General features: G+C 37.3%; 2 protein-coding genes across 2 annotated transcripts; one reads left to right on the top strand and one right to left on the bottom strand.

Moving 5' to 3' along the window:
• Positions 1-10,680: 10,680 nt before the first annotated feature.
• On the bottom strand, positions 10,681-21,535 carry LOC115213071 (small nuclear ribonucleoprotein F). Its single transcript, XM_029781986.2, has 4 exons — positions 21,398-21,535; positions 13,624-13,749; positions 12,333-12,397; positions 10,681-10,797 (listed from the first exon to the last, which is right to left on the bottom strand). The coding sequence occupies exons 1-4, from the start codon at positions 21,404-21,406 to the stop codon at positions 10,731-10,733; spliced, it is 267 nt and encodes an 88-aa protein (XP_029637846.1). The 5' UTR covers positions 21,407-21,535; the 3' UTR covers positions 10,681-10,730.
• A 146-nt stretch (positions 21,536-21,681) lies between these two features.
• On the top strand, positions 21,682-35,457 carry LOC115213885 (mediator of RNA polymerase II transcription subunit 20). The gene is made up of 4 exons (XM_029782856.2): positions 21,682-21,980; positions 28,455-28,600; positions 30,877-31,127; positions 35,220-35,457. Exons 1-4 carry the CDS (start codon positions 21,967-21,969, stop codon positions 35,427-35,429), a joined length of 621 nt encoding a protein of 206 aa, XP_029638716.1. The 5' UTR covers positions 21,682-21,966; the 3' UTR covers positions 35,430-35,457.
• The last annotated feature ends 17,043 nt before the right edge of the window (positions 35,458-52,500 follow it).

Genomic DNA, 52,500 nt, shown 5'->3' with positions numbered 1-52,500 from the left:
GTCCTGTATCTCAAACATAGGAACTAGAAGAAATTTAGGAAAAAAATAAGGCGAGGGAGCAGAAACATCACCTTGGAGATGCTAGAAAAAAGAGGTAAAGTTTCTGTGGAAACTTTCTTTTAAGTTTATGTCAAAAATTAGGTTTTTAAATACCCTCATCACAAACACAAAGTACACAATAGAAAATGATCATTTCAGTTTGATGTGAGCTTTAAATTTGCTCATGCACACTGCAAGAAATAACACAGAAATTTTACTTAGAGTGTGTGTATGTGTGTCAAAGAAGTTATTTTATGGCATTCTTTCGTTTGAAGAAGTAAAGTTGTCAACTTGACATATTTGGGATCATATGATTGTTCGTTAATTTCCATAAAATTCTTTTAATTTCTTTATTCTTTAAAGAAAGCAGAATTTGAAAGAGAGGATAAAGTGAAAAAGCAACATTTGTTTTGAAGTGAGAGGTGAAAGTATATATTATGGATATATATATATTATATATATACATATATATATTATATATATAGTATATATATATTATATTATACTACAAAATTAGAAAATGGAGAAACATACTTAAATCAATCAAACATCAACCATCAGATGATACCCAATCAATATTTTATTACACCATTACATAACAGTAAAGGCATTATACAAAATATACTGTAAATATAATTAGACAAGGAAATAGAAATATAAAATATAAAATATAATATGTAATTATATCATATCTGACAGCTGTTTCGGCAGTAAGGGCAAGCATGCCTCATTTAATCTATAAGCCATATAAGGCAGGTATAAATGAGACATTAACAAGGATGCCCCACGGCCTCTTCAGAGAATTTAATTTATTATAAGTGTGAAAAAATTTTTTTTTTATATACATATAAATATAAAAATATAAAATATAAAAACGTGTGTATAGACACCCATAATACTACACATATATATATATACTCATTAATACAATAATACAATCCCATGGTGGGTTGAATTTTCAACCCCTATCTCATTTTATATTATATTATATATATGCATACATATATATATATATTAAATACATATATATACACATATATATATATACATATATATATTATATATATATATATATATATATATACACATATACACCTATGTATATTATATATACATATATCATATATATATGTATATAGGTTATAGATATATATTAAACTAGCAGTATCGCCCGGCGTTGCTCGGGTTTGTAAGGGAAATAACTATATAAGCATTTTTAGAGATGTAAAGTATAATAGCCACCTCAATTTGGCTAACCACAAAGGAGAGTGTTACTGTAGCTTTTTACGTTCTGAGATTTAATAATACATTTTTAGAGAGTTACTTCCCTTATATAATAGCAAAAAAATGCATTAAAAATGAGAAAAAATGATGGTAAATTTTTTTTTAAATCGTAGACTCCTGCTAATACCTAGAAGGGCTCGATATGAATCACAACTATAAGATACCCGCTTTTGGTTACACTGCACCGCAAAATGTGGGAGTAGTTAGGAATCTAAATCGTAGGAGACAGACACACAACTTCACTTTTATATATAAAGATATATATATAAATACATATATATATATGTATTATATGTCTATGTTATATTTATTATGTATATTATATATATTTATTATGTATATTATATATTTATTATATATATTATATATATATATATATGTGTGTGTATATATATATATATATATATATATATATATATATATATATATGTTATATATATATATATGTATATATATATATATATATATATCTTACATATATTATATAAATATATTACACACACATATATATATATATATATCATATATAATTGTTTCTCCTTCTCGGTCTGTTTAATTCTCATTCTTATTACCATATTTTTGTTCTTCTTTCCTGAAATTAAACTTTGCTTGTTGCTTGTTCGTCTTATTACCATTATTTTCGTCCCTCTGTCCCCAAACTAAACTTGCTTCCGGTTGCAGTTTATGTGTCTAAAAACTCCCATCTCATGTGGTTCCATTCATTCCTTCACTAAACGATGTTGAGAAGCTAAGATTTTTCTTATTTTTTTCCCATTGCTTGTACTTCGTTCGCCATTAAACTTTAAATGTACTAACAGCTTGTTTTCATGAGTTAACCATTGAAAATGTCTCCTCAAAATATAATTTTAATTTTATCTCTCATGTAATTTCGTTAAGATAATTACTTGTTTCTCATTCTTATTACCATATTTTTGTCCCTCTGTCCCCAAAATAAACTTTGCTTGTTTAAGGTGTGCCCACCCTTTCCTGCCCCCTCCACCAATACCGGATATCTCTATCTTTCCACCATCTACACCGGATATCCCTTCTCACACCACCATTACCTGTGTCTATTCTCCCAACCCCTCCTTCTCACTGGGCTGTTCCCCATATATTACCTGGACTTCTCTCTCCTAGGACAAATGCAGCCAGCCCCGCTGCTTATCAACCCACCCACTTAACCGGCTATCTTACGTTTCGTTCTGTCTAGAAATTTGTCACCACCCCTACCAGTTATCTCTTCTCCCAATTCTCCTTCCTCCCTGGTGCTGTTCCCTATATTACCTGCACTCTCTCTTTCTCTATCTCTCTACTGGACAAACGCAACCAGGTTATCTGCCCACCCACTTTACTGGCTATCTTTCGTTTAATTTTCATCTGTCTAGAAACATGCCAACAACTACCCAGGAATTTTCCTTGGCCTTATGAAGTGTAGGAGAAAGCTATTTGGCTGTCCATGTGTGCTTGTGTGTATGTAGGAATGAGTTTGTTTCCTTTCCCTCTTGTGGCACCTTCCATTATACCTGCAATCGTCCTCTACTTTGACAAATGCAACCAGTTAACCTAACATTGAACATTGGAATATCCATATTTCTGCAACACTGCTTAAATCTACATCATTCGATGACCATAATGCTTATGCTTACAACGCTGCTAACACCAGCTCCTACCTCCAGTAGGGGCAACAATCTTAACATGCTTGAATGCTTGTGTGTTGTCAGGTCGGAAGAGAGAACAGATGAAGCATGCCTAAAAAACGAACACCACAACAACCCTCTTCTTTTCAGGTGCTGAATAACATCCCTCATCCCACATTCCCTCCCAGTTTTCAGAGTTGGCACACTGAAAGGTAGGTCTACTGAGATTGTAGAGATGCTTGAAAGGTGGCGGGTTGATGTATGCTGCATACAAGAAGTAAGATGGAGAGGAGCTTCAGCTAGGGTCCTCACAGGCAAGGCACATAGATATAAAGTCTTCTGGCAAGGTAACATGGATGGTGTAGGAGGTGTATGCATACTCCTTGCGGAGAAATGGGTAGATAAGGTCACAAGGGTTGTTAGGGTATGCGATAGAGTGCTAGTCCTGCAGAACAGCACAGCTACAATTATCTCCGCCTACGCTCCACATGCAGGGTTACCAAATGATTAGAAGGACCACTTTTATGATACCTGTCTACAGGTTACCTCAAAGATGAGTGGCAATGACCTCATCTTTGTGGCTGGAGACTTTAATGGGCATGTTGGGCGGGAATCTGGTATCTTCACTGGGGTACATGGTGGCTATAGTATTGACACCCAAAACGATGAGGGAACTAGGTTATTGGAGTTCTGTGATGCATGTAACCTTTTAATCTGCAACACTATCTTTAGGAAGCCAGACAGCCACCTTATAACCTATCAATCAGGGGACTCTGCTAGCCAGATTGATTTCATCCTCACGAGACAGCAGGATGCAGGGCTGCTCTTAAATACAAAGACCCTCCTGGGTGAAGAATATACTGCCGCCACTAGCATAAGCTAGTCATTAGTGACTTTAGGCTTGAGGCCAGAAGGATACCAATCCAAAAAAGGATTTGGAAGCTAAAGAACCCTTCACATGGTAAGAGATTTAGAGACATCCTTATCTAGAAATTTGATGAGAGGGAGGAGCTCCAGACATCGGACATAGAAGCTAGCTGGAAATTCCTACAGGACAGCTTGCTGAGTGCCACAGACCAAGTCTGCGGATGGTGCAAAGTCCCTTCTAGACCTAGATGTTACATGGTGATGGAATAGTACAGTAGACAAAGCCATTAAAGCAAAGAAACAGGCCTGGAAAGCTTCGAAGGGTGGGTGCAGCAGGGAACTGTACTAGACAGCCAGAAGGGAGGCTGGGCAACAGTTATAATTAGACAGGGAGAAGCAGAAAAGAAGTTTGCCAATGTTCAGCCATGCGAGGACCAATGACCTGAAATATTTCAGATTGCAAGATAGTGTGTGAAAGAAAATTGTGATGTCACAGGAAAGAAATGTGTCCGCATGGATGATGGTGCACTTGCTTTTAATGATTCTGAAAAGAAAGAGGCTTGGAGAAGCCATTATGAAAGACTGCTGAATGTGGAGAATGAATGGGAGGAGGAGAGCCTGCCAAATGTTGACCCAGTAGAGGGACCAGCTATCCCTATAGAGAGCTCCCTAGTAGATAAAGCAATTAAGGGTATGAAGCCAGGAAAAGCCCCTGGTCCATCAGGAATCACCACTGAGATGCTTAAAACATCTGGTAATGTGGGCTATGGCCTAGTCACCTGCATTGTAAACCAGGTAGTTCATAATCGAGTCATATCCAATGACTGGCGTAGCAGTACCATAGTCAAATGCTACAAAGGTAAAGGTGATGCTTTTGATAGAAATAACTACAGGGGTATCAAACTGCTGGATCAGGTGATGAAGGTCACAGAGAGGGTCATAACCCATCTCATTAGGGAGAGAGTCTGCTTAGATGAGATGCAGTTCAGTTTTGTGCCAGGTAGAAGCACCACTGATGCCATATTTCTTGTTCAACAACTGCAGGAGAAATACCTAGCTTTTATGTAGCTTCTATGAAAAAAACCCAAGCTAAAATTGTCACAGTATTTTACAAAAACTAGTGCAGCAATATACTAAAATTAAAAGTTTATGGTATTAAGACATTTGTCTACAATCCATACTGAAATTCTGTTGAAGGTGACTTTATCTTTCATATGTTAGGCTAATTAATCAGTATCAATAATATACTGAAGGTGATTCTATTTTCATCAAAGAAACCTCTACATGGTTATTTGTTTTATAAGAAGGAGCAACCTCATTTTCTAGTAATCATATCCACATTTTTGGAAAGGAAGCAACACATTAGATACTGCACTCTTGTATACCACTGAAAAGACAGAATGGTGATGGCTGGAATACTTCTGTAAAACAACTATAACTGGACTTATTACTAGGTCTTTAATTTTTTTGAATGGTCTCATCAAGTGCTCAATTGTAAAAGTCCATCTTGTTGCACATTATGAGGAAGAATAGACTCTCTAACATGCAACCATGTCATTAATAATGCTAACTGCATCAGTTATGAAGTGACAAAATCAGACTCTTGATTTCAGCTTAGCATTTTTGCAGGCTGATGTTCTAAAGACAGCTGTTCTTCAAGCTATTTTCTGATTAATATTCAAAATCACTGGTATGAAAGGTGAAGAAGTGCATCTGAGTTGAAAGATGCATTTTAGTCATGGTACAAGAAAGTCACTCAAATACTGAGTTTGAGAAGAGGAGTGAATGTTTATGACAAAACTTTATTTCTCTAGTATGATACAATTCGGAAATAGGTGGGTATTCTATGGAAATGAATTGTTTGAGAAGGATGTGATTACAGTAGTAATAAAAGAAATTGTACTCATGAGAGTGAAACATTTATGATAGATTGTTAATTAATCCAAAAAATAGAAATACTGTATCCCTAATAGAAATAAAGAAAGTAAGTTCATCATTATCATTTAACAACCATCTTCCATGCTGGTATAGATTGGATAGTTTGACAGGTCCAAAATTCTGTATCATGTTCAAGTGTCTGCTTTTGGCATGGTTTCTACAGTTGGATGCCCTTCCTAATGCTAATCACTTTACAACTGAGTGTTTTCTGCTTTTGGCACCAGCACTAGTGAGGTCACTATGTCGCCTTCAAAACCAAAATCTTTTTTAACTGAGAAGGGTTACAATAGAGTGGAAAGCAGTTTTATGCAATGGGGTGCAAGGTTAAAATGTGAGATAGGGCCAAAATAGAAAAGGTTTCTTGTTGTCAAAGAGTTTCATGGCTACTCCCATTATAGTAAAAAGGGTGGGATTAACTGGGATAGAGATAAAAGTTGTGGTGATGAATTGTCAGGATGGACCCTCAGATGAGGTGAGTGGGTGGGCAGTGTATGGGAGACTGAGAGATAGGGAATGGGTGAGGTGATTATGAAGAACAAGAGTTGCTACTGTCATGAATTAATTGTGCTATGATTCTGTCACCTTTATAACCCGAGGTAAAACAATAAGCTAAGAGGGGCTGAACCCCCCCCCCACCCCCGAGGTGGCCAGTTGCACCATTTGAGACCACTTGAATGAACAATAATAGGAAATATCTTGAAGTGAAAATCTTCTTTGAAGTTAAATATTATCAAAGCTTAAATCCAAGAAAGATTCCATATCATTTCCTAAGTTAGGAACATTTTAAAGTCTTCAATGAGCTGATCATCATTAAAAAAGGGAGGGGAAAAAAAAAAAAAGAACTGGATTGCACAAAATGTTTTTTGTCCTCATTGAAGCGACTTAGTAGCTGCAATGATATAAGAGATATTTTAGCTGCACAGATCACCAGAGGTTCACTCAAAAACTGACAATTCCTCACTTGTAGCTTTATGTTATCTTCTAAGTAATGAGGTAAAAAAAAAAAAAAATCAGCAAGGAAGTTCAAATAGAATAGATGAAAGAACATAAATAGAACTGAGAATGTCCAACCTACAGAGAGCCTTTCTGCAAGTCACAAGTGTTTTATATTTAACAACATTTAATTTTTAAGACTTCAAATTTGTTGAAAATACCTCCATTGATACTGATATGATGCACTGCTTAAACTAAAGGTTAGAACTGAAAAATCTCAGAAGACACCACCAATGTTGCTGTGCGACTATCTTTGGAAAGGTTTACATATAGAGGTGGACTTATGATTTTCCCCCATGTTAGTTATGCAATTTGTAACTGCCGTATTTTAACATGTATAAGGAACCTTCTAATTTTTTGGGTTTAAAATTTGGAAAAAAGGTTTTGTAAGAGATTATAATACTATCCATGTATAAGAAACTCCCATATTTTTTAACTTAATTTTTGAAAAAAAAAAGTTTCCTTATACACGTTAAAATACAGTAATTTTAAAGTTTTGTAAGTTAAATGATTAGGAACATTTGTGATCCACACTAATGTTTCCAGATCAGATCTAAGAAGCTCCGGGCAATATTGCATGTGGAAACTAAAAAGAACCCAGTTTCCAGTGCTTTGTTGTAGGTGTAGCCATGGCTCTGTGGTAAGAAATTTACTAAGTACTGGGGTTGATTTATTTGACTAAAAATTCTTCAAAGTGGTACCTCAGCCTAGCCGCATACTAATAATTAAAACAAGTAACGGATAAAAGATGACTTGCAGTTCTGTTGAACATTCTCATCAGATTACAAACTGGAGATACATCCACTAACACTGCTGACAAGATTCTTAAAAATAGTAGGAGCATGATTGAAATTGGTTTTGATGTAAATGACTCTCTTAGTTTCCATATGGTTTGTATTTGCATGTGCCAAAATTTAATCTTGTGTAGGAAGTTGAATGCTATTACACTGTGAAAATGATATTAAAGTTTTTTTCAATGAACCGATTAACTTTTTTTTTCCTTATTCTATCCAGTTTCTGTCAGTTTATATTATTAGAAACAGCTGGTCTATCATTTCTGCTCAAGCAGAAATCTGGTGATAATCAGATTTAAATTTTATCAATACCATAGAAGAAATTTATATATATATATATATATATATATTATATATATATATAAAAGAAAAAAATGATTTCAGATTCTATTAACTGGAACCTATAGAAGTTCATGTCATTCCATTACTGCTTTATCAACTGACCATATTGTAATTATTTCTACCCACATCTAAGAAATTAAATTTAATAGGATGTAAATTAGACAGAATGGTAATAAATTATACACACACACAATTAAGTATTGAGAGAATTTATAAATAAATTTTCATTTGCATATTTAATAAATGTGTATTTAGCATTGCAATGCAAAAAAATTCTGGAGCTAAACAATTGGCATACAGTATGGTAGAAATACCTGAAAGTAGATGAGTGGATAAGCACTTTCCCTTGTGAAATTCTCTTTTAGTGTCATGACAGAGTTAGGCTTTTATTTTGGCGGGGATTCTGTTGGGAATGTTTTAATATTATTCCTTTTGCCTTTAGAAGAATTTGTTGTCTGTGTATCCTGGTGAGATCTTTTGCTTTGCAGTGTTGCCTGAACATAGTTTTTAACCATATGAGTTTTCTTGCCATTTGCTTTGCCAATTTCTATTTTAGTTTACAAGTTAGATTGATATTGACGATAGCATGCATTGAATCTTTTGATATAATTTAGGTAATGTACATACCAACTACCAATTTCTGTGGCTTTTTGTTCTTCAGTTTGAGTCTATTAACTAATATAAGTTTATTGTACAGTGTGTGGCAGTATGAATGTGAAAATTTTGGATTTTTGTAAAAATGAACAAGGACAGTTTATTTTTGTATTCAATGGAGTATTTACAATTTATGTACAGACATGTACGTGTGTGTATGCATATATAGAAGATTGCTTTTGTACAGAAGTCAAACAATTTCAAAGATATTATGTTTCTATTCTTTGGAGTGAAAAAAAGAGATGGGCAACAATTTATATCTGAAATTTCATGGCATACACTCACCAATAATGAACTTTTAATTCCACAGACCTGTGTAGTTCTAGGTTCAACCTCAAATTGACCAATGCCTTGTGAGTGAAATTTGATAAACAGACATTGTGTGGAAGCCCCTCCATGCTTTTGCTAATTGTGCTAGATAGTCATCTTGGCCTCACATACGACAAAAAAAAAAAAAATCTAAAAGGGAGAGATGGCAGCACTAGAACTCACCAGATACTGATTTGGTCCAAGACTCGAACCCACAACATTATGATCATGAGCCCCAAAACACCTTCAAATATACAAGCTGTATTTACTGGTCTCCCATTATGTCAAATGGGTAACATATTTTATTAAATGGTTGAGTTTTGGGAGTGGTTTTCTTCTTGAAGTTGCTGCAGCCCAAAATGTGTCTCACAATGCTGCACCACAAATCTTTGTCTTCTTTTATAGGTCTTCAATTTAATGTTGTGTCTTTGCCAGTGACATCAATACAGTTGTCTGTTCTCTAGTATGGTAATGAAGTCTCCAGAATATAACATCTGAATGACCTGTTATTCAGTATGATAGCAGTGGCTAGCAAAACCCTATACTGATTGTGGAATGTATCTATAAGCCTTCTTTTTGCTCTTGTGGTTATGCTAAGTTTTGAGTCCTAGTAAGAACAAAGTAGTCTTTCATAGCCAAGGTTTTGGCTCCATAGAGAATGATCTGTACATAACTTCAAGAAGGTAACCTTGATTTTGAAATACTTGTTTGACATATTTTTTTTAAGCTTACATGTACTCAATTCAAGACATAAGTTCCAAAATGGTCACAGTCAAATAAAAGAATACAACCAGATACAAGTTTTTTGGTTAAGAAGTATTACTGACTACAAGTTCAGGGCTTATTAAAACTACTTGCATACTTGACCACACCACATAAAAAAAAAGGCACTACAATTTCTGGTGCCCAGAAGAAGTCTTTTTTGGTACTCAATTTCTTGCAAATTATTGTAGCATTAAGATTACTAAGAATTCCTAAAACAAAATGCGCAGATGTCTCAAACAATATAGGATTAAGACGTGCCGGTGGCACGTAAAAAGCACCATCCGTTCGTGGCTGTTGCCAGCCTCGCCTGGCACCTGTGCCGGTGGCACATAAAAAGCACCCACTACACTCACGGAGTGGTTGGTGTTAGGAAGGGCATCCAGCCGTAGAAACATTGCCAGATCAGACTAGGCCTGATGCAGCCTTCTGGCTTCCCAGACCCCAGTTGAACCGTCCAACCCATGCTAGCATGGAAAGCGGACGCTAAACGATGATGATGATGTCAAACTACTCACCATGGGTTTATAAATCCAGATTTTAATAAAATTTAAAAAAAAAATTCTAATTTAACCACACTATGGTCATTTTTTCCTAATGCTAGGAGTTATAGAAATAAACTCCCTTTTCATGAGTTAAATGTGCAGTCACTCCCCCTTTATACTTAAATCCCTGATTGACTAATGTGGTTTACCTAATTGAATAAAAACAAGTCTGAGTTAACAGTAGGAAGGGTATTTAACTGAAAACTTTTGTTCCAGTAAGTTAAACTTCCATCTGATAAGCAAGGAAAATTGAATGCAAAGACAGTAGGAATATGAACATCTATGTTATAGTAAACAAACTACTATGTAGCCATATCATTAAAAGGGGAGCAATAACCTCCACCAGCCTAATATGCAATAGATTTTCAAGAAAAACCATATGGAGAGTTGTTTCTATTATAGAAATGTTTTTGAAAATGGGGACGAAAATAAATTCCTCATTATCAATTCTTTGATGTCAAATTTTCCTTACATGAACTTGAGATTAATGCAATTAAAGAATAAACAAATACAAAGTTAAAAGAAGAAATAAAAATGAATTTATGGACAAAATAATGAAAAAAGATTCAATCTTTCATCTCTCCCTCTTCGTCTTCTTCCTCTACTCCTCTTATATATAAAACATTGTTGCATCTGAAACAAAATATTATGTCAAAATCAGAAAGAAATTCCTTTAGTTATATATAAAATACATAAATAAGAAAATTCAGAATGAATATAGAATGGAATAACTTTAAACTAATAAAAAATTACAAAATGCAACTTTTGGATTTAAAGTTTAAAAAAAAAAAAACTCTTAAAAACAACAAATTTCACATATATTTTAAAGTTGAAACTGTAAGCAATATCAAAGTTTGCAAACTTTTGATTGTAATATATAACAAATATTCTCTTATTAATTACTGATAATTCGTGAAGCTACCAAAGATAAACTCACACTTGCAAGAGTGATTCAGAAGTTAGTTTAGCCTTGCAGCTTTAGGTTCAGTCCTACTGTGACATATTAAGTGTCATCTACTCTAGCCCAAGGCTGAGCAATGCCTTGAGTGAATTTAGTAGGCAAAACCTGTATGAAGCATGTTATGTGTGTGTGAATATTTACATTCTGCACTTCATATGAAAAAGTACTGAACTAGAAACAGTGATACAGTTCTATATTTAAGAGATGAAGAATTATGTACATTATTTACATTCGATGGATATTTGTACTCATCTTGTTAGTTGTTAATACAACGTTTCGTCTGATATACTCTCCAGCCTTCATCAGGTGTCTTGGGGAAATTTCAAACCTGGGTTCTCATTCCTAAGGTACTTTACGATATTATTATTATTGTTCAGGTCACTGCTTGGAATGGAACTCGGAATCTTGGGGTTAGTAGTCCGCACTCTTAACTACTACGCCACACGCCAGTGATGTTTGTTGACGTTGTGTCTCTCTGTTTTCAAAGATAAATGGAACGAACATCCCTTATTTGAAAAACAGGTTAAATGTTAGGCATTGGCTGGCCTGATCCTCAAGTAGAAACCACTTACCCAAGGTATGTGCATGACACATACCACATGGTTACAAAATGACCTCTGTAATGTCACAACCTGCATCTTGTATATGTCATCATTTTTACACAGGTCTCAAAGATGAAGCTCGTCATGGCCACTCATTTCTTTTATGAGGCTTAGCCCGAGATCAGTTTCCATCACTTTAAATCTGCCTCTTTCAAATGTTATAATTACTTGGATCATTTACAACTTCTTTTTTCAACTGTCCTTTACCATAAAGAACATCCAAATTAAAACATGAGTTTTAATTTGGTATTGTTCATGCTATGTTGAGTATAGTACAAGACTTTTCTAGATTCTATCTGTGTGCTATTGAAGGAGACTAGAGTAATCAAAGGTGACACGTAGGTTCAGCCATTTTGTTAGGTTGAAGTAAATTGAAAAGTTTTTATACTTGGCTATTCAGTTATCTGGTGGTGAGACAGGTAGTGTGAAGGTGAATTTAGTTCTTGATATCCAAGTGTGAGTGGATTCTATTGCCACCAGCAATCTTGAGAGTAAAGCTAGTATATAAAGACTGGACAACAGTCTATGATAGCCACAACACTTTGGTTAATTGAAAATGTATAAAGTAATTAAAAAATAAAACAATTCAATATAAAGTGACTTGCCTCAAAAACACTTCTCCTAAATTTCCAGCTAATGCTCCATCAATATACTCTTCAGTGTTGGCCAACTGTGAATATCAAAATTATTCTTTAGTAACATTTTCTAAAAAAACATTCTTTCTTAAAGGGGAATAAAAAACACCCCAAGGCTTAAAGTTTATAATTTTCAATAGCCTGAACTATGAAACAGTGAAACCTACCAACAAACAAATTTAACTTCAGATGCTATTAGCTGACTGAGAGTTGGATTCAGTTACCACAGCCAAGGCACAGAACTTTGATTGGAAAGCCACTACATGGTCACTCAATTTGCTGGGAATAACAGCCAAATCTTCAGACTACTGTCTGAAATAAGGAAATGTCACATTAGACAATAGTCCTAAAACCTCTGAAAAGATAGGGTCTACTTGAGCAGAGCTAATCTACAATTAAATTTGTTTGAATTAACCCAAAATATGTACCTATTTCTTTATTACCCACAAGGGGCTAAACATAGAGGGGACAAACAAGGACAGACATAGGTATTAAGTCGATTACATCGACCCCAGTGCTTAACTGGTACTTAATTTATCGACCCCAAAAGGATGAAAGGCAAAGTCGACCTCGGCGGAATTTGAACTCACAACGTAACGGCAGCTGAAATAACGCTAAGCATTTCGCCCGATCTGCTAACGATTCTGCCAGCTCGCCGCCTTAATATGTACCACGAGTAGGTATAATCCACTGTTGTAAACAATGAGAACAATGCATAATTAAAATTTGTGTGGTGAACCTTTTAGCACTCTTAGGTGTTCATACTGATAAAAGAGCACATATGGCCACTGTTCAATCAATACAATTATGAGCCAAACTTCTATCTGGTAACTTGATTGGTAGCCAAATTTCCATTAAATTAAACCCTATAGTGTGGGAAAGGCAGACAGAGATAATGTAATCCTGAATAGGAAATGTTTGCTATGATCATGACTGGAATCACTATCATTTTAACATCCACTTTTGCATGGGTCAGATGGAATTTGTTGAGGCTGCTCTTAATAATACATTTGCTGTCAGTGATGATCCAGGACTAAATAACAATCAAATTGATTGCCACTATGCCATGGTGTGATTACCACTATGACTTGGTGTGAAACTAATAAGGCCTTATTCAAATTGTAATCACTTACATAACATGGAGAATTACATGTGTAAGGAATTTTACATTCTTTACAAAACATTTGTTCTCCATTTGATTTTTAAAACCAATTGGTGAATTACTAGTATTGCAGTTCAAAGAATGGGAAAACAGTCTTACCTGTAAGTTCATGTACCCATCTATAGATACAAGATAACCTTTATATTCCATGCCCCATTTTAATTTTATTATGACTGGTTTTCCTGTTAAGCCATTTAAAAATGGTTTGGGGTTAATTGGCATAGTCTAAAGAAAAGAAACAAAGCAAAAACAAGAACTAAGTTACAACTGAGAACAAAATTTTAAATCAACATATTTCTAAATATAAGCATATTTACCTCTGAGGAGCTTATATGTAGAATGGAGTTAGCAAAAGTAAATACATATGCTGTTATATAGCAAAGTGAAATTACCCCACCCCTCAGCATAGGTTACTTGAGAGTGACTTTAAACTGCAGGCATGAATGATTTCAAGTTGCAAGCCAGTTTAGAAAAGGATCAAGAAGTTTAAGGATCCTCTGAATAGTCAGAGGTTTAGGGACATCTTAAGCAAAGTATTTGATGAGAAGGAGGAGGAATTACAGATTTGCAATATAGAGGATAACTGGGAGTTCCTATGAGACAACTTACTGAGGGCCACGGACCAAATTTGTGGGTGATGTAAAGTTCCAACCAGACCTAGTATAGCATGGTGGTGGAACAATGTAGTTGACAGGGCCATTAAAGCAAAGAAACATGTGTGGAAGGACTGGAAGGTTGGTGGTAGCAAGGAGCTATATCAGGCAGCTAGGAAGCAGGTATACTTAGCCAGGGATGAACCAGAAAAGAAGTTTGCCAATGTTCTGCAATGTGAGGAGCAGTGGCTTGAAATGTTTCAGTTTGTAAGACAGTGTGCCAGGGAAAATTGCAATGTTGTGGGAGAGAAGTGTGTTTGCATTAATGATGGTTCACTTGCAGTTAGTGACTCTGCAAAGAAAGAGGCTTGGAAGTGCCACTATGAAAGGCTACTAAATGTAGAGAACTCACGTGAGAAGGGGAGCCTACCTAATGTTGATCCAACAGAATGACCAGCAATCTGAATATACAGTAGCGTTGTAGACAAAGCCATACAGGATATGAAGACAGGGAAAGCCCCCAGCCCAACGGGAATCACCGCTGAGATGCTTAAAATATCTGGTAGTATGGGTTATGGTCTAGTCACTTGTAGAATTAATCAGGTGGCACACGAAGGAGTCATACCCAATGAGTGGTGCAGCAGCATCACAGTCAACTGCTACAAAGGTAAAGGTGATGCCTTAGATAGAAATAATTACAGAGGTATCAAATTGTTAGATCAGGTGATGAAAGTCACAGAGAGGGTCATAGCCTGACTAATTAGGGAGAGAGTTAGTCTAGATGAGAAGCAGTTTAGCTTTGTGTCAGGGAGAAGCACCACCGATGCTATATTTCTGGTAAGGCAGCTATAGGAGAAATACCTAGTCAAAGATAAACTTCTGTACTTGGCTTTTGTTGACATGGAGAAAGCCTTTGACAGGGTCCCCTGATCCCTTATCTAGTTGGTAAGAGCTATGTACAGAGATGCTGTCAGTAATGTGAGGGCTGGCAAAGAGTACAGCACGAATTCAGGGTACAAGTAGGAGTACACCAAGGATCAGTTCAGCCCTCTCTTGTTCAACATAGTCCTCCAGGCAAAAACAGAGGAATTTAAGATGGGTTGTCCCTGGGAGCTCCTCTATGCAGATGACCTTGTTCCTATAGCTTAATCACTACCAGAACTAGAAGAAATTTCAGATGTGAAAGCAAGGTCTGGAATTGAAGGGCCTTAGGGAGTGACACTTCTTCACACAGCTCTCCTCGTCCATATGTAACACATGACCATACCAGCACAGTCATCTCTCTTGCACATATCTGATGCTTCTTATGTCCAACATTTCTCTCAGGGTGCTTACACTCTGTCGGGTAAGCACAGAAATGCAAAGGTCATGAGACAGACTTAAAATGGAAATTCATGCTCAATCTTCATTTTGTTCTAGACGACAATTTGTTATAGGGTTAAACTTTGAGAAGTTTTGGAATAGCCCCTATGCCTTATGGAAAAGGACATGGAAATAGGAGCAAGAATGTAAGAAAAAAAAAAAAGAGAACCATTTTGTTTTGTAATTCCATTGTGAGAGCCGCAGGTATAGTAAGAGAAATGAAGGGAAAGAAATCCCCCCCCAAACCCTATTCGTTTCTCTTTCCAATCAATAATTTTATGTTGTTGAATAAGATTGCTAAGAACTGTGTTAAGTAAGATAAAAAATCTCAATCATGTGATAAAGTATAAATTCGGGCTTTATTTACAAAGAGAAACAGAAAATTCTAAACTTTAAAAATCGGCAATGATTGGTAATGAAATAGAACTGAAAGGCATTCCATGTAAGAAAATAATCAAAGTGCATTTGATTTATTTTATATCCTTTTAAAAATTAATAAAATGATACAGAAAGTAATATCTAGTGTATCAGATAATTGCAGTGAATATGTTTCTGTGGTTGTTCCTGTAAATAAGTTTTAAAAAGATTTTTAAGTGCCTTGCACCGCACAATATTTACTCTCTATAGAACACCATGTTCTTTTGCAATTGAATGAAAAAACTTCAGTTATACTTTAATCCAGTTTGTATCACTGGTGATTTTGCCATTTTATATGCACAAAGATCGAAAGATTACCAAGTAATCTTTCGATCTTTGAAATCTATTAATAAATGTAACTGAAAGGAAACTGCACAGCCTGCAAGAAATACTAGTCAAATACCCCCTCAAATCACACCTTACCATCTAAAAAACAAACAAACATAAATGAAGACTGCATTGAATAATGGACGAAAAAATTCTTTGCTGGCCACCAAATTAAATAACACTAGGTAGTTTAAGAAAGTAAAAGTGAATATTTAAGCTAAAATAATAAAAAAAAAACACCCCTCAGTTTAACATATATCAATGTACTCTGGGGTTTTGAATATCGCCCCCATCCCCACACTAAGCAGTGCTTTTTCCACTACCACCGCTTATTAATATTTCAGATTTTTTTGATCCCCACCGCAACTTTTACTCCAACCCTCCCCACTTATTAAATTTTGCTAATCTATCTATGGTGAAATTTTATTTCACATTAAAAATATTATATATAGGTGCAGGCATAGCTGTGTGGTAAGTAGCTTGATACCAACCACATGGTTCTAGGTTTAGTCCCACTGCGTGGAACCTTGGGCCAGTGTCTTCTACTATAGCCTCGGGCTGACCAAAGCCATGTAAGTGGATTTGGTAGATGGAAACTGAAAGAAGCCCATCGTATATATATGTATGTTTGTACCCCACTCCATCATCGCTTGACAACCAATGTTGGTGTGCCTACATCCCTGTAACTTAGCGGTTTGGCAAAAGAGACCGATAGGATAAGTACTAGGCTTACAAAGAATAAGTCCTGGGGGCGATTTGTTTGACTACAGGCAGTACTCCAGCACGGCCACAGTCAAATGACTGAAACAAATAAAAGAATAGAATATATATGACAAAAAAAAAACGAACAATACAAGTAATGCCACATGTTATAAAATAAATAGGATATATAAACTAAATAACTAATTCCGGTTTTAGGAAAAAAAATCAAGGGTGATAGCCTAGAAAATTTTAAATAATGATTTCTCATTTAGACACACTGTCAACAATTTGTGGAAAGGGACAAGTGGATTAAAGCGGACCAATACATTACTGGTGCTTTATTTTATTGACCCCAAAGAGATGAAAGGTAAAGCTAACCTTAGCGCGATTGAACTCAGAACATAATGGGCCATAACTATGCTTCAAGGAACATTGCCTGATGCTTAGGTACAAGGCCAGCAATTTAAAGGGAAGGGGAAAGTTGATTAAACTGATTCCCATTACTAGTACAAAGCAAAGCCTGGGGAATCCATTATTATTTTGACTGACACAAATTGTGAATCAGCATGACCAAAAAAAAAAAAAAAAAAAAAAAAAAAAAAAAAGACAGGAATTGGAAGAAAACCTGGAGTGTTCTATTTGTTTTCATAACACATAGAAGAAAAATATTTATTCACAGAATATATGTAGCCAACATTCCTGCTCGTCAGCCTTCAACATTTCAGGGCATTGATAACCCCTTCAACCTTAAGAAGATCAATCATATCGAGACACAAGACACCTGCTTCAGGATACATAGAAAACAAGGAAATTGTCAGAAAATATTCTTTACAACCAGCCAGAGTTTATAAAAACTTGAGGCTGGACAACTGCCCCAGTCTGTAACATACACAAGAGTTTACTGCTATTCCACACTATAGTCAACAAATCATTTTCAATTTCTCATCGATTTCACTACCAATCATCAACACAAATTCCATGCAAAATAAGAACTTCAATGATAAATAGTTTATGCTTACAGGACAAGCTTTTTACAGAATAAGGATTTAACAACATGAGTAATTTCTCTTTGAACTTTTTTTCATAACATCATGGAACAGAAAAGAGTATTCCATGATGTGACATGGAAATTATTCTATAGGAGAAAAGCAAGCACTTGCTATCATGGTGAATAAATGCAAAAAGGAATATGATTTTGAATTATAGCAAATGAAAGGGAAAACTCATTGGGATGCTAAAAGGAAACGCCATGTCCCAAACACCCTGAAACAGGGATGTCTCGCCAAAGCAGTTCATTTGTTTTAATCGAATTTAGCCAGTATCAAAAACTCTGATTGACCATTTGATTCTGCTGTTAAAGTAGTCAAATGCTACCATGAAAAGTATTTGAAAGCTGAACTTGACAGCGCTGAAAATAAATCCAAAGAAACGTTTCAGAGTCGCTGGAGAAGGTCATAAAACAAAAGCACCAGGCGTGAGAGATGCCTTGTTTGAATGGTTTGTGAATGTTAGAACATTGCTGCATGTGAGATTATCACAAGCTCTTTTCCTATTATAGGCTGAGAAATTTTATGAGGAGTGGATTTGCCAACACCCAGACACATCAACTGATGAAAAACTGTTTTTCAAAAAGCTGGATGAAAGGTTGGCAAAAAAAGTATAGGGTATCACTGAAATTTCCAAACAAATGCATTTCAATCTCCAAAGTGCAATGTGTTGAGTGCATTCAGGATAATTTGAAGAACATATGAAGTGTGCATTGTTATTTCCTTGACAAACTTGGAATAGATCCTAATTATCAAAGGAATGAAAGCAGCGGACAAGCTACCTTATCTTTCAGAAATCAAGATATGTCCGTCAAAGAAAACCACCATTTGTCTAGGGAACATATCAGTGTTCACCCAGATTAGCAACGATACCAAAATCAATCTTATCCCAGAGTTTGTATTTAAAGGAACTGCAAAAAGACCACCACTACTGAATGCGCTGCCTACAATGAAATATCAATGGTTTCCTAAAGGTTCTTATAGATTAGAACAGCTGCTCTGTACTATTGAAAAACCTTCCAAACCGATTCAATGTTTTCACATGCAAACTTTGCTATTTATGTGCTCAGTGATTACATGGTGTATTTGAAGCTGGAGGTGAGAGATACCCTCTGGAAAAAGGGTTATGCACTGGTCATCATTGACAGTGATATCACTGGATTTGTTCAAGTTGATAACACGCATATGCACAAACAACTGAAAGCAAAATATCACAAAATAGAGAAAGCAAAGATGCTAGAAAAGATAGTTCAAACTCTGAATAAAATACTCACGCCCAATCGATCTGAGATGATGTAAATGCTACATCAAGCACATGCAGATTGCAAGATTGATGTCAAAGCTGCTTTCAAGTTGATGTGGGCTACAAAAGCTTTTGATGGTTCTGAAGATTATAAGGTGTCAGACTGAATCATTCACCTCATCGTTCTCTCAATGCGAGAATTTCGTCTATAGTTGATGTCAAAACCCTGCCCAAATACTATTCAGAGTCGTTAAGAACTTAATTCCACCAAAAGGGGTTAAGCTTGCAAACAATATTGAAAGCTCAAAACTATTTGATAGTGACGGCATTGAGGAAAAAGCTGCTGAAAGTGAGCCATCTGGGAATATTTTGGTGGTGATTGACCCACCCGGAGAAATCTCCATGGAGGTTTCGCAGGAGCCAAAGCATGGTCGGTCAAACACGATGACGGGAGGCTCTATCTCTCTTGCACGAATCAGTAGTGATGAACAGGGTAATAAAGATGCCCTGTTCCTTGAAAAAATACAGAAGGATGAAAACAAAACCTCTACACTTTTCTTGCCATATCGAAGCAAACTCATGTCAACTGTCAGTGAAGCTCGGCGATCTGTAAAGAAGCGAATATCAAAAGCGAGAAACCTGCAGAGGGACAGTGACGAAAAAATCACGAGTCTATAATCTACCTATTTACAGAGTGCTGTTATATTATGTATAGTATAATAAATACTGCAAGTTCATGAAATGGTAATTATACTCATTTCATTGTTTTACTTTTCTTTTCTTTTTAAGACATGTTGTTTGTATCAATATCTGTTTAGTCCACAGCATTAAAAAAAAAATCCCATAATTACCACAATTAACAAATGTCTTAATTTTATTATCCAAATGTATATCTTAACTAAAGTGAACGTTTGAAGCACAGGTATGTGCTAATTTCACTTACCTCTTAATTTATTTTGCTTCGTTGTGTCGTTATATGTGCTTTAAGATACCTTCTTCCTAATTTTCGTACATACACTATACAGTTACTGATCCCCACTCACCTGCTTATATGACTTTAAGTAAATATCCAACCCACCGGCTTATTCCAGTACCCTACTATTATTTGGAACCCGAGAATAAATAACTGGTTTTAAAATAAATCAAAGGAGGCAACTTTGAAAATTTTAAAATTTTATAGTTACCACTGTACAATTACCGATTTCCCACCCACCCGCTTATAAGAATTTAAGCAAATGTCCAACCCACCTGCTTATTCCAACCCCTGAGGGTAGGTAATTGTCCAGGTTAGGTTAGTGAAAAAAGTAAGGGGACATAACTTAACACACCACGGTATGATACTTTACTCACTCGTGTCACCCCTCGTCAGCTTTATCTGTTATTTACAACTGATTTCTAGCTTCGCTTTGGAGGAAATATATACTCAACTTATAAAACTATCTATTTGTATCTCTCACATATAAATCTGTATTTCTGACTGGTTATTTAGCTATCACTTCTTACTTGCTTTCTTCTTTCCTTTCATTGCAGCTAAAAGTACGTCTCAAAAAAGATGTAAAATAAACAAGAACTGAGAAAAAACAAAAACAACTGAAACTAAAATCAAAGTTACCAATATTGTCAACAACACGTTTTGATTTTACGAATGTAAACTGAACAATTACCCTTAATGTATATACGAGGTAAAAAGTTCTTCCCTTGTGCTAATGTTGGACAGCGGAACTTTATAGTCATCATCCAGTTTCTATTAGTTGAATATGAATATTTTGTCATCCACCAAATTGTACAATCATTTTTATCGAAGCTATTCTGTACGCGTGCAGAACCCTGGAAGGTTCAACGCTAATGTCGACTTCGGCAGGATTTGAACTCAGAACGTAAAAGGATATAACTTAAAACCGCAGTGTTTTGACCGCCGCTTTCAATGACTCCATTAACGATCTTTATTAAGTTTTAAGCTTTGTAATACACATATATGGAATAGAATATTCAATATAAAAATACTGTAAACATAAATATTAAATTCGTGAAGAGACATACAAAGATAGTGTTGAATGAACACGATGGAAGGCTAGAATTTGGCAAACACAAATATTCCGTAAAGATATATATAAAAAAAACTTTCTCAAATGTATAAGAACCTTATTGTTTAATTATCAAAATTATATAAAGCTTATACTTACCGCGGCCATGGTTACTGTTTTAAATAGTTATTTGGACACGAAATTCACAAAAGTCGGTAAAAGTGGAACACCGCCAATTCCTAATGAAGCACACATGCGCATGATATAAGTTATTTTCTGCTGAGTAGTATTTAAAAAATTAATTAATAAATTTTAAAAGTATTTTCCCAACAATTATTTCATGATAAATTATTACATGATAAATATTATAAAATAATTTTGTATTCAATTACTATTCTTTAAAGAAAACTTAATTTATTATATGCGGAACTTACATAGTCAATAAACATAAGACGTTAAATAAAGACTTACGGCAGTTTCGTTACAAGCATCGACGATTAAATTTTAGATGCAATCTCAATAGCTTTCATAATTTGAATTTAAAATTAAAGAAAGTATAGCTTAAAATATGTTAAAAGTAACATATATATCTTAAATCCTTGTTTTCCTTGCATTTTAATTGTTCAAGGCATTCGAGTAAACATTATCTAAATAATAATTCCCCGAAATTATTTTAATGAACTTCAAATTTTGAACTGTCCCGGTTTACAGTTATCGAAACAAGATACATGGGTGTTGTGTGGTAAGTGCTGTTTGTTTTGCATTAATTTTCTAAGTTTTAATTGCTAAAATTTATATAATTCATTTTGCAATAATTTTAAAATTTGGATGCTAAATATTTATGGAATAAAATTGTTGCACATTGTATATATTGCTTAGTTAATTGTGAACAGGTATTTTTCTCCTTGTGCGCGCGTTTTTGTTGGCTTATAAATAATATCGCAATTAAGACAATTGTTCAAATGTAAGGCGGCGAGCTGGCAGTGGCGCGGTAACCTACAAAATGCATAGCAACATTTCTTCTGGCTTTATGTACAATGCCCAAATGCCGCCGGGATCGATAAAAGAAGTACCAGGTGAGCATTAGGGTCAATGTAATCGACTTCAGCCCCTCCCGAAATTGCTAGTCTTGTGCCAAAATTTGGAACCAATATTCAATTGTTTTACATTCTTGCAAAATGATAATAATTTCAAAATTTGATGCAAGGCCAGCAAGTTTAGGGAAGGGAATGAGTCAATTACATCGACCCAAGTCCTCAACTCCTAGTGATCGATAAAATAAGTCCAAGTACTTATTTTATCGATTGCTATAGGATGAAAGACAAAGTCGACCTCGGCGAAATTTGAACTCAGAACGTGAAGATGGTCGAAATACCACTAAGCATTTTGGCCAGGCGTGCTAATGATTTTGTTGTCCGCCACATAGTAATAGTAATAATGATAATAATAAATTCTGGTTTGTAGGCCACAAGGGCTAACATAAAAAAAAAAAAAACATGCAAGGACAAAGATGACGAAAAGTACAAAGGGTTTTGCGAAAAAGAAAGGTCCCTGTAAACATTAAGAACAGCGAAAAATATAACAAATAAAACTCCCAATAGGGGGAGGCGCTTTGAAAGGGTACATGTGAAAAAACCCATAAAAGCCACTGAAGTCTGGTCAAAAAGGGGTAGAGAGCCCCTTCTCCTTTTATATTACCTTCTTTTTTACAAGTGTAATCTCAGAATTGGTCTGTTCATACTGGCCATTTTCTTCGCATTCACCCACCTTTCAATAAATTTGCTACAAGACAGCACTTCCCTCTCTACTCTCATCTTCCTTTTCAAGTAGAACTTGAAAAAGTTGATGAGGCCTTGGCCAAATAGGAAAGTGTCTGACTTCAGCCCTTTCAAACAGGTCCACCATACCACCTCTTTCGCTACAGCCACTAGACAAAGGAAAATTGCCTTGCACTCCCAGTTAAAGGAGGTCAGCGGTGCAATCTTCACTATGGATTCAGTGACAGTAGCTGTTCGACATAAACCCACAGGTCAGCAATACTGGACGAGTGCGTGCAGAACGGTTTCGTCGTCCTGAGTACACTTTCGGTTGGCAGCACTTCCGTACCGGTAGAGTTTATCTCGAACAGGCAGTGCCCCTCGGTAGCACTGATTATCCTTTCTATTGGAGACAAGGCCTAAAATTTTTTTGGGGAAGAGACTAGTCAATTACATTGATCACAGTGTTCCACTGGTACTTAATTTGGTATTACTTAAGAAGAGTGGACCCGATGCATGCACCACACGCACACATGCTAGTCAGTAGACTAGTCAGCACTATATAAAAAAACCTTCCACATGTATAAATATGTGTAAACTGTAAATCAGAGGGTGGGGGGGATCTCTCTCTTTCTTATTAAACAAACAACCAACTGAATGAATGAAGATAAATCAAATTTTGAAATTGAAATAAAATCTTACTCAAAAATAGTCATTAAGAAAAGTGAAAATAATGAAATAAAATGTTATTTACTAACTCAAAAGTAGTCGTCAATTCAAAAGTGAACCATTCTGAACGATGTTTTAGAATGTTCCGAAAACATTCAGCTCTAGTTTTCCCATATTTTTCCCTCCAAAGAATCTCATCTAGATGGGATTCAATCATATTTGTATCAAACTCCCATCATACTTTTGAATCAGCTTTGGTCAGATATATCTCTCTATCTGATGTGTGTATCTGCACTAGCCAGGTCAACCAAACAGTTGATTTAATTCTTTGGACAAGCTAGTAGTCAGTGTATTCAAAATGATCTATGATATTTTGCCTCACATTCAGAGTTTTGATGCTGTGTATTTGTTTCTCAAGGAGAAGAATGTGTTGAATTGTATAACACCAAAATGCTCTTCTTGTAATAAGGAGATGAGCCTGATAAAATATAAGGAAGGAAAGATTTTTTGATGCCCTACACACAAAGCTGAAAATGACTCCCAAGATTTTATTCTTCTGATGTATTTATGGTCCAGAAAAGTCTCCATAAATATCTCATGTGATGTGGCAGGTCTTTCAGAAGCAACTGTGATACATTGGTATCAATACATGAGAGACATAGCAAGTCACCATCTTGTATGTAATCCCTACCAAGTTGGAGGAGTTGGGCACATCGTCGAAATAGACGAATCTTTGATGTGCAAAAGAAAGTATAATAGAGGCAGAATACCACAGGAGAGGAGGATGGGACAGAGAAGACAAAATAGGATTTTTGGTGTTTGTGAATGATCGTTCCTCTGAAACTCTGCTCCCCCTTATCAAAAAGTATATAAAACCAGGAATGACTATCCATTCTGATTGTTGGAGTGGATACAATGGAATAGCTGAAATTGATATCGAACTACGGTATTCACATTTCAAAGTGAACCATAGAGAAAACTTTGTGGATCCAGTAACTAACATACATACCAACTCAGTTGAATGTTACTGGAAAAATGCAAAAAGTAGATTCAAAAGTTTGATACAAATATGATTGAATCCTATCTAGATGAGTTTCTTTGGAGGGAAAAATATGGGAAAACTGGAGATGAATGTTTTTGGAACGTTCTAAAACATCTTTCAGAATGGTTCACTTTTGAATGACGACTTGATCAACTTTCATAACTAATCTAATCTATATATATAGAAGCTTTGGGTCAAAATTGTGTACACATTTTGCTACGTCAGAGGTTGGCGGCCAGACCAGTGGTCGGATCGAGCTGAAAATTGACACAGGCATAGAAAGCGTGATGAGGCAGAGAGTTGAGTAGGTTAAAACTCGCCATCTGGAAAGATCGGTTGCTATGATGAGAAGAGTGATTTTTTTATCTTTTCAAGGGGGCTCTAAGCCCCTCCAGATTGGCGCGATTGGCATCTAATGCCCAACAGCTTGCGCTTTGGGCTGTTGTGCTTTATAATCATGCATTTTGTTGCGAAATTCAAGCTACTAGGCAAAGATTTTTCGTTGTGAAAAAACAAGTGCTTTTTGCCTTCATTTTCTTTTAAATTTTTTTCTGATCACATTGTAAGCCTTTTCAGGAAAAAAATTACATCTGCATGTAGCCCTTGAAAAGGGCTATAATGCACATTTTTAGTCGATGCAAAATTTTGCTTTTAAGGTTGAAAAAGTTTGAAAATGAAACAAAAATGTTGAATTTTTCCTGGCACGTAATGCTTCAAATGACATCATCGCTGTGAGCTGCAACTTTGCTGCAAAAGCATTATCGATTTTTTTTTTATAGCTGCATAAACTTATTAAGCCACAGCGCTAGCAAGCTGCCGGTGACTAATCTTTTTATAAACGTGAAAGGATTTTGTCTATTTATTTCTGCTGTCCTCTTACGACGGTAATTCAATTGACTAGGAAAACTACGTATACATGATGAATATCCAATACCAAACTATCTTAATCTACGTATTGAAAGTGCATTAAACTTTGGCAAGCTTACCATTACCTATTCTGAGTTACTTGAAAGGTGATGTCCCCTTCCCTCTCTTCTGTTTGTTGATACCTTTTTTTTTTGCCTTTGATACCGTTGTTTCACTTTAAGGATGCTTCTTTACCCATCCATTATGATATTTCGACTACTGTCCATTGTTTCAAATACGTTCTAGTATTGTCATTCTAGCCTTTTTTAAACACTCACATATGGTTCGTCCCAAAGAATCAACCTTTAAATAAGAGTTTTGCTTCCACTAGCAAAAGCTATACGTATCTTTCAGGAAGCTCCATACCAGTTTAACTTTATGCAGCATTCGTTGTTAGTTTATGTGCATGCTATGTGGGAAGATAGAATGAAGGGGCTTTTATAAGCTTTTCTCTCTGAAAAAATAGCTCCCTTTGCATTTGAAAAACATAAACTCGCAGAGGGGAAGTTTCAACATTTTCCTTCAATTTCCTCACACCATTTATGTGGCTGTTTCTGACAAGAAATTTCGCTTTCATGTAAAACAACTATATTTTGTAGTCATTATCTGTAATCTACTCCCAAAACACTTCAGTAGCTCTACTTTACATCGCTTGCAAACTTATATGTTCTATGATCATTAAAAGTGCAATGACCTCCACAATAACCAGCCTTTAATTTGATTTTCCGTTCCTAGGTTAATCGGAAACAGATTGCTGTGCTACACATAAACCTTCTCGGTATTTTCAATTATTTGGTGAAAAAGATACCACGAAAGCAACTTAAACCGTCCAAGGGACGGTTGCGTTTGCTAGTGTATATTATTTCTAACACTGCCATTATTTTTGATTCACCTCCTTGCATTTTGATATTGAATTTTTTTAATATAAAGATTATTCAACTATATAATCATTGATGTCTGCTGTATTTCAGTGTACAAATCTCAGGGATGTGATTTCATCTGCTTGTTGTGGCTGGCAATGGCTATCATGTTCCTTTTTAAAACATTATTACGATAAATAACCAAAGCGAATACATAAAGTGTGTGAGTTTTTATGAAGTGTGTGTGGGGAAAGTCCCTTCCAAACACAATGTGTTTCGAGACACAATCTCTGATAAAGCATTTTGCCAACTTCTATTTTGTGCGTCTTCTTCAATTTTTATCCAACAACTTAAGTTCAGCGATCTCAAAAGGTTGAGCATGTTAGCATTAATTTTCTTCAATTTGTTTTCCCCATTGCATGATTGGAAAAGATTGAGCCACTTCTGAAATTCTTGACATCATTTCCAACTTTTGGACATTTATCACACCTCATTTACACTCCAAAGTTCTATACCTTATTGATAACAGCTTCTTGGCTATGTTCAGGATTGAAAGTTCAAACTTTATGGACATCTTGGATCACATCCAGAAAAGGGTTGAGGAATGTTTTATGTGAAAAAGTTTATTCAATTTTAGATATTGTATAGCACCAGGTCAGCCCTGATTGAGCAAATCTATGATGAAAGGTGTTTAGGCATGATCATCCTGTATTTTACAGTACAGGGTTATTCAAAAAGAATGAACTGATTTCATTATGCAATATTTTAATAAAGCAATAGAAAACTCCAACTAAGTCACAAGTATTTACTCACAATCAACTTTTATTCCCTGTCTTATGAGTGTTCAATGTGGTCACCACCTGCAGCATGGGCAACATAAATGCGATAAGAGAATTCCTCTCAGACGTGTATCAGCATATCACGATCCACTGAGTACTTCTTTGGCTGTCTGGTTGAATGCTTTATCAAAGTTTTTCCATTTCCCTTCTATATCAATATCTTCTGGAATGCTGATATGCATCTGGGAGGAATTCTCTTATTGCATTGATGTTGCCCATGCTGCAAGTGGTTGCCACATCGAACACTTGTAAGACAGGAAATAAAAGTTGATTGTGAGTAAATACTTGTGACTTACCTGGAGTTTCCTATTGTTTTTCCTTATTAAAATATTGCATAATGAAATCGGTTCATTCTTCTTGAATAACCCTGTATAATGAATGCAGGACTACATTATTCTGGATGTACATGTCTCCTTCCCATTTTAGTGCAAATAAATAAGAGAGATGTGTCATTCTTAGCCTTTCATTGGGGACTTTGTTACAGTGCACTGTCTCTTCTCAGGCCTCAAGTGTACTGTCTTCTCTCTCTACCTATTCTACCTCTATTATAATGGACTATCTTCCTTGGAGCTAGCTAGGCTTGTCCCACTTTGATTCAGACATACATGTCCTACTCAACTCTCCTCTTCTCATCACCCTTGATGTTTTCAACCACCAAGAATGCTCACTAATCACTACATCTAGTCTTTTCCATTCTTGCTCATTGTCTCTCTTGCGACCTACAGTGGATCATCTGAAGCACTAGTCCAGAAGGTCTTGTGAAAGCCATGGGTACTGCCCCAACTTCCAGACTCAACAAGATTATTCAAAACATTTTGATTTGGATCCTGTGCAACTTCAAGTTTTGCTGGCCCCTAACAGAGTCTTTCTCCTCAAGTTGGTGGAATAACTAATTCAGCTATTCATGTAACTCCTAATAAGTGTGTTATATAGATGACTTCAATATAACGAAATATAACAATCTGAAATAAATAAATGACTTGAAGCTACAGAAGACAATTACATCTGCTGAAAACTACTGTCTATTACATATTTTTGTCTACATTCTTCATGTTTGTCTTTCATATTTAATATTTATCCCTGACAATGTATTTAGCATGCTACTTTAAATACCCCAAAAAACAATTCTATTATTATTTTCAGTGTATTTTCCTATCCTGTTCCTGAAGGTAAAAGTGCCCAACAAATAGTTGATAGCCTACAAAAACAGGTAGAGTTGTTGGGTGCTGTTAAAGCTGGCAATTTTTATGTTGATTGTGAAACATATCAGTCTACTCTTCCGAATACAAGTAAGTTTCATTTATATTACATTTTATATTGCTTTATGTAATATAAATTCAGTATTTTAATAACTGAGGAAAGTTTTGTGTTAAAAAAAGTTTCAGTTTTAGATATTATTTAGTATCAGGTTAGCCCTAATTGAGTAGATCTATAATGACAGGCATTCAAGCTAGGATCATCTTGTTAATATTTTAAAGTATAACGAATGCAAGACTACATCATTCTGAATATACATGTCCTCTTCCCTTTTTAGTGTCAATAAGCAAGAGAGATGTACTTTGGTATCTGTTTTGAAAGCTATAGATAAAGAATATAGATAAAAAATTAATCTTGAAGTTTCAAATAGAATTAGTTTATGGGCACAGAAAAGGTTGTGAAGAGTTCCCATCACATCAATGTTTCTCCTCTAACTATTATTAACCTGAAAGAATTCATTATGTGCATTGATCCTAATGTTTGCTCAGGGTGCTATACATTTTGAGGAATACTTGATGGATGTTTGTCTTTATTATTGACTCTGGAAAGATGAAAGACAAAGTGAACTCAAAGTGAATATATAGTAAATACTGCAAAACATTTTGTCCACTATAGTTCACTTCTTTATTTAATATATTAATTTCATTAATTCCCACCTAGTTATTCTAATCTTTCTAGGTTACCTGAAAACTTTATAGTTACTATTTTGCCTCAGGTTAATTAATTTGTTAACTTTGCATCCAGTAGTTTTTGTTAACTGTGTGTTGTATTATTGCATATAATCATTCTGTACTCAGTGCTTTCTTTTTTAAATATATGCTGTGCAAAAGTAGGTAACTCTTGGTGAAGTTATTAGATTAGAACGATGTGTTCAAAAGGGTTTACACATTTTGGGTAGAGTCAGTAAAATCTGCATACTTGAATGGTGCTTATCTAATCGATCTCTGAAAGTGGAATTGATATTCAGTGTATAAAAGAGATATTACTAACACCATATACTTTACTGATTCAGCCATCCACTGTATTTAACATTCAGACTTAAGCCTCTAAATCAACTTTATTTTGTAATTATTTTTTTTTTACACTAGATACATACTTGAAAGAGAAGTGGTAGCAGCTGCTTTCTTTGCTGGGCTCCAAGTCTTGTGAGGTTGTTGCATGTTGGAAAAATATAGGGAGGGAGAGAAGGCTACAGTTTTGGGAAAAGAAAGGTTGAACAATGTGTAGTGAGACACAGTAAAGATGAGGGGAGATGGATATGTAAGCAAATACCTTCTTTTATAAAGATGCTAGAATGTTAAGTGTTATCTGGACATTATAAATTGATTAGTGATAAAGGATGAGAAACTCAGAGAGTAACAAGCCGAGTGGTTTATATTGTTGTGTAGCTCCAGTTCAATGATTATTGAGTTGTCTTGGGGGAAATAAGTTGACATTTAAGTAACTACATGCAACAACCACTGCTCCAGGTACACTATGTCTTCACCTAGTTAATGGCATGCTGTATACTTTTATATGCTATAGTTAATCATATGAGGTTTAGAATGGTACTCAACTTCCTAGAAGTAGGAGTTAAATGTTCCTCAACAACATCACATCATCTTAAAAAAATGAAGTACGTACTATTGTGGGTTGTATCAAAGTTGGAATGAAATCTATGAATTTGTTCTTTGGAAGGGGTAGAACCATGAAGTAATGGGTTGAAGTGGTGAAGCATGATCTTCGAACATTGGGCCTCACGGAGGCAATAGCAAGTGACTGAGACCTTTGCTGATACACTGTGCTTAAGAAGATCTGTCAAATCAAGTGAAATCATAGTCATGGCTGATGCCAGTATCACATAACAGGCACCCATGCTGGTGAGCATGTAAAAAGTACCCTTTAAATATTGGGCCTCATAGAGGCAATGACAAGTGAAATCCTAGTTCTGTTCAATGTTGGGGTCACATAACTGGCATCTGTGCTGGTAGTATGTAAAAAGCACCCATTACACTGTTGGAGTGGTTAACATGAGGTGGGGCATCCAGCCATAGAAGCCATGCCAAATCAGATTGGAGTCTGGTGCAGCCCTACAGCTTACCAGTTTCAATCAAACCATCTAACCCATGCTAGCATGGAAAACAGAAGCTAAATGATGATGATTTCTCTTGAGTACACTTGACTTTACACTCGTAAAAAGAAGATATCAATTTCTCGGAAACAATTTCTTGGAGAAATGTAAATTGCATCCTAATGATTGTGGGGGGTAAAATTTTGGATTATATCAGTAGTTAACCTAGTTATTTACAGTGTTGATTTTGTTTTCTAGCTACTCAACGTTTGATTCATATATTACACAACAGTGAACAACCTGCTACATGTTTTGCCATTCTAGACACAGGCAATTGTCTAGTAGCTGACAGTCAGTTTGATGTCCTCATGCAACGATTAAAGGGTTTCTATCAACAAAAGAAAGGATCTAAAATTGAATCTAAAGGTCAAAGATATGAATATGGAGATTTTCTCATCAAAATTGGGACTGTATTAATAGCATCAAGTGTCAAAGGTATCCTTGTAGAGGTAATTAATAATTTTATCATTATTTTTTTCTTCTATTCTTTTACTTGTTTCAGTCATTTGACTATGGACATGCTGGAGCATTGCTTTGAAGGGTTTTAGTCAAACAAATTAACCCCAGGACTTACTTCTTAAGCCTAATACTTATTCTATTGGTCTCTTTTGTTGAACCACTGACTTACGGGGATGTAAGCACACCAATACTGGTTGTCAACAGTGATGGGAGGACAAACACAGACATAAAGACACACACACACACTTTATTAAAAAGCAGCAAAGATATCACAAAAACTGTTACTCAGAGTTTCACATTTCTGTTCGTTGGACAGTTTAGTTTAAAATGGAACAAAATATGGTTATATGCATAAATATACAATTACTTTGATAGATACACATTTGAAAATGGTTTTGTTTTGTTGGTCCTTTCAATCAACAGTCTTTTCAATAACTGGTTGTATGAAATTACAATTACAGTTTAAATCATATAAAAATCGAAGAAAATCTTAAATCAAAAATAGATTATGTAAAAGAAAAAAAGACCTGAATAAATTAAAAGATATATCTATTTTTAAAAAAACCTTCCACAAAGAACTAACATCCTAAAATACATATACATTTAGCAATACATATACATACCGAACAACCTACATATACATATATACACTAAATATACTGGCATTGGTTCAAGGCTATTACATATACAGACAAATATAGGCAAAGCATAGATATGTACAAATGCATATTTATATATCCATGTACACACACATGCACGTGCGTAGTACCTCCTGGTGTGTGCTTATACAGCTTAGTTGTTACAGGCGAGAGAAAGAAAACGAAAAGAAAATCAGAGAATGGTGGGAGAAAGAAAAAGGGAAAGGAAGAAAAAAGAAATAGAAAATTAGAAAGAGAAAGAGAAAAATAGATAGAGATAGAGGGTAAGATGATTTGGAAGTTGGCATTCCTAAAAAGTATCTAACGAATGTTAGATACTTCGTTCAGCTTGCAAATGTGCACATATAAAATGACATGCATATCTACATAAATACAAACATACATACAAATACACACACATATAGACATGCATACAAATAAACATATGTAAATTTATATATATATATATATATATATACTTACTTGTATCTGTGACGGCGTTCACCCAAAGTGGGTTGAGCCGGCTTCTTCTCTGGTCCTAACGGCATCACGAACCATGGTGGCCTACGCTCAATGCAGGCTACTGGTTTTAAATTGATATTAATCAAATTAATATTCGATTTTTCACCCTTATTATTTAAATGTACCCCCCACACACACACATGTATATATACGTGCATACATACATACATATATATATGTATATATATATATATATATATATATATATATATTCACATCAAGATAAATATATACACCATAACGTATATATGGATACAAACATATTATAAAACACTGTCTAGTACAATAAATTAATATAACAGTAGCAGGGTTGGATGCTCTGAGTGTAGCTACTAGAATAAGAATACCCTGGGCGAAGTTCAGAGAGCTCCTACCTCTGCTGGTGACATAGGGCTTCTCGCTCAGAGTAAAAGGTAGACTGCATGATGTCTATGTGTGAACTGCCATGCTACACGGCAGTAAAACATGGGCTGTGACTGCTGAGGATATGCATAAGCTTGCAGGGAATGAAGCTAGTATGTTCCACAGGATGTGTAATGCCAGTGTGCATACATGACAGTGTAAGCTCCCTGAGAGAAAAGCTGGACATAAGAAACATCAGATGTGGTGTGCAAGAGAGACAACTGCACTGGTATGGTCATGTGTTGCATATTGATGAGGACAGCTGTGTGAAAAAGTGTCACACCCTAGCAGAGATAGACCCAGGAAGACCTGGGATGAGGTGATGAAGCACGACCATCGAACGTTGGATCTCACTGAGATGATGACAAGTGACAAAGACCTTTGGAGATATGCTGTGCTTGAGAAGACCAGGCAAACCAAGTGAGACCATAATCGTGGCCTATGCCAGTGCAGCTCACTTAAGAGTACTCTTCAATCATTGGGCAATAAACTGCGCTTGTGAAGACCTGTTGAGGCAAATGAAGTTGTTGTTACGGCTGATGACAGTACCATCTTATTGGCACCCAAGCCGGTGGCATGTAAAAAGACACTATTCGAGTGTGGTCCATGCCAGTGCTGTCTGACTGGTCCCATGCTGGTGGCATGTAAAAAGCACCATTCTAACATAGTCATTGCCACTACTGTCTTACAGGCTCCTGTGCCAGTGGCAAATAAAAAGCACCATTCAAGAATGGTTGTTACCAGTGCCGCCTGACTGCTCCCATGCTAGTGGCACATAAAAAGAACCATTCAAGCATGGTCGATGCCAGTACTGCTTGACTGTCTCTCATGCCGGTGGCACTTAAAAGCACCCACTACACTCTTGAAGTGGTTAGTGTTAGGAAGGGCATCCAGCTGTAGAGACTTTGCCAGATCGGATTGGAGCCTAGTGCAGCCTTCTGGCTTGCCAGCCCTCAGTCAAACTGTCCAACCCATGCCAGCATGGAAAGCGGACGTTAAACGATGAATGATGATAAATATATAAAAAATAAGTAAAAATGAATAAAAAATAAACCTTGGAGAAACTCAAGTTTAAATTTCTAAAACAGTTGAAGGTTTTCTTAAAAGTCGGATGTAAAATATAAAATGTGAAGTCAAAATATGAACTAGCATTGTAATACAAAAATTACTATATATAAGATGTAAAGCTAAATTCAAATGCGAATGTCAAAATTTTCCAAAAGTCAAAAAAGTTTTACTCATGCGCTATTTTATTGGTTGACATTTTGAACCTTGCCGGGTGCCAGCAGGAATTTATGAGCTCATGTCCCTGGTTTAATGCATGTTTATCCTGCAACAGGATAAAGAACTTTTCTGAGAGGCAAAGATTACATTTCATAGGTCTTCTACAAGCTCCATGTTTATATGGTGGTGCTTTTTCCAAAATTGTCCAGCTGATATTGAAAGGATGGGTGTCATTGTCCTTCAGTTGCCAGACATATTTTGCAAGACTTGTTGCTGTCCTATTCTTGGGGTATCGGAAAGAATTTTGGTGGGAATAAAAGCCCCTGTGTAAATTTTATATTTTTGCAAGCCATCTATTGCACTTTAGCTCTATAAACAATTCCTTTTTCAAGACATTTACCCTCTAACGGACAGCAAGTCTTTGCAATTGTAGTTCCTCAGATTAGATTCGGCACTGTGGTTGCTTGTAATAATTTTTGTGTTATGCTGATTAATAAAAGAGGTATGTATATATATATATATATATACATATACACACACACACAATGGGCTTCTTTCAGTTTCCGTCTACCAAATCCACTCACAAGGCTTCGGTCAGCCCAAGGCTATTGTAGAAGGCACATGCTCAAGGTGCCATGCAGTAAGACTGAACCTAGAATCATGTAGTTGGAAGCAAACTTCTTACCACACAGCCACACCTGCATCTGTAAAATAAAATTGTTTCTGTTGTAGGAATATTGGATTTTCATTTGGTAATATTTTGTTTCAAATAGTTAAAATTTTTTCTTTGTAATTCCAACCCTTGTGAGTCAGTGTGGTTGTGGTAGACTGAAACTGAAAGATATCCTTTGTGCACACATATATGCACACACACGCATGCACACGTTTCACAAAGTTGAAGTTCTAGAATTCGATGTAGTGTTTCATTCAGGATCTGAGAGATGGGACTTTTTAAACCTAGTATTTATTCTACTGGCCTCTTTTGTCAAACTGCTAAGTTACTGGGACACCACCACTGGCTATCAAGCAGTGGTGAGGACAAATAGAGAAGACACTAGCCCAAAGTGCCATGTTGTGGGACTGAACCCAGAATCATGTGTTGGGAAACAAACTTCTTACCATAGAGCCATGCTTGTACCTACTAAAGCTGTTTAGGGTTTGTTTTGTATTGTGTTGTACTGTGTGAGAATTAAGTATTTTCTCTAGTTTTTATTGTATATTTTATTGTAACATTGTATTACATTTGTTTGAGAAGTTTTCCTTTTCATTACTATTGTTTCTCTTTTTTTTTATCAGGTGGAATATTATCCATGTGCCATAATCAACGATTGCTGGAATTTAATGAAAGAACTCATTCAAAGCGTAATGGGTAATATTTTAGACAATCCTCCTGCAACTTTAAAGAACAAGTTAACTTCAGAATACAGTCCGTCTGACACTGTGCAGCAATATCTTGAACATTTCAATGTTTTCCGCAAAAATGTCTCCACAAATCAGTCACGATGATCAAATAAAGTTTTTGCTAAATATCTTATTCCTGAAATTTAGGTTCTCTATTTAATATATGAGATATTTACTTTTTTCTGTATGCATGGTATCTGGAAATTGTTAATTTTATGAATGAAAAAAAATTTATCATTTTTATCTTTTATTTAGGGAATTATTTCGATTAAATATTTATTCTGTGATCACTAAATGAGGTTTTTGATATTTTCCTGTGAGGAACAAGAAAATTTTAACATTTCAGAGAGGACTCTAACAAAAGAGTTCCGTCTGAAATGTCAGGCTTCCTCACAGCAAAATAATTTAATATACTTTGATAATTTTTTGTACTAACATATTTGCTGACATAGATCATCACTAGTATCCTTGGATTCTGTTTCATTCTTTGTTGTTGTCGATATGTATTGCATCCAAGAAGTAAGATGGAGAGGAAGTTCTGCTAGGTTCCTCACAGGCAAAGAACACAAGTACAAGATTTTCTGGGCTGGGAACACTGACGGTGTCAGGGCGTGGGTATACTTCTCATTGAAAAATGGGTAGATAAGGTAATTGAGGTAGTCAGATATGCGACAGAATACTTAAGATTAGATTAGTGCTTCATCATGGATTAGCAACCATTATATCGGCCCATGCTCCTCAGCCAGGGCTACCCGATGGACAGAAAGACCGATTCTATGACACCCTACTGCAGACTACCTCGTTGACAAACGACAGGGACCTTCTCTTTGTGGCTAGTGACTTCAAAGGGGATGTTGGACAACATGCTGGGGGCTTCCATGACGTACATGGAGGCTACGGTTATGGTTCCCGCAACGAGGAGGGAACCAGGCTGCTGAGTTCTGTGATGCAAATGATCTTATGGTTTGCAACACTAACTTCAGGAAACCTACCAGCCACGTAGTCACCTACCGATCGGGCTGACATACTAGCCAAATTGACTACATCCTTGCCAGAAAAAGGGAAAGTTGGTTGCTTATAAATGCCAAAACCTTCACAGGTGAAGAATGTACCCTGCAACATAGACTGGTAGTTAGTGACTTTAGGATCAGGACTAAGAGGACAACCAACATGGAGAAGAAGTTTCTGGAAGCTTAAAGATTCTGTGAATGGACAGAGATTTAGGGACATATTACTTGAAGCCTTGGACGAAATAGAAGGGGATATAGCTTTACATGGGGTAGAAGACAACTGGAGGTTTCTAAGGGACAACCTGCTGAGAGCCACTGACCAGATCTGTGGATGGTGCAAAGTCCCCTCTTGACTCAAAATAACGTGGTGGTGGAACAATGTTGTAGACAGGGCTATTAGAGAAAAGAGACAGGCTTGGTAGGACTGGAAGAATGGTGGTAGCAGGAAATTGTATCAGACTGCCAGAAGAGAAGCTAGGAGACAGGTTTATTTAGCCAGAGGGGAAGCAGATAAGAAAAAATTTGCCAATGTACAGCGCCATGGGGACCAAAGACTTGAGGTATTTCGTGTTGCAAGACAGTGTGTGAAAGAGAATTGTGATGTAGGAGAGAAATGTGTCCGCATGGATGATGGTTCTCTTGAATGGGAGAAAGAGTGTCTGCCGATTGTCGACTCAACAGAGGGAGCAGCTATCTGAGTTGACAGTAACTTGGTAGTTAAAGCAATTAAAAGTATGAAGACAGGGATAGCTGCCGGCCCATCAGGAATTACTGCAGAGATGCTCAAAATATCTGGCAGTGTCGGCTATAGCCTAGTCAACCGTATAGTTAACCAGGTGATACACGAAGGAGTCATACCCAATGATTGGTGTAGCAGCACTGTAGTCAACTGCTACAAAGGTAAAGGAGACGTTTTAGATACAAATAATTACAGAGGTATCAAGCTCTTGGATCAGGTAATGAAGATCACGGAGGGGGTCATAGCCCAACTAATTAGGGAGAGAGTCAGTTTGAGTGAGATGCAGTTTGGTTACGTGCCAGGGAAAAGCACCACTGATGCTATATTTCTGGTTAGACAGCTGCAGGAGAAATACCGAGCCAAAGATAAGACCCTGTACCTGGCGTTCGTTGACATGGAGAAAGCCTTTGACAAGGTCCCCCGATCCCTTATCTGGTGGTCAATGAGGAAACTAGGGATAGATGAATGGTTAGTGAGAGCCGTACAAGTCATGTACAGGGACACTGTCAGTAAGGTGAGGGTTGGCAACGAGTACAGTGAAGAATTCCACCAAGGTTCAGTCCTCAGTTCCCTCCTATTTCTGATAGTCCTCCAGGCAATAATGGAGGAATTCAAGACAGGATGCCCCTGGGAGCTCCTCTATGCTAATGACCTTGCTCTAATTGCTGAGTCACTAACAGAACTAGAGGAGAAGTTTCAAGTGTGGAAACAAGGATTAGAATCGAAGGGCCTTAGAGTCAACCTAGCTAAAACCAAAGTCCTAATAAGTAGGAAGGCAGGCAAACCACAAATCCCTTCAGGTAGATGGCCCTGTTCGATCTGTAGAAAAGGCGTAGGTAGAAACTCAGTGTAAACTATGGACACAAGAGGTGCAGTAATATCAAAGGAAGGCTAACTGAGAGGATAGTTTTTGTATGTGGCAGATGCTCAGGAGCTATAACACTGAAAATGTGCGGAGAACAACTTCCGCCACATTCCAGGGAGAAAAACTAGAAATAGTTGATAGCTTCTGTTGCCTAGGTGACCAAGTCAGTAGCGGGGGAGGGTGCACTGAAAGTGTAGCTGCTAGAATAAGAATAGCCTGGGCTAAGTTCAGAGGGCTCTTACCTCTGCTGGTGACAAAGGGCCTCTCGCTCAGAGTAAAAGGTAGACGGTATGATGTATGTGTACAAACAGCCATGCTACATGGCAGTAAAACATCGGATGTGACTGCTGAGGATATGCGTCAGCTTGCAAGGAATGAAACCAGCATGTTCCGATGGATGTGTAATGTCAGTGTGCATACTCGACAGAGTGTTAGTGCCCTGAGAGAAAGGTTGGACCTAAGAAGCATCAGATGTGGTGTGCAAGAGAGACGACTGCACTGGTATGGTCATGTGGTGAGAATGGATGTGGATAGCTATGTGAAAAAGTCCCACACCCTAGCAGTTGAGGGAACCTGTGGAAGAGGTAGACCCAGGAAGTTCTGGGATGAGGTGGTGAAGCATGACCTTCAAACATTGGGCCTCACCGAAGCAATGACTAGTGACCGGGACCTCTGGAAATATGCTGTGCTGCAGAAGACTCGGCAAGCAAAAGTGTGACCATAACCTTGTGGCCTATGCGTGCCTTTTCTTTATTGGACACTAAACTCTGCTTGCAAAGACCAGTTGAGGCAAGTGAAATTGAAGTCGAAATAAAACTTGGTGACTGGCATCCGTTGCTAGTGGAGCGCTAAGAGTACCATATGAGTGAGATTGTTGCCAGAGCAACAAGCGGGCTTAGTGCCGATGGCACGTTAAGCACACCATTCGAGCTTGATCGTTACTGCGACACCTTACTAGCACTTGTGCTGTTGGCACATGAAACATTCGAGCGAGGTCGTTGCCAGTGCCGCTGGACAGGCTCCTGTGAAGGTGGCACGTAAAAAGCACCATTTGGGCATGGTCGTTGCCAGTATCACCAAACTGGCCCTCGTGCCAGTAGCATGTAAAAGCACCCACTACACCCTCGGATTGGTTGGCGTTAGGAAGGGCATCCAGCTGTAGAAACTCTGCCAGATCAGATTGGAGTCTGGTTCGCCAGACCTCAGTCAATTCGTCCAACCTATGCTAGCATGGAAAGTGGACGTTAAATGACGATGATGATTATGTTGTTGATTACTGAATGGTCTTTTCTAGTATAACAGTGTGAGTTACCACTTTTATAAGGGTGTTTTATCTAGTTTATAATGGGCTGAGATTATCTTATTTATATGTCACCAATTTATAACATGTTCGAACTTGGAAAAGATAATAAATATAAATTAAAATCAATAATATCAAAATCAAATCAAATGAAAATTTTACTTCTGAGTCCTGTGCTGGTAGCACGTAAACAGCACCATCAGAACGTGGCCAATGCCAGTGCCGCCTTGACTGGCTTCTGTGCTGGTGGCATGTAAAAAGCACCATCTGAACGTGGCCGATGCCGAGTCAAGTACATCAACATCAGCAATATCAAAATCAAATCAAATGGAAATTGTAGTTGTGAGCCCTGTGCCAGTAGCATGTAAAAAGCACCATCTGAATGTGGCCGATGTCAGTGCCGGTGGCATAGAAAAGCACCATCCGATAGTAGTCGATGCCAACTCCCGTGGCCCCTTGTGCCGGTGGCACATAAAAAGCACCCACTACACTCTCAGATTAGTTGGTGTTAGGAAGGGCATCCAGCTGTAGAAACACTGCCAGATCAGACTGGAGCCTGGTGCAGTCTCCTGGCTTTCCAGACCTCAGTTGAATCGTCCAACCCATGCCAGCATGGAAAACGGATGTTAAACGACAACGACGATGATGATGATGTTTATTGAATAGAAATCTATAGTGATAAACTGTCACTTATAACTTAATTATAAGTATTATCATTATACATAAATCTTAACTCAGGCTGCGTAAATGCCGTGATGAATTATACACCACGAAAATGCTGAATGTACTTGTATGTTGAAGATAAATAAAGCTCGTTCTTTTTCACCGCTATAATAACAGTTTCATAGTTGCAGAAATAAATTTCATTAACAGGTTGAAGAAAATGAAGAAAGAGAAAATATTTACTAAATTAGTTTTTTTTACTTTCATTTAGTATTTAGTCAAAAGAAAACTGTCATAGAGGATTATGACATAAAATTTATATTAACTAATCTTCCATATTAAGCTACTAGAATTTTACACAACAATTCAAAAAAATCTTGTTGGAATTAGATATAGACATGGCATAAAAATAGCCAATATCTCAAAGGAATGATTGTCATGAAAATGAGTGACAACCAACAAACACTGGTGTGGGCATCGTGGAGTTGAGTAACAACCAATGATCACTAGGTATGAGTGTTGTGGAGTCTAGTGACAACCAACGATCACTAATTAATTTCCCAAAAATCAGATATTATTCCACAATTTTTGAAATTGTATCTGTCAATACAGAATTTTTGGAGGCATTAAGCTCAGCCACATTTTTCTACAGAAGATCTTTTCCATATTTTGCTTTATAAATATTATTCTAATGATGAATAATATTAATATGTTTAAGTCTCAGACCTTGTAATTTCTAAGGTAGAACCTATACAAAGGTAATAGGAAAGACGCTTATTCTATAAAATATAAAATTATATAATGTTTTCATTGTTTATGGTTCAGGGTTGATGATCATTGGATATATTCTGACATCAATTCCTCCTGGCCAAAACACCATTCACTTTGGTGAGTGGAAAAAGCACCTTTTTTTCCTTCAGAATTATCCAGGCAGTACCGGCTTTACATTGTTACCAGTAGTGATACCAACACATAGCAACCTGACTGAAATTCTTCAATGGACTTATATTATTATTTTTTGTTCTTCACACAGTATTATTATTTTTTTTTCTGTGTCCCACTGTTGTGGAATGCATAAAATTTGAATCCTTGTCACCAGTGTTGTGTCTTGCAAAACCTTCATTGTTATATCTTCACTGTTACATCTTGTGTGGTTCGAATAATTCTTCAACAGGATTTTTACTATTTTTCACTGTATGTAGTTCAAATCCTTCCTCAATAGGATTTTTTAATATTTTTAGTTCGAATCGTTCTTCAACAGGACTTTTAATATTTTTCTCTGTGTGTAGTTCAAATCTGTCCACAACAGGATTTCTTGTATTTTTAGTTTGAATCCTTCAACTGGATTTTTAATATCTACTGTTATGTCTTGATTGTGTTCGAATTCTTGTCACTACTGTTGTGTCTTTAGTTAGCAGTTTCGAACATTCCATGTTCCACTGGAATCTATTAAGTTCAATATATTAGAGAAATGTGAAACGAAATGTCTTGCTCCAGGGTACAATGTACTTCTTGGTCTAGGAATTAGACCCACGGTCTTTGGAACATGAGCCAAACATACTCGTTGCTGCTGGACCACGCTTCTTCACGCACAGTGGGACACAGAAAAATAATAATAACAATAATAATAATAATACTGTGTGAAGAAGAACAAAAATAATAATAATAATACAAGTCCATTGAAGAATTTCAGTCAGGTCAGGTCACAATATTTTAAAACAGGGTGGAGGGAAAAAAAGATACAAGCAAAACAACTCAAATTTTATCTTTAGGAGTTATCTCCCTTTAAAGTATGAGCCAGTGTTTGGCGTCAGCTACTTTTGAGTTTTGAAAACGTACATACGAAAGAGTGTCTACTGGGTGTTCTTTTGGCGCGTGATCTACAAGGGAGATTACTTTAGGTTACATTTTAGTTAATTTTTCAATTTCTAAAAACCCGTATGATGTTGGCTAAAGATTTTTACAATGTGATCAGCCACAAGACGAAGACGGTTGCATTTTTACAAGAAACCAGTACTAAATTCACGTCATATACTTTGTCGTGCAATCTACAATTTAAAGGGAGATTACTTTAGGTTACTTTTTAGTTTACTTTGTTTTATTGCTACTTTCCGTGTGACCTACGTGAGCAAATTTACTTTGGTGTGTGATCTACACGTTTATTTTAATTATTATATGGTTTTCTTATTATTAAAACAGTAAGAATTTGAAAATATGCATTTAAAATGTTAAGTATGTACAAAATAATTTAAAAAGTAACTTAAAGTATTCTCCCTTGTAGACCACACGCCAAAGGAGCACCATCAATTCTCTTAAGTTATTATCCTTGAACCTAATGGTCAGGCAGAGGCAAGCACTTTATATTTTATATAATTTAAATTTTCATGCTTCCGATTGCCAAACTATTTGTCGTTTATGACATGTAACTAAGAGTTCGCAGTTTCAGTTTGAAATTACATAAAAAAATATACATTTGTAAATATAAATTTGTAAGCCCATTACTTCCGACCGCCCTATCGTCACCGTTTGAAACTATTTCATTGTTCTAATCTTAACAAACTTTTGCTGTTTCTAGTTACTGTCCTTGTCAAGGACATCGAATATACTCTTGAAAGCCTTCCTCTTTCACTCGATCCCTTCTATTTACTGAAACCAAATCTGTTTGCGCTATTATCGATGACGGTGACGACTTCTCGGTTCTTAAGGTATGTTTTGATCACTGCATCAGACATTGACTTAATATCCTTATACTTCTTCGCCTCTCCAATCACTTTAAATGGCTTGTTTTACTCCAATGATTTCTGAGAGGAATTGAATGGAGTAGGCATGATTATCAAGATATATCACTATTACACCAACTTGTTTATAAATTATATTGAGATCTTCATTTTCACCTATTTTACAAGACCAATCTATATGGTTACTATATCGATGATAATATTGGGTTTAAACTTTGGTACAAGGCCAGCAATTTCGAGGGTAGGGCTAAGTGCTTAACTGGTACTTATTTTATCGACTCCAAAAGGATGAAAGGTAAAGTCGACCCGACGGCATTGAACTCTGGACGTAGAGAGGGAGATACCAGAGACAAACGTCTCACAGAACCCAAAGGATTTCTACTCAAACAAAAATATTCATCACAAGGTGCTACTTTGGTGCGTGGTCTATATACACATACAGGCAAGCAAGTGTGAAGGAAGATCCAACAAGTAAAATAAAGAAGTACGTATTCACGTAAGATGTATATAAATATAAATAAATAAATCTACATATACACACATACAGATGTGTTAGTTTAACGCTCGGGAAGTGAAAAAGTTTTTAATGTTTCGAGCCTACGCTCTTCCACAGAAAGAAACAAAGAAATAAAATAAAGAATGTGTAGTGGCTAGCGATCTATCATGGCGAATGCCGGACAGAAGGGTCACACAGGATAGCTAGGAAGAAGGGGAGATAATAAAGTAGTGGTGATCCCAAAACGAAGGTGCGCGTGCATGTGTATAAGAGAGTATGTATGTGCGTGTGGAAGAGGGCTGGTGACCTCGACGTGTGCGTGTGTGGATGTGCGGCTGGGAAGAGGTCAGTGCTAGTGTGTGCGTGGTGGTGTGATGTGATGTTGTGTGGTATGGTGGTGTATGGTGTAGTGGTGACATCTACAAACACATACATAAAAAAATGAACATGCACATACATGTAGACGGACACACATGTATATATATATATATATACACACATACATACATACATATATATATTTATATATATATATATATAATATATATATATATGCATACATATATACACATATATATAAATAAATACATATATATATATATATATATATATATATATATATTATATATATATATACATACACACAAACACAAGTGCACACGTAAAATACACATAATATATACACATCCGCCCAGACAAATAAAAAATACAGGTGCATGCAAAATACATCAAAGAAAAAACCTATGTACGAGGGGCGTTCAATAAGTAATGCCCCTGACCGACTTCCCATAGCAGTAGAGCAACGAAACTTGGCACAAGTATTAGTCTTTTTCTACATAGGAACAACCCAGAGGTATGCATTTCTCCCATCGTTTGATGCAGTTCTGGAGACCGTTTTCGTAGAAGACCCCAGCTTGGTCCTCCAACCACGACGTGACTTCAGAAATCAAGGCTGCATCATCTGGGAAACGCATTCCTTTCAAAAACAACTTCATGCCTGGGAAGAGGTGAAAATCAGAGGGTGCAAGGTCAGGAGAGTAGGGGGATGGGGGAAGAGTTCATAGCCGCACGCCTGTGCTTCTGATCTGGCGACACGCGAGTTGTGGACCGGAGCGTTGTCCTGCAGGAGGAGGATGCCTTTGCTGATTTTGCCTCGCCTCTTGGTTTCGATAGCTTCTCTTAATTTCCTCAAAAGTGAAACATGATAGGCTCCTGTAATTGTGGTACCCTTTGCCAGGAAATCTGTCATCACTACTCCGTCCTGGTCCCAGAAGACTGTGAGCATGACCTTGCCAGCGGAGGGCTGCACCCTTGCCTTCTTTGGAGGAGGTGAGTCACGGTGCTTCCACTGCATTGACTGGGCTTTGGTCTCTGAATCATAGTGATGGACCCAGGTCTCATCCTGTGTAATCAGTCTTTTGAAAAATTTTGACTCATCTTCTTGGCACATCCCTAAATTCTTGCTTCTGGAATTCTTGCGTTCTTGCTTCTGGAAAAGTATGAGCAACCTGGAAATCCATCTGGCAGACACCTTTTGCATATGCAAATGGTCATGAATGATAGTTTCCACAGACCCGGTACTAATCTTGACCTCATGGGCTATTTGGCGAATAGTTATGTGTCGATCTTCCAAAATGGCAGCCTCAACTTGACGGACAGATGCCTCATCAATGGCAGAAGGGGTGCGACCAGATCTGGGAGCTGTTTCCACAGAGTTCCGACCATGTTTGAATTCACGATGCCAACGTTTTACAAGGTCATATGATGGGGCATCATCACCATAAGTTACTTTCATTTCATTAAAAGTCTCCTGTGGTGTGCGTCATTTCAAATACAAAAACCGGATCACTGCTCGACACTCAACATGCTCCATTTCCCACTTGACCCATTTCTAACACCTGTAAATCAGAAACCACAATTAGTTCGGAGCTGTAATTTGCCACTTAATCTATAGAGATATCAATAATTGCACATGCAGCTAGATCAAACAAAGGCAAGCGGGTCTGAGGAATTACTTATTGAACGCCCCTCGTAAAAAACTAGTAGGGGTTTTCTACTAGTTACGTTATATTCTACTATACACACGTGGTCCTGTGTATTTGTGTCGACCTGTTACCATTTTTTAAGCACACCCGTTAACTTTTAATTCTTATTTTTATGTTATAGTTTACCGCACATACAGACGTGCATGCACATTGATATGTCTGTCTTTTTTCCCTTTCGTCTCTCTTACTATTATCACTACTATTATTTTTCCTCTTTCTAAAACTTGCTTACAAATATCCGATTTTTTCTCTATTACCCCATTTGTATTCTCCCTTATTGTATCTTATTTTAATTTACTTTTTTTTTACGAAACCTTTTTTGATGTCCTTACAAAAATTCCTCACACTGATGAAAATGACAATGCATAAATTTAAGTACAATTATTATGGTTATAATTTTTTTCTTACATATTTGTATTGTCCTTTGAAACGCGCGTATGTATTGAGTCCTACTTTGTGTTAAATCTAATTTTGATTCAACATCTTTTTCTCCTCCATTTTTCTATAATTGCTTAAGGTATTTTTATACCTATAACGATATTTTTCAACTATATGTGTGTGTGTATGTGTGTGTGTGTGTGTGTGTGTATGTGTGTGTGTGTGTGTGTGTGTGTGTGTGTGTGTGTAGGCGCAGGCGTGGGTGTGTGGTAAGAAGCTTGCTTCTTAACCACATGGTTTCGGGTTCAGCTCCCCTGCGTGGCATTTTCTACTATAACCTTGGGGCGACTAAAGCCTTGTGAATAGATTTGGTGGACGGAAACTGAAAGAAGCCCGTTATATATATATATATATATATATGTAGAAGGTTGAAAAGGAACACACGGGTTGATATATATATGGAAAAAAAGTCAAGGTAGAAAATTATAAAATAATTTTATAAAAAACATTTCAGTACCGGTTTCGGTCATTGAGTCTTTTACAACTGTAAATATGGAAAACAATTACATTTTGGAAAAGTTAAATGAAAAGATTTTAAAAAGAATATTTGAATAGTGTTCAAATACAAGGGGTATTTTCCTTGTTTCTGCCTGTATCTATCTTGTTTACTCTTGTGGGTTAGAGGTCGTTGTGAAATCTTGGCAGAGAATAATAATAATAATAATAATAAGCATAAAAATAAGAACAAGAATAAGAATGCGGGAGTGCTATGATAGTAGTAGGATGTTAAATAATCAAGTGCCCTGAAATAGACTTGTTGTGGATGGTAGTAGTGATTGAATTCTTGAGATATCTCTTTTGAACGTAGTTTATAACATAGCCAAGCTGGTGCCAAACGTAATGCTCTGCACTCCTTTGGACTACATCAGCAAGGTCGAGAGAGGAAACCTGACGATTGGGCTACCCAGGACTTTCTCATATCTAGCCCAGGCCTGCGCAAAACTGGAGAGGACACTTCAGTGCTGCTGTAAAAAGCTGCAGAAATAACACGGGAGGTAACAGTCACGAGTGATAAGTCCATTCAGATTGGCGTAAAATATGGGCGCTACGGGTTACCTCTGACGGTGGGAGGGACCTCCGTGTCCTATTGGTTAGCTACTGCCCACCTCAAGCTGGGCAGCCCCAGTTAATAAGGTACTGACCCGCCACAGGCCTCCTGCTTCATTGGGTGCTTGGAGCTAAGAGTATGACTTGAAAAGCGGCCTGCAACCTCTACACCAGGCAAACAACTAAAAAACAAGAAACCACCAGTCCTGCGGTTGGCAAGCTGGAATGTCAGGACCATGTGCCCTGGAATATCTGATGATCTACCCAGGGTTGAAGACACAAGGAAAACGGCCATCATTGACCGTGAACTAAAGAGGCTTAACATAGACATTGCTGGGCTACAGGAGACAAGACTTCCCTCAAACGGCAAACTCAAAGAACAAGATTTCACCTTCTTTTGGCAGGGAAGCGATCCAGAAGAACCTCGTCAGCATGGCGTTGGTTTTGCAGTGAGAAACTCATTACTCTCCTCAATAGAACCACCATCAGGAGGCACTGAGCGTATCCTCTCACTGCGCCTCTCGACTTCTTCTGGCTCAGTACATCTACTCAGCATCTATGCTCCCACTCTCTACAGCTCAGAGGAGACCAAGGACCAGTTCTACAAAGATCTCAACTGTGTCATAAAACTATACCAACAACTAAAAATATCTACCTTCTAGGGGACTTTAACGCTCGCGTGGGATCTGACCACGATTCGTGGCCCATTTGTGTTGGACACTTTGGTATTGGCAACATGAATGACAATGGTCAGAGACTACTCGAATTCTGCACATACCATAACCTGTGCATCACAAACACATTCTTTACCAACAAACCATCCCACAAGGCATCTTGGAGACATCCAAGATCTCACCACTGGCATCAGCTGGATCTCATCATTACACGGAGATCCTTTCTGAATTCTGTTCTACTGACCCGCAGTTACCACAGCGCGGATTGTGACATGGACCACTCACTTATTAGAAGTAGGGTGAGGATTCTGCCTAAAAAAGTCCATCGCTCCAAAAAAGTGGGCCGACCACGCATCAACACCGCCAGAACCTCGGACCCTACACTGCGAAAATGTTTTGCTGCTTCTATCAAGGTTGCCCCCAGTAGCTGCCCAACCTCCTCTGCTGAAGGTAGGTGAAATTAAATCGGGGAAGCTTTGTATACCACATCAATAGATACTTTCGGCATGAGAGAAAGGCAAAACCCAGATTGGTTCAATGCTGGGCTCTCAGAGCTGGAGCCAGTTATCGAAGCAAAGCATGCAGCTCTGATGCAATACAAGAGTGATTCTTCTACAAAGTTACTCGAAGAACTCAGAAAGGCAAGAAATAAAACCCAACTGACAACCAGACGCTGTGCAAATAGGTATTGGCAGGAAATCTGTCAGAGTATCCAGTCAGCTGCTGACAGGGGCGACACCCGTGGGATGTATGCCGGTTTGAAGAAGGCCCTCGGTCCATCCGCAACCAAGTCGGCCTCTCTGAAATCAACTACTGGAGATCTCATCAGGGATCAAAGCAAGCAAATGGATAGATGGGTAGAGCACTACCAGGATCTCTACTCACGGGAGACTACAGTAGCTGAGGCTGCAATCGAGAGTGTCAAGATCTTGACAGTCATGTGCAAACTTGACAGTCCGCCATCTATAGCAGAGCTCACCAAGGCTATTGACTCCCTAGCAAGTAACAAGGCTCCGGGAAAAGACGGCATCCCCTCAGAGATCATCAAAGCCGGCAAAAACACCATCCTGCTTCGGCACCTTCATGAGCTTCTGTGTCAGTGCTGGGAAGAGGGTACAGTCCCTCAGGATATGCGGGATGCTAACATCATTACGCTTTACAAAAACAAAGGTGACCATGGTGATTGTAACAATTACCGTGGAATATCTCTTCTAAGCACTGTTGGAAAGACCTTAGCTCGCGTTATCCTGGCCAGGCTACAACTACTTGCTTCTCGAATCTATCCGGAATTGCAGTGTGGCTTTAGAAGAAGCAGATCAACTATTGATATGATATTCTCCATACGCCAACTTCAGGAGAAGTCCAGAGAGCAGAAAATGCCACTATATATGGCCTTCATTGATCTAACAAAGGCCTTTAACTCGGTAAGTAGAAAAGGCCTCTTCATCCTGCTCCAAAAAATCGGATGTCCACCAAAGCTGCTGAGGATCATCAAGTCTTTCCATGATGATATGCAAGGCACCATACAGCACAATGGTTCAACATCAGCCGCCTTCCAAATAAAAAATGGGGTAAAGCAAGGTTGTGTCCTTGCTCCTACATTATTTGGCATTTTCTTCTCGCTCTTGCTCTCACATGCCTTTCAGACATCAGATGATGGAGTGTTTCTGCACAGTAGAAGTGACGGAAAACTGTTCAATCTCTCGCGCCTGCGTGCCAAGACTAAAATCAGAAACGTCCTGATCAAAGAGATGCTATTTGCTGATGCTGCTGCTCTGGTATCACACGCAGAAGAAGCCCTCCAAAGGCTCATTAACTGTTTTGAGTAAGCATGTAACGACTTTGGCTTAGCTATCGGCCTTAAGAAGACCAACATCATGGGTCAGGCTACATCGGACATCCCAAACATACATATTGGAGACCACAGATTACAGGAGGTGGAAAAGTTTACCTATCTTGGCTCTACTGTCACCTACAACTCTCCAAACGGGCATGGGACAACAATAAGCTGACCAAGACCACGAAAATGAAGATCTACCAGGCATGTGTACTTAGCACTCTACTGTATGGAAGTGAGACTTGGACGCTATACACACGCCAAGAGCGTCGCCTAAACATCTTTCACCTGCGCTGCCTCCGGAAAATCCTCCGCATCAAATGGCAGAATCATATCCCCAACAAAGATGTCCTCAGGCAAGCAGGAATACCAAGCATGTTTGCACTCCTCACACAAAGACGTATGAGATGGCTTGGGCATGTTAGCCGTATGAAAGATGGCAGAATCCCCAAGGACATACTCTACGGAGAGCTTGCTAGGGGTACTAGGTCTGTGGGTAAATCGTTCTTACGTTACAAGGATGTTTGCAAAAGGGACATGAAGGCCTGCAACATCAATATTAGCAGTTGGGAAGCAATTGTCAGCAACCGTGGAGATTGGCGACGTACCGTAAAAGAGGGAATACAAAGGGGTGACAGAAAGAGAGAGAAGAGAAATGGAAAGACAAGAAAAGACGTCAACAAGAAACTATGACACTACAACCAGCCAGGAATAGTCTTCGCTACATTTGCGGTACCTGCCAGAGGGAGTGTTTGTCCAAGACAGGACTATACAGCCACAGCAAGAAATGTATCAGGACATGAAATGTAAAAGCCGGACTGGACTATTTTATGCGCAACTCCATTGTCTCCCGAGACGAAAAGGATGCCAACCAATATATATATATATATATATATACACACACATACATATGTGTGTTTGTCCCCCCCCATCGCTTGACAACCGATGTTGGTGTGGTTACATCTCCGTAACTTACCGGTTAGGCAAAGGAGATCAATAGAATAAGTACTAGGCTTACAAAGATTAAATTCTGGGGTCAATTTCTTCGACTAAAAACTCTTTAAGGCGTTGCTCCAACATAGCTACAGTCAGAATGACTGAAGTAAGTAAAAGAATAAAAGAATATATATTAATCTCTCTCTCTCTCTCTTTCTTTCTCTCTCTGTCTCTCTCTCTCTCTCTATATATATATATATGTGTGTGTGTGTGTGTGTGTGTGTGTGTGTGTGTGTGTGTGTGTGTGTGTGTGTGTGTGTGTGTGTGTGTGTGTGAGTGTGTGTGTGTGTGTTTGTATGTATACACACACACACACACACACACATTTGTCGTCTAAATTACGCAAAAATGAAAATAACACTGACATCTCATTTTAACAGATATATTTACCAAAATTACATAAAAATATCTTGAAATTCTAAAGAGTAAATATATTCAATAAAATCGCCATTGGCTTCAGCTACGGCCTCCAGACGACTTCGGTTTTCCTGCAACTCTTCTGAGTGGTCTCCTTGATTAAGCTAGGGAATGTTGCCATAACCCTTGCCTTCGGTTCATCTATGGTGTTACAATGAGTTTTGTTGGTCTCTCGCTCAACTGCGCCCCTTACATAATAATGAAGGGGATTGCAGTCTGGGGAATTAAGGTAACCACATGTTAGGGGTGATGTAGTCACAAAAATTGTCTGATAGCCATGACTAGATTTTCTTGCTTGTGTGGCATGGTGCAGAGTCCTGTTGCCAGACATAGGATCTTCCAGCAGCCCTCCTCTGAGGACGAATAGAGGCATAACTTTGCCATCACTAGTGATCACTCCAAAAACCATGATGTTGACTGCATGTTTTTATCACACTCGGTACATGTTTTGGGGACATGGCAAGCCAACGGTTGTTCTGTGTGTTCACCATCTGATCTTGGCAGAAATTTTCTCGTCTGAGAAAAACCAAAGCATGTTCGATTGGAGAAGATGCATGAGTTTGCTCAAAAGCTTCATATCGCGGTCTTTCCTCTTGTCCTTGATGGCTTGGGATAAAAATTGGCCCTTTCTTATCTTGTATGAGGGATACCAAATGTCTTCATGCACTACCTGCCTCATAAGAAACTCAGACACTCACATGTCCCTGGCGATGGACCTGATTGACTTGGAATGATCGTTGTCAATCATGGCCTGAATCTCACCAACAAATTCAGGAGTTCTTTTCTTATCAGAATGATCAGAGTGAGATTTCTGAGCTGCCGTACCTTCGTAATCACCATTAGACCCATCTAACTCGTTCCGAATCTTCTGCACTGTCCTCAGATTAACATCCAAATACACTGAAATGTTTGTATTGTTGCTTCCGGCGCAGTACAACATGTCGTTTCCAAATTTCTGACAGAGTGAATTGCGTCAAGGTGCTGTTTTTCTCACAGACGGTGTCCTACTATAGTGTGTAGTTGACAAAATCAAAAACAAACAATGCGCATGCGCAAAATAAAACAAATATAAAATGGTGACAATTTACCCATCGCACCCTGTATATACATACCTTATATGATTGCGTATAGTACGACTAGGTGTATAAGACGACCCCCAGGATTTCCATTTAAAAAGTGAGTTTTGATCTCTTCTTGCTGTATAAGACCACCCCAAGTTTTCATGGAAAATAGCGCATTTCATAACTAAAGGGTCGGGTGAGTCGTAGTTTCCCCAACACCCCCTGAATCCTCTGTTTTTCTTGTGTTTCAATAACATGTTAACTATGTTTCAATTAGTAAACTTTGTATGCAACAATTCTGCAGTCTTGGTTGTTTAAAATCTATACAGCTCTCTTCAAAAAGTGGCCAAATATTCCAAATTATCTACTATAATACACATCAAACATGTAAACACTACCGCAGTGACGCCAATTAGGCGTCGGTTATTTTACAGGAACAAACATAGTGTCAAGTATACCATAATGACACCATTTGCTTGAAATGGATTTACAGAGTTACTTACAGTGTGTATAATATTATGTTGTAATATATTAGAAATGCTGTTATAAAGTTTACTGCTAGTATTTAATTTGTAAATTTTATCTTGCTTCATGAGGCTATTGGTCTTGAAACAACGTATCCATTTTGGCGCTGCTCACAGACCATGTCTGCTATTTGCTCTTCTAGAATTGACCAGTGTGCAGTGCCTCCCCTCATTGCACATTTTGTCCTTGGTATACTCCTTAATAAGTCTTCTTTAATCTCCAAACTCTTATCTTCTCGGTTACACTGTATACTCGCAGCAGCACAGTTGGTGTGGGACTTGGCATATGCTATCACTTTCAGTTTAAAATCAATTTCATATTTCCT

Source organism: Octopus sinensis, linkage group LG1 (assembly GCF_006345805.1).
Source record: "Octopus sinensis linkage group LG1, ASM634580v1, whole genome shotgun sequence".
Lineage (NCBI taxonomy): Eukaryota > Metazoa > Mollusca > Cephalopoda > Octopoda > Octopodidae > Octopus > Octopus sinensis.
This window is presented reverse-complemented; position numbering and strand designations above follow the sequence as displayed.

Coding starts and splice junctions, on each gene's coding strand:
- LOC115213071 (XM_029781986.2), bottom strand. Junction 12,398..13,623: donor ATGGGTACATGAACTTACAG/GTAAGACTGTTT, acceptor TGATATTCACAG/TTGGCCAACACTGAAGAGTA. Junction 10,798..12,332: donor TTAGGAGAAGTGTTTTTGAG/GCAAGTCACTTT, acceptor ATTTTGTTTCAG/ATGCAACAATGTTTTATATA.
- LOC115213885 (XM_029782856.2), top strand. Junction 28,601..30,876: donor GTCTACTCTTCCGAATACAA/GTAAGTTTCATT, acceptor TTTGTTTTCTAG/CTACTCAACGTTTGATTCAT. Junction 31,128..35,219: donor TCAAAGGTATCCTTGTAGAG/GTAATTAATAAT, acceptor TTTTTTTATCAG/GTGGAATATTATCCATGTGC.